At 48.1% G+C, this 71069-nt stretch overlaps 2 protein-coding genes across 2 annotated transcripts in view; one reads left to right on the top strand and one right to left on the bottom strand.

The window, feature by feature from the left end:
- The window catches only part of LOC101798603 (uncharacterized), a 7235-nt gene extending 6614 nt beyond the window's left edge, over positions 1-621 (top strand). The window contains exon 2 of the mRNA XM_038175511.2: positions 1-621. This exon is cut by the window's left edge and continues 4193 nt beyond it. The gene's annotated coding sequence lies outside the window, so the exon portion shown is untranslated.
- A 13648-nt stretch (positions 622-14269) lies between these two features.
- On the bottom strand, positions 14270-41319 carry GARS1 (glycyl-tRNA synthetase 1). The gene is made up of 17 exons (XM_072033874.1): positions 41107-41319; positions 37207-37308; positions 34663-34765; positions 33472-33613; positions 32372-32460; positions 30828-30904; positions 29014-29159; positions 27815-27964; positions 26101-26263; positions 25453-25617; positions 22776-22888; positions 22106-22246; positions 20243-20328; positions 18204-18313; positions 17026-17119; positions 15958-16148; positions 14270-14620 (listed from the first exon to the last, which is right to left on the bottom strand). The coding sequence occupies exons 1-17, from the start codon at positions 41314-41316 to the stop codon at positions 14495-14497; spliced, it is 2208 nt and encodes a 735-aa protein (XP_071889975.1). The 5' UTR covers positions 41317-41319; the 3' UTR covers positions 14270-14494.
- Between the last annotated feature and the right edge of the window lie 29750 nt (positions 41320-71069).

Genomic DNA, 71069 nt, shown 5'->3' with positions numbered 1-71069 from the left:
AACGAGACAAGCTCTGATTCAGCTTCTGAAGGAAGCTCTCTATCCAAGCCTTCAGCTGTGAACCATAGCCAAGTTGGTTGATCTGAAAGCTTCCCCTCAAATCTCTCTGGCTTGGTTGCGAATCATTTCTGGGCAGAAAAGGTAGATATACAGGGGTAAACCACAAGTTCAGGATGTTTTAGTGGAGTCCAAGGGTCACCCTTTCTAGAAGAATTGGTCTAGGTTGGGAAGATGTGTTCCTCAGAAAGAACATGGCTAAGCCATCTTGCAAAGCAATACAGCTCCTGTTAGGCTTGCTGAGGAGCAGAGGTACATCAGAGCCCTTCACTGGGGAGAAAGTAATCACCAGATGGATGGCATTTATTTCCTCTTTCTTAGACTAGCACAGTGCTGTAAAAGATTTTACCAGCAAGAGGATCTGGTATGGGAGTTTTTCCTGTTGTATTATTGTGCCCTTCCTTTGACCTGGACGAGGCAGTGAGTCAACGTCAGTAGCGTTCCTGTCCATCACTGGGTCTTGCACTGGCCAGTGTGGGTATCCCAGCTTCTGGAGAAAATCCGTGTTAAAAGTTTGTAATATCTTCTCAATAAAGTAAGTATTTAAAGAACAAAAGCACACAAAGTGAGCCTCTTTTCTATTTGTTTGTGGTTTTGCTTTCATTAGCTGTCACTGAGAGAACCATACTACTTTCTACCCATAATACAGAACAAAATGCCAGAGCAAGTGGTGGCCAAATGGACGTAGTTGTGAAGAGCCTTATGGGCTCTGCTGACTGCATTGACCAGCTCTCCAAGAACTGCTCTGCAAGCTCAGACCCCAACGTACAGACCCTGGGGCTCCAGCCGGTGACCCATTCCTTTCACAAAAGGACTTATGTACTATCAGAAGCAGCAATATATTTATTGATGAAAATAGTGATTTAGCAGGGCTTAATTGTGAATGAGATGGCAATTGAACAAAGATCTAATGGTAAATGTGACATTAGCAATGTTCGTGATGGCAAGGTCACTTGATTATTTACTGCATAGAAGATAGGGTCAGACTAAAAGCATCAGAGACCCTTCTGTTGAGTCACAAGGTGCAGAATGGAGTCCCTTTTGCCATCCAAGCTTCAAAGAGTCTAGATATGACTGGATCCTATCCCAATCCCGGATTTAACAGTTTCTGCCTAAAGGATTATATGCACAATCAATCCTTTATATTACTTAGCTAAGATTACAAAGTTTCAGTGTGCTTAGCAAATCATTTGTAAAGTTTCAGCAAGCGAGCTATTAGTTGCTTGCTATCTGCCATAGGTAAGGAATCTCTCGACCTCAAGGAGTAACCTTGAGGAGCATCCCTGCTCAAGGGGAAGACACTGGCATGAAGCCCACTGCATTACAGGAGAGCTCCATGGGCTCTGGGCTGTCCCCTGTTTATGGGGTAAGACGATTGACTACTCATCCTGTTTGTGCACCAGCCATATCTGGTTAGTCTTTGGATTTATGATTATGAAACTGGAACCAAATTTGGCTCTCAAGGCCAGATGTGTTCATCACAGCCACCACTGATGGTTATTGCCTGAGCAGGGTTATGGGTGAAGGATCAACTGAGGAGACCAGGGGAATTCACCACCATACCCACACACAGGTACCGTGTGTAGTGCCATAAGGTATCTGCACAGGGCTGGCACATACTGACACAGGCCTTACGGAAGGCCTTGACCTTTCTGGATGAGCAACTGGAGGTCAGGAAGAATGTGTGAGACCATCTCAAATGACACTATAGTGTTAGAACCTGAAATGATGCCCTAAATATGGCTGTTTTCATATATGAGGTAATCTCTACCCTTCTTGTCCCACCTGTGGGGGCACAGTGCTGGAAGCAGAACCTCCTTGGTACCACCAGGGTCTGCCCAACAAGGGGACAAGACATTATGACTTCCTTAAGGACCCCCCATAGAGCTACCTTGCAGATAGTTTGGGCTGCCATATCTGGCGTCTGCTGCTGCTGGTCATGTTGGGTGTTGGGATCAGGCCCATGCAATGATCAAAGCTCCTTGAGGGAAAATGGATTTATCTGGGAACAGAACAACGCCAAATCCTCACCCACCCTGGTAGCAAAATAGCCTTCCTCCTTTTCTCCCTAAATTAAAAGAGCTCCTGGGTAATAATAAAATGCTTAAAATCCAAATTTTCTTCACTTCCTTCTTCTTTATTCTTCACTTCACAGATTTTACGCAGAAAACCACATTGTAAGCTTTCACTAAGCAGTTTCAGTCACCGAGTGAAAGGGATGCCCCCAGTAAATTCAGTGTGGTCAGGCTGAAGCCAGCGGAGTTAAATCACAGCAAACATTGTCAAGTTAAGGGTCAGAGATCCAAGCTCCAATGACTTTTTAAAAGAACTCTTCCAGTGTTGCGCAGTGGGATAGGAAGGGCTTGTACTGAGACACTCACCGTACTTTTTCTAACCATGTCCATTATTTCTGTAGATTTCAGGAGGAATTTGGCTGTGAGGCTTTTTTTGAACATTTCATTGACTCCCTGGCTGTACATACCAGCTCAGCATCATTCTGCCTCCAGCATACAGCATGCCTGGAGGAGAGACGGGGGCAGGCTGTGTTGGGGAGCACTTTCACAAGAGCGTGTATTTTGTGCTTTGATGGGACGCATAGAGCTGCTTGGTGCTCAGCACGTTATGGTATGGTGGGAACGAGAGGTTCTGTGGGGCCAGAGCAAACATCTGCTCAGACATAAGTACCCTGGGATGTTTACTTGCCTTTTGAGAACATGACGGTTCCCGTGAGAACTTCCTCAAGAATCCCAGGCTGCAGGGAGCCTGGTGTCCCCACAGATAGGGAGTGAGGAGAAGGAGAAGATGACTGTGAAAACTGGACGAGCAACAGGACACTCACCATCACACCCTTCCATACATCCTTCATTTGCTCATGATGAGCAGTCTCCATGGGGAATGACTATTTACCTCCCACCCCCTTAGCCACCTCTCATGCCATCTGTGGTGCAGCTAGGACCAGGTTCTCAAGCTGATCTGCCAAGGTCCCTCTGGATCCACTGCCTTCATCTCCTGACCAAAAGCACAGCTCCTTCCTTGAAAGAGGTTTCTTGTGCTGGAACAAGGCACAAGAAGTCTGCTTTGGCACTAAGAGGTCTGCTTTGAAGGAGCAAAGACTGAGAGTATGAGAGGTCCCCACCTGCAATCTTTCCGAACAAGGTCATAGAAAAATCAGTGACCTCCTTTTCTAGGGTCAGAGTTAGCCTGGAAATAAGAGCAGCCCCAAAGATGGGGTGGGTGAGGTGGGCAGTGCTGGCCTGTGGCTCTCTGCTAATTGACCAAGAGATGATTACAGCATGCTGCTTTCCTTTGTAAAAGGACCACTGTCCCAGGGGAGGCTGCTGCTCACTCTTTTCTTCCACCCCAAGCTGATTTTTGTCTCTCCTACTTCTGTCTGGCCTCTTCCCTGAGGAGCTGCTGTTTCAGAGGCACCAGCCCTGGTGCTCTCTCCAGTTAAAGATTCAGATGTGACCAGGAGGTAAGGACCATGTGGTGACTTTTCTTGGACAGACCACCCAAAATTCAGTAGCTTCCCCTGCAAGAGCGTTAAGTTGGGATTAAAGCACCTGTCCTGCTGCTGTGGTCTCCTGTCTCCCTTGGTCTCATTTGTAGACACTTGAATTTAGGTACCTCATTGAGGCTTTTTGACTTTGAGCTGAATCCCAGCCAAGGAGCCAAAGGAGCCATTCATCCTGGAGGTCCCTCTGGCCACAAGTTGGCATGGGACCAAGAAGCATTTTAAAGTAAAGGGGGAAAGGAAGCTTCTGTTCCTCTGGAAATTTTTTCACTTTGCTACAAGTTCATGAATACTTCAAGCTGACAGAAAAAAGGGGGAAACGAGGACAACTAATTGTAAAACCAGGAAAGCTTTTTAAAGTTTAAAAACCATTTTATTTAAAAAATAAATGAAAGGTTTTCATTTTTGGAGGATGGAGGACTGCTTGTTTCCATTCAGAGTCAACACTATCCTAAAACAAAATGTTTCACTGTGGGGTTAAAATAACAGATATTTGAGAGATTGTTTAGATTTGCATGTGGTGTTTTCTGTTGTTTAATTTGTTTTTTTCTCCAGGGAAAAAAAAGTGGGAAAATGTGGGATTTTTCTAGAGTTTATGTGGAATAAGCTCTTGGTTTGACAGCAGATCAGATACTACCACACACTCATCCAGGTCTGCTTTAAATAAAGAACTCCTGAGATTTCCTAAGTGCTTAAATTAACATGGATGAATGAATACAGGGGATAAATGCTGCTGATGGACATAACAGCATGCATGGCCCTAAGAGGGCAACAGCGATGTGACCAAGCCTGTTGTATTCCCATGGTTGGCTGCAATCAGAGTAGTGATCAGGAAAGAAAAAGGGAATAAAACATTCTCCACACAATAAATAAAATAAAATAAAAAATAATAAAAATAAAATAAAGTAAAATAATAAAATAAAATAAAATAAAATAAAATAAAATAAAATAAAATAAAATAAAATAAAATAAAATAAAATAAAATAAAATAAAATAAAATAAAATAAAATAAAATAAAATAAAATAAAATAAAATAAAATAAAATAAAATAAAATAAAATAAAATAAAATAAAATGCAGATATACATCTGGCAAAACTTGCAAATGATATGATGCAGAAGCAGATGCAGAGGGGATAGCTTGATGCCAGAGTTAAGAGCTGAACAAGGACCTAGGGCAATTCAAGAACTTCCTCCAAAAAGCACAGCTCTGGATATGCTTTTTCTCCAGCCTTGGCACTGAGGTGCAGTTCTGTTTCATGTCTTGCCCAGCAGGTTACAGTGTGGTGGTTTGAAGAAAATAGAAGTGACATGAAAGGGATGCTAAAAATGGGAGCCAGGCCAGGGACTGAGATGAGGAAACAGAAGTGAGAGCATCCCCCTGCCAAAAGAAAATCTCCATGAAGCTGAATAAAGACAAGAAAAAGCATATGTTGGCTGGATCATGAGCAGCAGCTCTTCCTCTGGCAGCAAAGCCCCTGGCTCTGCACAGCAGCCCATTCCCCTGAGGACAGCTGGGAAGAAGAACAGAGTCACGCAGCCTCCAGAGCCTCCAGACACCACCACCACCACCCCCGGTCTGTACACTTCATATAGGAAAAGCAAAAGCAAGGGTGTATGAAGGATGCCCCGCCAGCACTGTGGAAACTATGAAGGAGAAGAGATTTCCTTCCTGTGATGGGGATTAGTTGTCCAAGTGTGCCATGTGTGGGAAGGACTTCACAAGGAAGATCTTGACTACCCACCATGAGGTCCACACAGGCGAGGCTCCTTTCCAGTGCCTCCAGCGTGGCACTGCCGAAGGTCTTCTTCATGCTTTTCACAGAAGGCCACCCTCATGAAACTCCACCTCAGCAATCATCTGCTCTGAGCGTGGGCAAAGCCACACCACCATCAGCTGCTTCGAGAGGCACCAGAGGAACCATCTCAAGAAGAAAAGCCCTCCTGGTGGGGGAGAGGAGCCCTCTGAGGACCTGGCGACCAGCCACGTGCCGATGGGTGGCCACAATGGCCCTATAAGTGTCGTGAAGGCTTAGGCCGATGCTAATGACTATGAGGACCTGAAGGTTGAGGCCTGCAGGTCCCATGATGGCAGGGATTGAACACTCAGGGAGGGAAAGGCTGGAGCCTGCCCTCTTGGAGATGGGTTTGCCGTGTTCCCCACTCAGACCCACAGCCCCCTGGGTGCTGCTCCCCGGGGAACTCCTCGTGGTGTGCAGTGGGAGCCAGCAGTGGGAAACCTGCAAGGATCTGGAGTGGAGTCAGCAGCAAGCCCTGAATCAAGCCTCAGTCAAAAATGACTTCAAAAATGTGAGATCTGGGGTCAGGGCGGGATGTAAATACATATTGTGGCCTCATTTGATTTCTGATGTGTGACCATACTTCATGATATTTGATAGCAGGAGGGCAGAGAAGCTCATTAAAGAAAAAAAAATATAAAAAAATCTGATTTTGAGTAGGTTCATGTGATTCCAAGAGATGGAGCTTTTTTTAGAAAAAGGACAAAAAAAAAAAAAGTCTCACCAAACATTACAAGACTTGCCACCACTGACATCCCAGCAGGAGCTGGAGCAGAGCAGCATCATCCCTGGCCCTCCTGCAGCCAACGCCAGCACCGGGCACGTGCACACCATGGGGGCTGCTCCCGTGGGAAACTCACAGCCAGAAATAAGGGTGGATGTCATGGCCAAAGGGCTGGGGACCGGGAGAAGGGCCACCAAGGTCAGTAACACTCCTCGTGGAGGGCAAACCCCCACCCACGCAGCCCTGTTTGCAGAGTCAGAATGAGAGCCCAGGCTGGGAACCAGCACAAGGGTTATATCAAAGCATTGTTGGTAATTTATAGCAACGTCACGAGAGCTTGGTGGTGTGGGGTAATCCCGTGGGCTCACTTTTTATGAAGTTGAGGGTGTTTGTTCCATGTTCTGTGCTGGTATGTGTTTGCAGCCACAAGCACAGTGTGGCACCAGCAGAAAGTGCGATCCATTGCTCCACCAAGAAGGTGGGCACTAGACTCGTAGAATCACAGAATCATTAAGGTTGAAAGAGGCCTTCAAGATCATCTGGCCCAACATCCCCCTACCACCAATGTCACCACTAAGCCATGTCCCCAAGCACCACGTCCAACCTCTCCTTGAACACCCCCAGGGACGGTGACTCCACCACCTCCCTGGGCAACCCGTCCCAGTGCCTGACTGCTCTTTCTGAGCAGAAATGTCTCCTCGTTTCCAACCTGAACATCCCCTGGCACAACTTGAGGCCATTCCCTCTAGTCCTATCACCAGTTACCTGTGAGAAGAGGCTGAGGCTGCTCCTGGTGTGCCACCCCCCAGCGGTTACGGGTTAGCAGAGGCTGAACCCACCATGGGTATGGATGAACGTCCCTGCACCCGGTAGGAGACTGGTTGTATGGGATAGAGCTGGGCCATCCCATAGGACATCTCTGTCCCAGCTCAGTGACTTGAAGGCCACCTCCAAGGCCACCTTGCCCAACCAACTTGCTGTTGAGAATGGTTTTGGGGGAGAAGAAGGAAGGATTTTGCACAGCAGTCACTTAAAATATCATTTCAGACATGTCAAGGGTGTTCAGCTGCATCTGCATCCTGAGAGTTACTATCAGAGATTGTTTCAGCAACACCAAGATGTTCACCACCTTCCCTGGAGCCAAGAGCACCCATGGTGAGAGCAGTACCCTCCACCCTCCCACCCCCTCCTTAGAAGCTGGGTTTTGCCTTTGAGATTGCACAAAGACAGCAAGGCACAGCACCATACATACACAACACTGAGTTTCAGTCATGCACATGCCTTTGGAGCTCAAGAAGACCCCTTCACCTGCTTAAAATTACCCAGGATGCAGGCTGAAATGTCTGTTTCATAGGATCATTAAGGCTGGAAAAGACCTCATTTCATTTCATTGAAAAGTTTCTTTTTCTTGTCTCTTTCCCCAGCAGGTCTGTTTGATTTTGAAGGTTTCCTTCAATGTTTCCTTTCTTTTAATCCCGCGTTTCTGTTCCCCTGGTGCTAAATTCATCAGCTCTAAATAAGTGGACTGATAACAGACCATAACAATGGTACACTGAACTACTACAAGAAAAGCAGGGAATTAAATCATTCACTAGAAAACACCATGGTGGAAGACTGCTGTTTCCTGAAAGCTTTGTATCCTTTCAAGATTTTCAAAATTGATTTTTTTTTTTTAAATTTTCTTTTCATACAAGATGTTCTTGCTCCAGTAATCCTTGCACAGCTCTGTCCTGCTTCTGCAGGCTGAAACAGGGCTGTGCTCAGCCCTCAGTGCCCGGCTGCCTCTCCCTTGTCCTGTATTTGGGGATTTTCTCTCTAGAATTAAGTAACAGAGAGGAATGAATTACCTGGCTCCCCTTTTTCTAACTGATCCTTATTTCGTTAGCTCACATTATGTCTTGCTAATAATCCCACTGCATATAAACAAATTTGAGACAGGGATGATCTGAAAACAGCTCCGTACATCGCAGGGCAAAACTGCTCTGATTAGGTGACCGCTTTTCCAGCTGGGGGGATTATGAGCAACGAGTCACAGACCATGTTACCAGAGCATGGAAACAAGAAGAAAAAGCTTTGTCCAAGCATCTTTCAAATAAGATACAGGAGAACCATTAACAGAACCACAATTAATGAACAATTAATGACCACAGCCTCTTTGGTCTCTCCTTTGGGAAACCGAAGCGACTCGGTGTTTTTGAGCTCCTGGAGAAGTTTGACTGCTGTAGGGTGAATGCAGATGAATTCTTAATCTCACTTGCATATGTTCCCAATATCAAGTGATAACATAAAAGAAAATGGGATATATCGACCCTTAACTGCCTCAGTGTTTGTGGGTGCTCTGCAGGCTGCAGGGGCTGGCCTTATATCCCCTGAATTCAGGTGTCTATAGCAGAGATGTAAGCATCTGAGCTGGTTACCCCCATTTCAATCAAAGGAGAGAAACAAGGAGAAAGTGATTTTTTTGCCCTACATAGGCATTCACTCTGGGATGAGACTCCAAGACTTCGCTGACCCCCCCTGTCTTAATCTCCACAGGCTGCAGAGCAAAGCTGGCTTGGAGGGAGACATCCCCATGGGATTTTAGCCCACAGCAGCCAATCTCACCAGAGAAAGAGCAGCAGCTGTACAGACACAGGCTGCCACAGCCGGTGATTAGAAGACATAATTGGGGTCAGCGCTGTGGATGCCTCTGTCACAAAAACATCTCATCCCTAAGCCATTTGCTCCCTGCACCGCGCTGATAGAGCTCTGCCTTCCAACGGTGCTGGCTGCGTGTGTGTTCCCCTGGGAGCGAGCTGGTGGGGATGGCAGGGCTGTGGAAGGCTGCTATGATTCACACAGAGGGAGGGGATTATTTCCCAGCTGTATTTTTTACAACTTTGTTCTTATTTATTGCTAGGCAGAAGGTAACCGTGCAGAAGATGGAAGAACTAGCAGGAGTTGTGGACACCCCCTGAAATATTAACATAGGATCCAATGTTATTTACTGTTTTCCACAGGATTCATTCTTCTGAAGCAAAATAATTACATTTTGCATTTGTCCTTGTTTTTAAAATCACACACCAGTACAAAACTGCTGTATAGAATCCTCCAGCTATGAGAATCATTTCTTTCCCTTTGATTTTTGTTGTATTTACTCCAATCTGCCAATGATTTGCCCCTATTTTTCTAATCAAAAGCTGTACTAAACAAAGCCATTCTTCAGTGCTGTTGGATTCAAATCATCCTGAATGAGGTGGAGGTGGAAGGTGGGGGCCTGGGGCAGGAGCACCCCCTGGGGACCAGGACTCAACATCCTCATCTCAGCTGAGCCCTTCATCCTGCTGCAGGTCTGACCAGGGTTTGGTGTGAGACTGAGGTTTCACAATATGAAACGATGAGAAGGAATTTAACCTTCCAAGTCCCTGTGAAAACCCTTGGAAAAGCACATGTAAGGTCCTTACCTTGTGTGTATCAGCCAGAACAGAGGCAAAATAAAAATGAGAGCTGTGGCTGATGAGAAATCTCGTCTCCAAGCATCAGTGCATCCTGGTTCTCTGGTCCTCAGGTCATTATTGCTCCTTGCTCATGATGCCAGCCTTGTAAACAGGAGGCTGCCCTCAAGGGATGAGCAGCAGGACAGCAAACTATTGTGAGGTCTTTCTTGCTCCTGTCCACATGTTGCATCACAAACATTCCAAAATCACACCTCTCTGTGCCGTATTTCTCAGCACACAAGAAGACCCTTTTTTAAGAAGCAGGAGGTGGATGTGGTAGAAAAGACACAAAATATGCTTGTTTAACAAATCACCTGCTGGCATGTTCTGCTGGACCCAGGCTCTTGTGGTCCCCTCAGGTGCTTTGGCACAGACCTGAGTGCGGCTCTGAGATTTAGGATGGCGCCTGGTTGGGGACCTAGATGTGTGTCATGGTCCATTTGGGATGGCTCTTCCCAATGTCCCTAAGCTATTTTCTGAGCAATTCTCTCCAACTGGGTCAATTGCCAGATCATTCGACTGCCACCTCCATCAATCCCCATTTCTGTTTGCACCAAAAAGCCGATCAAGACTTGTTCCTTCCCTCCTACAGAGAGACATTTGTTATTCAGAACAAAATATTATGTTGCCGTGTTATTTAATCATGTCAAAATTCATAGGCAGCATCTGTGCAGAAGATAAAATGTTTCGGGACAGTTTAGTCCTTTTCTTATCTGAGCGATTACGGTTATGTAAAGACTTTTCTTTCAAACACGGAGATGGAGTTTCATAAGCGAGAGACCAAAATAGTGCCAAGTAGCCAACCATCTCCCCTTGATCACACTGGATTAGTACAATTAATCTGTAGGCATTAGTGGCCAGCAGGGTTTTGCCTGGAGGATATAATATATATTTATTATTTCATATCTGATTTCCCACAAGAGGCAGAAAATTCAATCGTGGGCTTTTCTCCTGCCCGTCATATTTTTGCAGATGGGGTTTTGGGATCTGGAAAATTACTGAGGGGCTCCTGGTTGGAGGTGGGGGGACAGGTAACAAGGGGAGGATGAGACTTTGGGGTTTTTGTACATCTTCTGAGAAGAAAGCAGAAATTGCCTGTTTGGGGAGAGCAGCCAGGCCGGAGGCCTCAGCCAGGCCCAAACACCCATCCAGTGACTTTGGTATAACCAGCAGCTTTCAGGCAGCCCTGGTGGCACTTTTCTGACAATATTACTGTTCCCTCGTAACACCAAAGCTCAATAAAGCTCAGAAATATCGAATTATTTCCCTGGGGGAGGAATCAGGGGGATGTATTCACTGTCTCCTATTCAGATGCAGGAACAGTGCCGTGTAAGCTGCCTTTAACTAACGTGAAACCCTTGAAGAAAGAGCGGAGCTCTGCTCGGCTCTCAAAATGAAAACCAAAAAGGAAAGTGCAAAACAAGCATTCCCTGCTGTGGGTGTTTGGAAATAGGTGGTGAGGGTTTCTCGGTGTGCATTCAGTGCTGCAGAGCAGCTGTGTTTCTTCCTAATTTATAAGCGAGGACGTAGAGGCCTGGTCTGAAGCACCTCATGCTCACGATCACAGCTGAGTTGCCTCTGATCACTTAAAAGTGGGCACGGATGGATGCAGCTGGATGAGGGATGACGGACGTGTGTGTCGAGCTAAAGGGAAGGAGGACAGCAGGTTATGGCTCATCCTGCAGCTCCCAGCATCTGGGAGCCCACGCGCGGGCCTTCACCAACCAGACGCAGCCATCGGAGGGTGCGAAGGGAAGAGAGGAAGAACAGCACCGACACACAGGGATCCTGCCTCTCAGGACTTACTTTGAAACTGAAAGTTTTACCAAATATTCACAAGTCCTTGTTTTAGAAGAGAAAATGATCAGCTATTTTCTACTTCCAAACAGCAGGGACCACCGTGTGAAGCCAGAGCTAGGGTCCCAGCAATGCAAGCCAAATTACTGCTTCGGAAGGCCAACAGGGTTTGTCAGAGCTTTTCACTTTTCACAGCCTGATGAAATGAATGAGTGATGCTCTCCTATCCCCTCGCAGGGCAGAGAGCTGCAGGTTACAGCAGAAAGGGGAGCGTTACTTGATCGGCTCGGATGGGAACATGGAAATGAGGGTGGCAGCGCGACGCGGCGTTGGATTGAGACCCAGCAGCGCCCGCTTATAAATACTTAACTCTGCCTATCTGGTGCAGGAGGTGAATCACGGGTCACAGCCAAGATAGGAATCAAAAAGGTTTAAGCTGACTTTCCAAAGTACATCTGTTGGCTCCGTCTTCGTTAGGACAAGCCCTGCCCCTTCAGCTTTTTGTATCGGGGGTGTTGGCAAGGCCTTGGTGTTCCCATCCATCAGCAAAGGAAAACAGGTGGTTTTGAGGTACCTGCTCACAATTCCTGCCTAAAACTGAGAGAAATCATGCCCCAAGACTCAGCTGATCGTAGAGGCTGATCAGGAGGCTACAACCGTCCATGATGTAAATTAATTGCATTTAATTACAAGGAGGCTCCCGACTCTGTGAGCTTGTGGGGATGGGGATCCAAACTTCACTCTTACACCCCAGCTGTGCGCTCTCCTAAAGAAGAACAGACCTCATTTCTAAAACTTTCTTAGAGTCGCCGTCTCACTTGCATTAAAATCTGGGTTTCAGCAGCATTTTCAGCCATTGAATTAACAAGACTTAGAATCGTTAATTGCAGTTAATTGCGGTGCTGGAGGACCAGGGCTGCAACACAACCAAAGCCCGAAAGTTAAAAATAAAGCCTGCAGTTTCAGCGTGCAAATACCTTCCTGGTGCTTGCTATTTTCTGCCTGACAGCACCCTCTTCTGGGAGGCAGTGCGGCTTGCTGAAGGGTGCGCCCTGCTCACTGCCCTGCACCTTGCATCGGCTTCCCGGTGCCCAAGCACCTTCCCAAGGTGGATTTTAGCAGGGTGGAACCAAACAGCCTCGTCTGCTCTTTCTGAGCCCCCTTTGAAGCAGTTTTCTGTGAGATGGGAAGGGGCTGGAGCCCCTTGCTATCTCTGGTATCCCCATCAGCATGTGGCAAGCAGGGCTGCAGAATCCTCCTCCTCCAAAACCATCCTCATCCTTTGCCATGTGAGGTCCCCACTGGAGTGGATTCAGCAGCACAGCCGGTTCCAGGGCTTGCTTGTGGTTTAAATAACGAAGTTTATAAGTACCAGCCATGCAACCAAGCCCAGTGAAACAAAACAAAAGAAGCAGCACGGTGATTTTTGGCACTGTGAAACTCCCACCCTCAGTGCCTGCGCCCACCCCTCCCTTCCCAATGGTCCCAGTCCATCTGCTGCTGCAGAAGTTTAACTAAACCTAAAGGAAATTATTCCAAAACGTTCCCAAATTATTGTTTGCCTGCCGATCTGGGGAAAGTATCAGCTGCTAGCACAGAAAAAGCAGCTTCCAGTCACGGGAGTCCATTGATGCTTTCAAGCATCCTCTTCTGCATTCCTTTTTTCTAAAGCCCTTCCTCACTGAGCACCAGACCTGCTGATGCCAGGCTCTGACGAGGCAGCTACAGCCGCTCTGCAGAGGTTGATGCACCTGCAGCTGCCGCGTGCCAGCAGCAGCAGATGCATCGAGTACACCGTGGCCAAAGAGAGGCACGGATCAGTCCTCAGGATTAGCCAACAGACCGGGAAGGGAAGGCAGGCAAACAGCAACCTGCAGCTCTGCTGCTCATGTTCTCCCCACTTCTCCCCTGAAGGAACTTAAATTAGACCCTCTCAAGAGCCTTTGATTTTTTTTCCTACCTAATACTGTGAGATTCAGAGGAATTTGTAGCTTTTTATCATGTTAGCTCATCATTTGATCTCAGTGCACAGCACTGTCTCCAGTCACCTTTTAAAGAAAATCCTTGTGAATGTGAAGAAGACTCAGATGAATGATTTCCAGCTTGGCTTCCCCTAGAGCCACGTGGCAGCAACACAATCTGAGCCCCACGAGAGGTGCTTTGGGAGCTGGTCTGCAGCTGATGGCGGAAATCTGAGCCTACTGCCAGGGCTCCCCAAAACTGCCAGCTCAGAACATCTGGCCAGCCACATCCAGCACGGTGATAGAATTCATGGTCTTACCTGGTCTGGCTCACACAGGGTTTAGTGCTCCCCGAACATGAGGATGCCATTCCCCTCTCCAGCTGGGGTAAGGCACACAGCAGATACGTTTGAGTTCGTCCAGCACCCCTAGAAATCAAGATGTACCTGGGTTCTTTTCTCACCTGCTCAGGGCAGCCTCGGTCCTTTCTGCCAGAAGACATTTAATGGAAAAGCAGAGATCCTGCCCCCATTCCTGCCCTCCACACTCCTAGCTGCTCACTCCCTTAGCCAAGTAATTCACCACGCCAAGCAAGAACAAGAACTGGATTTTCCACCCCCTCTCTGCTCACCTGCAGGCAAATGCTCTGAATTCTGCAGAACTATCATTAAACACCCGCAGCCAAAAGCAAGTGCTGAACTCGTCTCTTCCAGGAGCTGCTTGGAGCACTGGAAGAGGACTGACACATTGATCATCCCCTTACAAACGAGGCCAGGCAGCCTGTACCACCTCACACAAGCGTCCAAGGTGATTAGAATCTATAATAGGTGTCATCCACACCTTCTTGAGGGGCCACAATAAATGTGTAATACCCACAGCCATAACCAGCATTTAAAAAAAAATCTGGAGAAAGTACAAGGCTGCTTTAACACGGAGAACCAGGTATATATAACGGCGTTTTTATTAATAACACCTTTAGCTTGGACTGCAGTTATTTCAGCTTTTAAAGTTAAATTCAGGCAGCAGTTGAGGAAAAAAAAAAAAAAAACAAATAGTCCCTGTGTGCACAAACAATGCAGCTTCGAATAATACACGATAAGTTTATTTCATATTAACATGAACAGTAAAAACTGGAGAAGTGATTGGATTTTATTTCAGTTCCTTTTATTTATTCCTCTATTGTGTCCTTTTTGCCAGTCTCTTGTCCCTCAAATTGTGGGTACTTTGCCTCCACGTCAGCCCAAGTCAGATAACCATTCGCCAGGTCACGGATGACAGCAGGAAGTTCGGAGATCTGCAGACAAAGTCACAAAGACATAAGAAACACGAAGCTCCCAGTTTCAATTTGCTGGATACTTGGGGAAAATGGGTAATTTTTACAACAGCAACAGATCGAGAGCAAGATTGTTATCTTCCTGTGTGATTATTTCGGGGTAGAAAAACCAGTAGCTAATAAAACCTCTTAAATCTCAGTCTGTGCCATCACAGCTTAGCTACTCAGAGTGACCCACGAGGGAAGTGAAACTGTCACTGTGGTGGGCCACTGCAAGGTTCATCCCTCATAATGTTAGGTTATGGTTTTGGAAGGGAAAGAAAACAATGCACACATCCAAAAGATGCTGTAAGCCGAGACTTAGCCAGGCCCTATTTACTGTAAGCCCAGAACAACAGGAGCTGTCAGTTGCCTTTACTTTACTCCTCACAGTAGAGTCACAGCAGGAAGGATCAGCTAGAGAAACCAGAAGATTTGCAGAAAATGGGGGATGACAAATCTCTTCTCTGCTACATGGCAGTGAGAGGTTGTCCAGGTGAAACAGAGACAGATGGGTGCCCCAAGGAGCTGGCCCTGCCTGTTACACCGAACTGAACCCACATCCAGCTCAGTAGCCCCGAGCACTCCAGGTGCTTTTGTGCTGTGCAGAGCTAGAACTGCTCAGCCTGGCAGATCAGAGCTACCTCCTGCTCCTACAGGAGCCAAATTGAGCTTCTGGTGGGAGCCAAGGAGGGAAAGGCATGAAAGAGGCACCAAGGCTACACGTCCACAGCTCTGAGCAGGTTTTGCTCCAAGGTAACGATGCCACTATAGGGATTCCCTGTTCCAGTCCATCCTAGCAGAGTGTGCTTAAGGCGGGCATGACTTTAGGGCGATGCTTCACCAGCTTTCACAGGCAACACTGGTAGGAGGCAAGCTTTGAGGAACTGTGCTCCTGTTGTGCTTTGTCAGACAGACTGCAGCAGGCACGAATTCTCCTGCTCTGGTGCCTGTAGATTCGGAGAAGCCCTGCCCTCAAGAAAACAAGTAAACACATTTACTCAGCAGCCCCTGCTCAGAGAGAGGCACTCTAAAGAGCAACGCAATCAGCCTGAAGCACGGCTTTCATGTAAGAACACCACCTCCGCATCCCAGGGAAACAAACGCCTCTCCTGACGTTAGCAGCAGGGCCTGCGTCTTCTTTTTGACCACTATTCCTTCCCTGGGGATTTCTCAGAACAGCTAAAATTGCCTCCCAGAGTTGGAGACAGCTCCCACAGAAATCTTGCGGGATCAGATACAGCAGCTAAAGCTCTCCCCTGTCCCACACGGAACAGACCTGGCTCAGTCAGCAGCAAAACCAAACTGCCTGCCCTTACCTCAGCTCGGATCTGGCGCATCGAGTCCCGGTCTCTCAGGGTGGCTGTGTGAGGCGTCCGGTTGACGGTGTCGAAGTCGATCGTGATCCCAAAAGCCACGCCAACCTCGTCAGTCCTGGCGTAGCGCCGGCCGATGGACCCGGAGGAATCGTCCACCTTGTGAGAGATGCCGTTCCTGGTGAGTGCTTCAGCTGCAAGAAGCGGAGAAGGGGAGATGACCAGGACTCGTTACATACTCAGCAGGCAACGCGTTCCTAGAAGAAGCTTCCCACAGCTTCACAGCACTGCCTGGAGCGAGGCACCGTGTGTCCTGGTCTCAAGCAGTGTCACAGATTCTCATTTTTATTTTGACTGGAGATTCAATGTTCCACTTCCCATCAATACTACGAACTCAAACCCACCCCACAAGTACATCGCTACTCACACAGCATCACCCAGCCCTCACCCAAAGGGCAACACAAACAGAAAAGTCACTGGCTTCAGCTTGTCATCACAGTCCCACAGCTTTGCTTTAGCTCCGGAACATGCCAGCCTTACACGTGTGCTTGGCACGAGGAGACCAGGTCCCAGGCAGAGCCTGATGCAGACAGCAAAAGGCCCTGTCTGACAGGCAGCCTGTGCTCCTGTCCTTCAGGGACTCGCTTTTAGATGATACGAGTGGCAATTGTGATAGAGTGCACTGCAGATCAAGGATTGATTTCAAAAATTAGCTGGCCGACCAGAGCCAAGGAAGTAATTTGGCTCAAAAAACTAATACACAAAGCGCTGCTTCGGAAGGCTTTGCCCAGGCAGTGGGAAAGATTCCTTTTTGACACCATAGGAAAAAAAAGAAATGATTTTTACAGTGTAAACCAACACATGGAAGGGCAGGGAGTTCACTTCTTGAGGCTGGACTGTGAAGTCTAGCAGACACCCAATGCTAACTGATCCCAACCATTTTAGTTCATCAACTCTCCCTTTGCACCTGTGAGAGCCACATGATCCCAAAGCTATTTTTTCCCCTGTGCTACTGAGGAAGAAGCCTCTCTTCCCAGTGCACATCACGTTGGACCCCCAGTTTTCACTTACATAATTCCTTGACAAACGGCATGAATTCCTGATTCTGGCTTAGAGGAAGAACAGAGCACTTGAACGGTGCTACAACAGCTGGGAAGCTGAAGAACTGAGGAAAAAATAGAAAAAGCACAAATAAATAAGAGTTTAACCATTAGAGCAGATTCTTAGGAGGTAAGAATAAACTCTGACTGAGGCTAGAGGCAGGGTGACTGTTCCAGGGGAGCAGATGTTCTCCTGTAAACTGTTTCAGGGTTCCAGCAGGAACACCTCACACACCTGGAGAAAGACTGAGTTCCTCCAGCTGTGCTCCAACCCCTCTTCCCTCCTGACATCCAACTCTTACCTCCAACCAGAGGTCTACAAGAGCTCTCCCTAAGAAAGAGATCCCCATTTGAATTACAGGAAAATGAAAGGTAGAAGAGTTTTTCCAGGATATTTAATCTTATGTACAGTCTAATGGGAAGGAGTTTTTCCAATCATCTCCCTCCCTGTTTAATTCCCACAGGGGCTTTGCATACGCAAGGAATAAAAGCAGCTCAAAGACGCCCAGAACCCTCCACAGACACCCTTAGAAGCAAACAAGAAAAGGAGCCCAACGGGGAAAAAAACCATTCCCTGTCCCTTACAGGTCTTGTGGACTGTAATGTGAACTAGACATAGAGCAGCCCAGGCTCCATAGAAAGTAAAGAGGTACTGGAAAGGAGAGAAGGTACAGTCCAATATCCTAGATCTCATGAGTAGTTTGTGATTCGGAGTCTGCTGTGGCCTCACTCTGAGCTCCTAAATCCAGAATTACACAAGGCTGCGTTTCAGGGAGGGCTGAGGGAACAAGTCTGCTGTCCCTCTTGCTGCACAGAAGCACGATTCCAGGAAAAGCAGCAAAGAGAGGGAAAATAAAAACACTGAGGAGGTGCCTTTCTCTAAGTGATGGGACAGCGCCAACCAAGCACGAATCAAGAAAGAATTCCTCACCCCCTTGCCAGTAATACAGTGAGAGCCTCACACACACAGCCCCAAAATGCTGTTGGTGCATGTGTATGACACGTACGCTGGCAAAAACAGCAACTTAACAGCCCACTTGGGTTTTCCTCATCTCCTCTGTGTATTATGCAGTCTTATTTTAGGATGTTAGGGGAAGGCAAATGCCTGCAGCTGGCGTTAAGCTGAGGCCCAGCAGCAGGAAAGCTCACCGTTCTCTGCTCGTCTCCTTCCCGAATGCGGAACGTGTGTTCAAACACCGTGTACATGATCCTCCCAATACCAAATGAGGGCTCGATTACATTTGGGATGATTTCTTCCACTGAAATACAACAGAACGAACATCATCATGAAAGAATTTACACAGAAGAAGTGTTTACTGCAGCTGCCTTTCTGCTTGTAAGTTCTGATTATACATAGCTGAGCACATGAAAATAAAAGGTTAAACATTCCTGCTCTAAATACACATACCTGAACGAAAAAATTTGGACTTAATCCACGTCCAGAATGTATTTAGGCTGTAAATAACAAGTCAGGGCCCCTTCCCTGGCCCTAAGAGCAAACAGCACAGCTCACATCCACGCAGATAAAACCTCTTCCACTTCATGACAGCAAGGCCTTCCCCAAACAGTCCTCGCCCAATGCCAGGCCACAAATTATGTCCAGATTACTCTATGGCATGGACCAGAACTGTGCCCAAGGATATGCTAACAATTACACAGCCTGGATGATGGCAGGGTAAAGCTTAAGCTCTGGTCCACTTCAGTTTACTGTTTCAGCACAGCTTCAGGAACCAGGAGCCTGAGAAGAGAAGCACGGAGCTTCAGATCTGACTCAAATTCCTCTGTGTTCCTGCCTCATTCAGCTGCCTGCTTCAACGTTTTTCTGCTCCCTGTTCTTCTCCCCAACAGCGTGTCAAAAGGAGGGAGGGGAGAATGAGGATTAACTACTTAGTGTTTGCAAAAAGTTCTCAGATGTGATGTGCTGTACTTTATTATATACCTGTCATTCTTCCCTGTCCTCGCCACACATCTGTCAAAGAAGCTTCTTCCTCCTTCTCCCTTCTGAGCATGAAAGGAGCTCAGTGGGCAGCTGCACTGCTCAGACAGGGCAGCTTTTTAGAAAAAGCTCAGATGTAGCAACTGGAGAAGAAACAATGACTACAGGCACTGGCTGCTTTAGAAAAATTAAGGGTGGAATCCAACTCTGCAGCTCTGCACACTCCGTATGCCTACAGAACCGACCCTCCTCAATTAAGCACCTAATCCCGAGTGGGACTTCACCTTCCAAAAGGGTGATCTCGTTTGATTTGTGCACTGACTAACCAGTTTTCAAACACTGGTCAGTCAAAAAAAATAAAGCATACAGAAAAATGGAGAGCAATGCAATGAAACAGGTGAGCACCAGCTCTGTCAGAGCAACAGGCCGAGCCCACATCTGCTGTTTCTCCTGCAAGGTCTGTTCCACCTCACTTTGCAGCTCTAAATCAGAGTCACAGATCTCTGGATGCAAACAGCTAAGAGACAGGGAAAGCATAAGCTTTGCCTCCTGCTGCAGACAGCTGCCAAACTGCCAAAATGTTGAAATTTGAAGTAAAACCAGCCACTGCAGTTCTACGTGCTGGGCCCTAGCAGTACCACAGTCACTAACAGTTACAACTCTTTGAAGTTATGACGAGGCAAAGCTTGGCACAGCACCAGCCTCTGCAGGCTAAAAGACACCTGGATGTCTCAGTGGCTCAGCAGCTGCAACAAATACAGTCTGCACACGCTGTGAGCTGCTGTACTCCTTCCTAGGAGCACACACCGTGCTCCCAGCCCAGGGCAAGACGATCCAGTAGTTACGTTATGAACTGGGGGAAAATCCACCTCAAGCTCCAGCTCTGTCAAAGACTTCTCAAATAACCTTAGGTGAGGACCTCAAGATGTCTCTGAGGAACTCCCAAAGCTGGCGTACCCTCCCCAGTTCCCCCTACAGCAGTTTCCTACAGCAGCTGGTTCTCAGTGCTGCCTTACAAACCCCAGAAGACGCAGCAGGAACACAATAAGCAGCCCAAAGCCTATTACACAGGTTACTGAGCAGCCCCACTGCTGTTCAAAAAAGCTTTCAAACTTCCAAGAAAGTAACATTTGACTTTTTTCCTGTGCTGCTGTACAATGCTAACAGGAAAATGGAACTCATGAAGTCCACGTTCAAAGCGTATCCTGCGCTGCCTCTTATCTCGGGTGGCCAAACAAAAATAAAAGCTCACCGTGTAATGTTTTCTGAAATCTCTTCACAGTAACCATGTCCTTTGTTAACGTAAAAGTTTTCCCTTCAGTTTCAACAGTGAATTCCCTGCAAAGGAAAAAAAAAAAAAAAGGCATTTAAAGGCTACACCAATAAATAAACAGGTTTTATTTCCTTGATTACATCAGTTGGTTGACTTTAAGAAGAGGTACGATCCCAGAGACCAAATCCCAGAGATCAAAGAAACGTGGTGTAGCCATTAAAAGAAATTTATGTTAATAATAAAATTACTACTTATAAATTAAAAGCAACCATTCTCATAATCACAGCGAACTTAGTTGTGGTTAACAGCCTGAGGCAAACTCAATTAGGAAATGGAAGAATCTCAGAACGAAGCATAAAAAACAAAAAGAAAAAAAAAAGCACAAGAAACAGGCACTTGCTGCAGAGGAACGGACTTCTCATTCAGAATGAGTTGTCAGAAGGTACTCTACATCTTCACAGACACCAAGCAAAGGGGAGGATAAATACGGCAACACGCGGTTTTATGGCTTTTTTTTTTTTTTTTTTCATATTTCTAAAGCTTTTGATATTACAGTCCTCTAACTTTTCTCTTGCTCCTTTACTTGACTTGCCACTGGCACACACAACTTGCTGAGGACAACCTGGGCTGTACTGAGCTATGCCACCCGCCTCGCTGAAGCATTAGGATTACTGTAATGAAAATGTGTTTAGGAAAAGCGTGTGCTAATCACTTGTGTTTGGACCCAGTGCCAAACGGGCTGGAGCTTACAAAGGCTTCACCCTGAGAGCAGCTACATTGGAATGCTGAACTTAAACAGTCACAACTCGCAGCCCCCTACCCATTTAAACCTACAGCACCAATTAAATAATTTGTAATTATTTTTAATAATTTTAAATCATTAATGATTTAATAATTTTAAATCATTGAACCATTTCAGCGGGACTCTGGATCACCCAGGTTCACTTTTTGGTTCTGATCTGTCTACAGTCACCACATCCTGCAATAGTTTCTCTCCTCATTTTGAGAATTACTGATTTGGGTTTTTATTGTTCGTTTGTGTGTGGTTTTTGTTGTTAGTGTTTGCTTTTTCTTAGATCAGGGAAAGAATGTTAAAAACTGTTTAAACAAAGTTGAAAAAGCGCTATCATTCTAGAATATATTCATTGTTCCCACACCTTGCACCTTTTCAAGCAGGAAATGAAGTTTATTCTTATTACTGCACCACTCGCCTTCCCATGACGTACACAGCTGTTGCCCTGCTTCAGCCAAATTTGACAACTGTTGAGATTTCTTACGTTTCCTATTTCTGCATGTGTTAGGAATACAGGTAGGAAGGTTGAGGAAATATATACAAGTTGGTGCCCCAATGACAGACCATAAGATGTGCTAAAGCATGTCACTAAACACTGGAGAACACAAATACCAAAGCTCTGGTTCTCATTTAACCAAATCTTTGAGTTACATCACTCTCGCAACTGTTTAATTTTAAGGTTAACTATAAAACTATCTGCTAGTCCCAGTCAATTCTGAAACCAGAGTAGGGAAGGTGGCAAACATCTCCCGTTTCTCTGAGGTGTCTCTCTTTTATGGGACAATCCCACTGAAGCCAGAAGCTCGTTCCCATGCAAACAAACAAACATTGAAATGCCACGGCTACAAGGTTGTGTGCATACTGAGATATGTTGACGGATGACCAGCGATGATTTGGTGGAAGAGACAGCACTAAAGCATTTCGGGTGATCCACCCAGCCTGTTCCCACAAGGAAGCTACTTTCATGCAGCTCACATTAATCCCACAGCGCTTTGGGAACCCACATGGGATGTGTCAGAGAAGGGCACCCCACACAGCAGCCAGCTCACCCTTTGTCATTCAGCAGCTGCTCCCTCTCGGTGATGTAACACTCATCACACATGGACAGGAACTCCAGCACCACCTTTGCATCCTTCTTATAAGCTTTGCCAATGGCTCCCTTATTTGCCTCGAATTGAACGATGTTGACTGTTTTGTACGGTGCAGTTAAGGAGTCTGAGGTCACAGAAAGCAGGGTCTGGTGCTTTTGCTGCAAAGCTAGCTGCTACACGCCACAAAGAGCATGCTACTGGATTAAGAAACTTCCCTCCAAGAGAGGAAAGGGGGTGAAAAAAAAAACATTGAAAGGCAGGTCACAGATTTTTAAAGAATACAACTTTTTAAAGTATAACTAGCAGCAGAACCAAGGAATGATGTGGAGTTACCCAATAGAGTAACTTCAAATTCATAATTAAACCATGCTCCACAGCCAAAACAGAGCCCAGATTAAGCTAGAAAAAAAAAAGCCGAGACAGTAAATCGCCTTTGCCCACAGGAGTAAAATGACCCCCATGTTCAATTCTTTGCAGGTTACTTCCCAAAACCATGCTGATCTTAACTGCTAAATCTGTTCCCTGATTAAATTTGCAGATGTAAATTGAAAAAGAGCTGCACAGATCTCCAAGACATCTCATGGTCGAATGACTTTTCTCTTCAAGAGATTCTGGTTTATTCTGAAAGGATATAGGTTCTTTGAGAAGCTTCTCAGCTACAAGAGGAACTTTGGTGGCACGGGCATGGCAGGAGAGGTCATAGCAGGAACGATCAGCACAGCCAACGATCTCGATCCAGCCCTGAAAAAACAAAAGCAGAAGCTTTCACCAACACACTTTTTTGTCCACTTAACCGTCAAAATTATGTTTACTTGCTCTTAAGCCCCCCCTCTGCTTCCATGACTGTTTTTTCTACATAATTAGCTCTATCACAATAAGCAGCCCTCGCTCACCGGTTTGCTCCTTCGTTTGAATGACTCCATTTGTTTCCAGAGGAAATGATCAGCTATCTAACCAGCGTCTGTGCTCAGGGCCAGGTTTTCCACATGACTTGGCAGAACACAGCACTGTGCCAACAGCTTGGGGCTGGGGCCAGAGCATACAGGCCTATCACTCCCGTACTACACGAAGACATCACGCCTCCAAAGTTTTACCACTCTGCAAGCATGGAATAGACAGCAAGCAGCCAGCCACATCAGAACGGCCAAAAACTCTGGTTTATGAGCTACTAAGACACAAATAACATGTAAGGGAAGTGCTTCTTTCAACACATCAGCATGGATGGCAAGCAGAAATCTGAAAACGCCATTCATGGATGCAGAATTGATGAAGTCTCCCAACACATGCAGAAAATACAACCACCAGCTGGGTTCTCTAAATTACAATCTTGTACAAGTAAAGGTGCATCAGCACAGACAGACAGGAATCCTGAACCTGTTTTGTGGTTTTCCAGTTTGCAGAGTGTCAGGAAAAGTATGTGAACACCTGTGAATATGCTCAGAAAACCACGCTGTTCCCAAACACCCTGGGGAATTATTACACCAATAACCAACAGGGTACTACAGGTATTTCTCAGGTAACACAAAACAATGATTTTATACAAATGGATTTAAAGCTACCCAGAGGAGTTAACTTACTGCTGAGTACTGGAATTCAGTATAAATATTTTTGGTCATGGTTGAGTGACAGAACAAAATCTGCATCTAGCTCACAAGGAGGTTTTGTCCTGTTCCTGGGATTGCTGCCCTCAGCTCAGGGCTGGGCTGTTAGACCTACTGCTCTGTGAGTGCTGTACTGATCCAGGACAAGGCTCTCAAAGTTCACTGATCTTACTTACACGGTGTGGCCCACGTATGTCCAGCCTGTTTTAGGCTGGCTCCCGAGCAGCTGGCTGGGAAGAGAAGCTGGGAATACGCGGTAGACAGTTATCTACATTCAGAGGAAGCCAATCCTTCACTTGTTCCTACAGGGCTTTCCTATATGACGACAAATCACTCATCCAAGCTGCTGCATTTTTTTTCTCCTCATCTTAATTTTAGTATAATTTTACCAGCTGCTATTTCTCTAACTGGTTCTAATGAAGCATTGCTTGAGTGAGAAGCCTGTCTCAGCTCCTTAAAAGAAGGTAATAGGGGGAAACAACCCAAGACCAAAAAAAAAAAACAAAAACACAACACACATTTCAACCACCAACCTCTTCACCCCTAGGTTGTAGGAGATTCTTCCTGCCCACAAATAAAGCTGCCTGAACCATCTGATGCCTTGACCAATGCCCTTTGTGGACACCTGTGTGCTGCATGAACCCAGTTTGGCTATCCTGACAGAGACCACAGATGGGGTCTACTCACATCAGAGTCCCTGCAATATCACAGGCTAACCCTAAAGACCTCGACAGAATCCCTCCTATCTTTCAACCCTTTACTGGATTAGATCACAGAGTTCTCTAGGTATTTTCAGGAATCTGCACATATCCTAAACTCTTTGGAAAGGCTGGGACAAACACTTATTTCTTTTTTCCTTAATATATAGTGAAGTATCTTCTTTTTTCCTGATTCAAATCAGAAAAATAAATTCTGTACTCCTGAAGACAGGAATAACTTCCCCTACTCATAATTGATAGTCTACTTACTATGTCTTCCAAAATACTTCTTTTGAAACTATCATTTCAAGTGATACACTTTGGCTGACACTGAAAAGCCTGAAAGCTCAGCAAAAGAATCTAAAATGAGGTAAGTCTGGCCCCTAGCTACTTACTGCTGATTCACCTAAAAAAAACAAACAAAACAACAACAAAAAAAAAAACCACTACAATTCTCCAAACTCCAGCCAAGAAGATAAGAGAAAAAGAAAGCTTCCAACAAGGCCCGAACTGAAGAGCTTTCGGTGACTCAACTGGGAGATAAATAGTCTTAGGAAATTTTTCTCTCAGCACCAGCTGCCTGAGCTGGCAGGCCTGAATTCTCACAGCTTGGAAGTGGGAAAGGAAGAGAAAGCTTTCTAGCAGGAGGGAATCTGTCCTGGAATAACGCCTCCACTGAAATAAGTTACTGGGGGGTTACAGTTTCAGCAGATTTGTTTTCCTTTCATTCCAGATGAAATTCAACCTGCACAAAGTCCACAGGTGCCTTCAGACTCCAGCACAGGAGCTCAAACAGTTCAGAGACTTCGTGGGGAGCTGACCTCTCCCCTGAAGCCCTCCTTGATTCAGAATAATTCCTCCACAACGTGTACAGACCAACACAGGCATGGACAGAAACATCAGGCTCATCAGCCTTAACTTTAAAAAACAAGCAGCGCATCAGAGCCTCCACCTGCACTAACAGCAGATGTGACAGGGACATTTGCCTTTCCACTTTGCCACTTACATAGGATGTTTTGGACTCCGCGTCCCAGCAGTCACAGGCATAATGAGCCATCTCATTCTCCATATGCTGTCGGAAGCGCAGCTTGTCTGGGGAAACACCGACCTTTGTGAGGAAGAGGTAGATTCTGCCGATGAAGTAACCAAGAACGGAGTTATTGATCACACCCTGGAAGGAGAGAAAGCAGGAAGAAAAAACACAGACATTAATTCGTAGGGAAGGGAAAGCGTGATTTATCACACCTCCACAAACAGCTTTTGGCAAATATTAGTACTCCATACTACTCTTTTATCAGCTGAGTGATACCTACCACTATCCCAGTACTACCTGAAGCCTTTTAGCTCTGAAAACCTTTGCCTGGAAGTGGTTAGGGCCAGGCTGGATGGGGCTTTCAGCAACCTCATCTAGTGGGAAGTGTCCCTGCCCATGGCAAGGTACTGGAACAGGATGGGCTTTAAGGTCCCTTCCAACCCAAATCACTCTGTGATAACAAGGGCCATGCTTAGATCATGGTCACACTGATGCACCCGAGAGGACTGAGTCTTAAATCAGGGAGCAAACCCCAGCTGACACCACAAAACAGTCTGTAATTTAGCCTCCAGAAGAGAATTCAAAAGAGCAAGCTCTGTGTGCTCACATGAGGAACATTACCTGTTGGACAGCATCTCCCAGACGCATTATGTGGGCGGACTGCCCGCTGACTTGGGCCTTGGAAGAATACAGGAGGATGTTCAGATCTGCCACGTTCTCAAACTTGGGATGACTTTTCTCACTGGGATCCACAAAGTGCTCAATTTCTGCCATGGTGAATTCCCTAATGGAGACATCAACAACTACTTAAACTCAATATTCTGTGTGCCAGCCACAACCCCTCTAATCAACAATTGTGCTTTTGCCTCTCACAATTAAGTCAGCATTTAAAAACATAAGCAAACCAGAGCCAAGGCAATGGACAGACTAACACATGAACCAGACTTGACACTGGCTTTATTTTCATCTTCAAATTCTCAACCCAACTCCCCATAAACTCCTCGAGAGATATCCAGGCCACGTTTATCACCACTGTGATTCAAAGCAGAAAATACCACTGCTGGAAATTCTCCAAAATTTTTGTAGTTTTTCCAGACTATCACAATGCCCATGTTAGAAGTACAGTTTCCTGTGGAGTCAGCAAGGAATAATCCACTGACTAATTCAGCACTCTTAACTCGTATCAGAGATACCTAAAACAGTCAGGTGAGAGAATAATTTCTTGAAAATAATTATACCACCACATTCAGCAATGGTGTACATTCTGCTTGAGGAGCTTGTCTCTAATACATCTATGCTCATGCATTGATTTAGTTCTTGCTTGAAATCAGTTTACATTGAATTATCTTGTTATCCAGAACCTTTTAGAACACCTCTGCGTAATCACTAACTTTAAATCACAGGCATCAGGATGTAATTTGCTATGATAGCATAATAACACAGTCTCCTGTAAATGTGCCACAAGCGTGTAATTTATTTTTGACTGGAAATATATTTCCATAACAAAAGTTGCTCATTTCCAGATGCGTGAGAGAACAGGAGGACTGAGAAATTTCCAAACAGTTCCCTTAGTGCTAATGATGGCACTGCCACTCAGCGACATTTAAGGCACTGTATTAATCAGTTACCAAGTTTGCAATACACACTGCCTGTTTGTACAGCACAACCACGCTGACTGCATGGGAGTCCTCATTCCAAATCAGACAGAGGCATCTGTTCAGAATAATTCAGTTAAGATACAGCGATTACCCTGAAAGAAGTGCAGTAATCACTTTCGCCCTGAGATAGAAAGCTTTGAAAATAATTCTCAGTAATAACCCTGAGCTTTCCAGCTTGACTGATGCTGGGACAAACACAGGTCTTGAGTCAGGTTATCTCCTCACAGAACTGAAACAAGGAAACACTGCTGCAAGGTCAATTGCATTTTGATTCCAGATTTTTGCTTTAAAGTAAACAGTATGATGCAATTAAACAAAGTTGTACACCTTGTAGAGAACACAGCTACCTTTAATTTTTATTTTTTTTTATTTGTTTAGTTCATGATGGAAGCCAAATTTTGCTAGAAGAACTGAGTTTAATCGAGGTGTTTCTAATAGAGCAGCTATCTCACAGATCCTACTTCTCTCCAAGCCTGGCTGGTGAGAAATCATTAGTTAAAACCTTAACTAAATGAGTTCTTTGCCCGTGAACCCTGTGACTGACTGGGCACCTTATCAGGAACACGCTGGGATAAAGCACGGAAGTGAAATAACAAATCTTTGTATCAACACCAGAACAAACGGGAGGTGCCACCTGTGCCAGGACACCCCCTGCTGAAAGAGGAAATTTGCAGTACCTCACTCTGATAAGGCCGGAGCGGGGCGAGATCTCATTTCTGAAGGAGTTCCCAATCTGGGCTGCAGCAAAAGGGAGTTTGCCTTGGTTAAACTCCAGAAGACGTTTGAAGTTGAGGAATATTCCCTGCGCAGTTTCTGGCCTCAGGTAGCTGAAAGGAGATGGGGCAGGGGGGAGAGAGGAGGAAAAAAAATCACCATCAAAAATGGGTGGTGAAAGCAGTGAGAAAAGAAAAACACAGTTACTACAGAACTTGAGGGTACTTTTTTTGTCTCAAGTCTTTTAACTACAGACACAAAACTCTGAAGCAGCAGGCTGAGGGGAGACAATCAAACATCAGCTGTGGCCCAAATACAGAACCCTACAGGCACTCCTAAAAACAAACTGGATGACTTGGCTGCTTTTGAGATGTAAGGATGGAAAGGGTATTTTTATGAAATACAATGTATTGATCAGTTAGCAAGTCACAGCATCACAGAGGTCAGAGGGAGTGTTTTCTCCTTGCCTGCCCTACGTGGGTCTGGGCAGAGCCAGGCTGCTTCCAAACGTGGATTTTGAAGGGAAACTATGACTGCAGCTCTGCTATGACACAAACTGTGAAGTGGTTTTAACGTAAGGCCCTTACAACCCCTACAGTGATCTACAGTACCAAGGCAGTAACACCTACACAAAGCATTCCACGTACTGCACTGGGAAGCACACGACACCTACCCTTGATCTTCTATCACAAGGAGTATCACGAGTATCCTATCTCAGCTTCTGAAGAGGGGGTTCAGTTTTACTTTTGGAGATCCCAACTGAAGAAAAAAGCCTCTACTCTCCCACAAAAACTACAAACACCTAGTCGCTAAAGTTATCTCACCCCACTAAGTAACTTCATCCTGAGAAAGGTACAGTTTCTCTACAGGCACCAGGTAACTGACGGTTGTGGACCCAACATTAACTGGTTTCCTGGAAAGCACAACGCCAGCCAGCAAGGTACAGCTGTGATCCGCACAGTCTGGCAGCTTCAAGTGTTTTTATGACTGCAACAGCTCCGCGTTCCTAGTGCCAAGGGTAAGACGAACACTAAACTGCCAGAGAAGACAGGCTGAAATGAGCTACTCAAGAGGAAATTGCGTACTTCAGTCCTGTTGAGACCTCAGTGTTAATCCTAAGCAATCTAGGAAGAACAGGGAGCAGAATGTGATTGGTACTGACCCAGGCATGTTTCCTCCAGGCCCAATGGAGGTCTTGAACATCAGATTGAAAGAAACAGGAGGGGAAAGGTCATTCCCAGTGATAGGAGACTTCACGTTGTAGTTCACAAAGAGATCTGCAAGCTCTTGCTGACCGTAGTTGTCCAACTAATATCAAAACAAAGGAGAAATATTTTAATTAGCAGACAAGCTAACTGGAATGAATTACATCCTCTTCATCTTTCACTGAGCCTGATCCACAGCTCTGAAGCACCTGCCCAAAATATTCCTTTTTAGCCTAATTTTTTTAAGCAAGCTAAGTTGTTGTTTGAAACAACGACAGAAGCGTATCTCAGGAAGCTGCAAACTCATTTTAGTAATGTCGGTTCCCAACTTAGCCATTCCATAAAAGTCTACACAGAATTGCAAGCATTAAGGGTAAGAGTGGGTGTAAAGCAGAAGAAAAGTCATCAGGACTACATCAACACCCACCGGTGGCTTCGTCTGCTGTTTCAGCTAAAACATGGGGTGCAGTGTGTCGAGAAGAAAAAAAATACAGCAGTGAGGGAAAAGAAAGCTAAAATATCTGCAGTGCTTTGTCTGCATTCACTTCTCTTCCTCCTGCTGCAAGAAACACCATATTCAAGCCATGCATTTGATACTCCCTTTTAGAGCTGCTCTGCATTTTAGTCAAATAGAGCAAATCTGCAGCACAGGGCTTCTTGGTAAAAGAATTTTCATTTGCTCTAAAAGCAGCTTGGTAACAGATAGATGCTTTCACTTGTGACACAATGTCAGCCCCTTCCAGAATCCTACTTTTCACTGAAGGATGAGAAACAAACAGTAGGAGCACAAGAAAACTGTAATTTAACTACACAAGAGCAGCAAATTCTAGCATTATTCTGAGCACGTAAGCACTACCATTTGCATATGCACATTTAAATGTAGTTTCTATAATGTAAGTATCATAAGGGACCTATAGTGCACATTATAATTATGATTTAACACTCAAGCTAATAATCAAATGAGCTGTTTCTAACTTTGCCACGAATCTTCACGTATCAGAGAAGCCTCAAGACAGGATACAAAAAATAATAGAAGGATTCCTTTAAAGGATAGTCAAGGTTCAGAGCTGCAGTGTGACAAAACTAATGACAGCAGCTCAGTGATGCAATGCACTGGAGAAAAAAAGTGGCTGCTTCTGGAAGGAAACATCCACTCTGTTATGCATGGCTCTGGAAGCAGTTATCCTAGAAGTCATGAGAACATGTCATGATAACAAACATCAAAAACAAACTTTTTTTAAAAAAAATAAAAATCTAGAGGCAAATGCTTGTACAGCTGCTCAGAACACCAGCCTGGAGCCCCAGTTATTTTCACAGTAAACAGAAGAAAATTAATGCAGGGTCTTGGACACAGAGGAACAGATCGCAAGCGCTTCAAAGTCTTGAACCATACCAATTCAGTGCTGAGGTGGTTCAGGAAAAGCCTGCCAAAACTTCCCATCTGTATCTGTTTCTTTGCATCACACTCCTGCATTGAGGCTTCAACAAAGGTAAAAGGGGGATTCAAAAGAAACAAGCTTTCTACAGAGAGTAGAGTGCAACACAGCAGACTAGCTCCAAGGACAGAGCTTCAGCCTAACAATTCTGTGTTCAAGAGACACCAGCAGTAACTCTCCAGTGCAGAAGGAAGATGTGGTTAGACAGCAAGTTCCCAGTATTTAGCTCTGAGGTACACACTTTGAGAGGCAGAGAGAAAACTGCTACTGTGTACTGCATTTCCCCTATGGCACAGGCATCCCTAAAGCAGTCACCTCCTCACGCAGCCACCTACCTGTGTGATAACATTTTCCATTTCTGCCTTTTTCTCTGCTGTGCACTTCTTGTCAGACATAAGCTTTTGCAGATGAGCTGTGAGCAAGAAAAGTACACATGGAGTTTATATTGCAAACCTAACACCAACCCCGATCTAAAGGTAGACAGTAGAGGAGGATCCTCCAGCATGAGCATTAGTGTATGCCCACCAGCTGTCCTGCTGGTGTCCATCAGGTTAATTCCACTCACATCACCAGGGCAATGCTGATCTGCAGCACAGAAGCTGCAGCAATTTGCTGTACCAACATGCAACAGGGAAAACAAGAGGTCCTGCTCTAGTTTATTCCTGATACTGATTACTGTAAACCCAAGCAATGGTTTTGTAACCCCTTTCTCCTTTATTTTCCTTCCATGAAGACTGAAAATTAAAAGTAACGTCTGATCCCAAGCCAGCAGGGCTAATTTTATCCAAATACACTCGGAGGCACGTACTGACTTGGTACAGTAGGGTTAGGCCACATTCCATGTTAAAGCACAACATCCTCCATGAGATACAAAGGCAAACAGTGAGGGCAAGACTTCCCACTGCCATTTGGGAAAAGGAATTTGCCTTTTTAGTGGCACTAACAGCAAGTGGCTGTTCTCCAGTGAAGGGCTGCAGAAGAGAGCAGGGACACTCTTGTTTGTGGGCCCGTTCTGTGTGCAAAGTGGGCAGAGGCTGGATGGGTTTCTTCTGTGTTTGTTCTTCCCCCATCTCCCCCCAGTAAAAAGAAGATTCAAACTGAGTACTACAAAAACAGTTTAAGGCTGATATAGACTGTTCTACACACCTAACTTCCAAGAAAAGGTCTAGAAATCTAAGCAGCACGACCCATTTAAACCTACAGCAGAAAAATCCTTCCTTTCGCAACAGAGCTGTACGCGCAAATGTTTTACAAGAAGTTTTTTACTTTTAAGATTCCTTCATGTAATTTCTTTTTCTTCTTTAAACAAATTTAAATCAATAACCAGGAAAAAAAAAGTGAGGACTTTGCAAACCTAAGAAATGCCTAAAGTCTATTTAGCAGTCCCAAAAGCTGGCTGAGTTATAGGGTATACAAAGGTCAGCAGCAGCCCTGTAATGGACCCTTGTATAGGGAAAGCGTGCTCTGTCCCCTCATATCTTCATTAAATCATTTCCCAGTTCTGACCAAAAAGCAACTGAAACACAAGAGATGTCTGGAACATGGCACAGAATAAGAACCTTTTTATATGGGAATTCTCAGCTTAGACAACACAGCAATGTTTTATGGCCTGAAGATGCAGGATTTTGTAAAAAGGGCCCCAGCTATGTTTTTGGTAGAGATCCCATAACTCATTTAAAAACACTAGCACAACATTTTTGTGGGACTGAGAACTTAGGGAATCTCTGGTATGGGCAAACAGGTTATGAATAATGAACTATAAACGCAACTGTGAGTGACTGGATACACCAACTGGCCCTCCCCCAAAAAGATATTATTTTCCCACATTACATCACTGCAAGAAATTCCCCAAAACACCTGCCTTTAACTGAAAACCAACCTTTTAAGAGATGATCAGCACGAAAACACTCCCCATTTTTCACATCTTTCACCATGAAGTCAGCAAACTTGTCTACGTGGCCAGAAGTCCTAGAACAGACAACAAATAAAAAAGAAATGTGAAAGCTGCCACCGGACAGTGCTGGGTACGGATGGTGCAAGCCCAGTGCAGGGACCACCACCAAAGAGAAGTCCTTCAAACCACGTGCCCGAGCTGCAGGCTCACTTTTGCTTCAGGTTACAGATCTCCATTAAGCAGTACCATCCTACAGATGATTTGACCTGTGAGAAAGTACCAATACAGCTAAATCTTAAAGTGGGTAAGTGAGATGACACTTAGCTACCTTTAGAAACCACGTTGTGATTGAAGTAAGCAAGAAACAGGCAGTTGTGAGGGGTCCTCAGCAATTCAGGTAAACAGACTTCCACTATTTTACACCAGTGACCCATGAAAGCTCCTGACGCTCATGCTGTGACCCACAAACTGTAATGCTGTTGCCTCAGCTCTGACTCATTCTAAAAGCTCCTAAGATTTTTAGCAAACCTGTTGGCAGTCTTAGCAGAAACGTGGAGGTGAAAGGGTCCAGAGCCTGAACTACACTCTCGCCCTTGAAGGCAGTCCCTCCACCTGTGCATTGGATACAAAGAGGGCTACAGAAGCACCATTTCTATTCAGAGCTCCGTTAACACACTGCCTGTTGCCATCCCCCTGCAGAGAAAGGAAGGATGGTCCAGCATCCAAACTGCTGTTCTAAGCCATGGCCCAGCCGTCCCAGTTTTAGGACAGGCACGTCATCCTTTTTCTCATCTTCTTGACCTGTTAGAAAAAAAGGATAACAGCAATTTCTTACCTAAGGGGACTGCTAGGAGACATTAAGACATTAGGCTCTCAGGCAGATGGGTCCCACTGCTCTCCCAGGTTTATGGAACAACACCTTCTCTCACTGACCTGTACAGTGATACCTAATTATTTTGCACTAGAGCAGGGGGATGAAATTGGGTGACCCAGTCTCAAGATCCCCATAGGCACTTTTACAAAAGCCTGTAAAAAGCAGCTATGACCAGAAATGCCATGCTGTAAAAAGAAATATCTGTATTTACTTCAAAACTGGCTCTGGCGTGAGCATGGTGCAGTCAATCTCCAGGATTTGCTCCTCCTGTATAAAGTGCTGTCTCCATGCCTGGATGATGTTGTTCTTCAGAGCACATCCAACAGGCCCGAAGTCATATAGCCCACTGACACCTGCAAGGAGAGAAAGGAAAAAAGCGTGGTAGGAGCAAGATGGTATGAAGCTGCATTGTTTGGAGGAAAATGCCTCCCTTCTCAGTGTCCCCATGGGTTCATTTGAGTCTGAGGTCATTTTCTGAGCATGAACTGCTCTGTGCTAAGCAGAATAAGGACTGTGGGCTCTCTGTGGGGTGCTTTTTGCATGAAGACCCACGACAAAGTCTACCCTATCCCTACCCTATTAAGTACAGTTCAATTGTGGGGTGCACCGGGGCATCAGGTAGTGGCAGAAGGTGAAACTGATACATTGACAGCTATAAAAGCCAAACTCCCTTCACCAACGGATTTTATCTTGTGGACTTTTTTGTTGGGGGCAAACTGAACACAAATGAGGTGGTAACGCATGTTCAAAAACAATATGCTGTTTCAACAATAAGATGTGTGTGCCAATCACCAGTTTAGGCAAAGAATGAAACGAAGAAAGCTAATAAACAACCCCGAGTATTTATTTGACTTAAAATAAAAGAGCAGTAACCATACAGGCACTGCACTGACCTTGAGCTGCCTCAAATCAGCTCTCTGAAGAGGTTTAACAGCCACATTTGTTCACCTGCCCAATAAAGTTCATTGATAAAGTTCATTAAGGTAACAGGTTCTAAAGTTCAAGTTAGTTTTAAGCATTATCTTGCCAAAAAAGCTCAAAAAATTGTTGTGAGTAAATATGCTGTTCACCCCCCTAAACTCCAAACACCCTACTCCTCTGCAAAGCAACTGCCTTCAACTGTGTAATGCTCAAATCCTGCAGCCTAGCATCCACTCATTTGCACTCAGAAACCAAAAGAGAAACTATAAGGCTCTCCTCCAAGACTTTAGGGAAAGGAAACCTTTTGGAAAGGCTAAAAGACTTAAGCAGGAGAAAGTTTAAAGGAAGAAAAAAAAAAAAAAAAAAAAGATCTTTCAAGTTGCATTAAGATAACATCCCAAGAGAACAGCATTTCAGATAGCTAGAAAGACCAGAACATTAGCCTGAAGGGATTAGAATTTAAATTTCTTTAAATCTGTACCTCCATAAATAGAGAAGGCTTGATCATAGAAAAACCTCCTTTTCAGGGTGTCTTCCATTTTAACTCTGTCCACGATGTCATCTTTGGGCTGCAAGGCCAGCTCCTGTAATTGAAGCAAACCAAAAGTAGTTAAAAATCTGCAGTTTCTGACAGGACAAATCCTCTCCGCTCACCATTAGGAGTCAGAAGTCTGTAAAGACCATTTTGAAGCAAAAGTATCCTGCCAACACGCTCATTTTCCAAAGAGAAGTGGACTCTGAGATGAACATGATTGTCTGAACGTGGCATTTTAGACACTTGAGGTGGGCTCATCTGCCCTGACTTTCAGATAACTAAGCCTGAGCTAGCCACCTTCAGCTCTCTTTACAATCTATGGAGAAAAATGGCAATTTCCAAAGCAATTCTCCCAACCTATTTCTCTCTCTTGACTATAAAGAGAGCCTAAAATGACTAGCTTAAACTACAAGCATATAACTTGCGGTGCGGATGAAGCTTTTAATAAAATGTTCCGCACATGGAAGAATTTTGGCTGCAAAAAATATAAACAGCATCAATCTCGTGCTTTGCCAGAGGTGTGTGTTTAGCCATTTGCACAAAGAATACTTTTAAAATGTAGACTTTTACAAATACAAGCACACAAATTTTATAGTTACAGAGTGTCTAAATGCCCCAACTGAATTCTACAAAAATGTTTTGCAGCAGATACACTACTTTAACTGAAATCCTACATTTAGGCAGAGCAATTACATATAAATGTCTACTGGCTTATCTCAAGAAGAACAGAGTGTTTTAACACAGAAAAACATTATTTTATCATTGGTATATCTCTGACAAAAGTAATTCAGAGAGACCAACTGTTTATGACCCTAAAGCAATAGCTTAGGAACTATTTACCTGATTTGGATTTTTGCAACTAACTCCAACAGAGAAGTCAACAGAATTGAACGATTTTCTTCAACACAGACAATTTGACAATTAGAACAGAATTAATCCAAGAAGTTCACTAAATGAATTTGGATTCTCTAGCACCATCACTTTGAACAGTATTCTGGTTTAAATATATACAGTATGACCACTATTTTTTTTTTAAAGCCCCTAGAGACACATACAAATAGCCACCATCTATTAAGACCACAGAAGCTCTACTGCTGCCATCAGCATAAGCCCAGGTGTAATTCTGCAGGAAAGTGAGTGAAAGACAGACAGGGCACACAGGAGAGCAAACACCTCAGCAGTACTTTTAAAGCATGGCAAGATAATCCATTGGACACTCTGCTTAGAGAGCGGAATCACATTTCACAATCGCCAGCGTTTCTTAACAGAAAGGGTGGCTTTTGCCCAGAGATGGACAGAACAGGGACAAGTCCAGTTTTGAACTAGCGGGGAGAAATGGCCAGCAGTGCAGGTACAGAACCCAGAGAGAATGGTGAATAAAATGGTGAACAAAATGGTGCAGAAGTCAAAGAAAGTCTTTCTATCTGGCTCCGAACTGTATTCATAAATGGAAGGTAGAGAAGTGCCTGTAGTAGCCGTCAAGAGCCTGTACAGGAACAGAATCATCTACTGACCTTCCAAAAGATATGGTTTGAGAATATAAAGCCAAGGAACTTAAACACTACTCTGTCCTTTTCAAGCCATCAAATTCAGAGTCACCCTGCTCTCTTTAAGCAGGAATCACAGGACTTGGCGACTGCACCAGCAGCTAAAGCTACCAAACATTCACACTGCTGCCTCCTGCAAAAATTGCAAGCGACCACGATGCATTGCTGGAAACGCTGTCAAGAGAAAGCACTTCACTTTGGGTGCTGTGCTGACAAGGGAACTTGCTGTGTGTGCAAGGTCATTCGTGTGCTGACAGCGACACAGCCCACACATGTTGTGTAAGTGGCACACATGCCGCTCTCTTCATCCCACAGGCACTCTCCCAAAGGAAAGGTGGGGCTCAAAGGGCTCCCAAAATTCCTGATCCGCCTCCTCGCTGCTCTGTGTCAGGTTTCTGAGGGCTGAGAGGCAGAACCGGGATGGCATTCCACAACCCTTCATTGCAGAAAGGCCTAGCCATGCGTACAGGTTTCACGCAATGGTTTCAAGGCATGGTTCTGGGATGAATACCAAGCGAAAATGACATTGCCTTGCTCGGGTTAAACGCATGCAGCCAGCCACGTTGCCAGGCCCAGGGAGCACTAACTGTTCACCCCACATCACCCAGGATAAATAGGATCAGCGGGTTTCAATTTGGATACCCACACTCTCACAGTCAGTCAGCCCCAAGCAGTGCTGCACTCGTTTATTCTGTCTTTTAGAAGCTGCACCAAAGCAATGAAATATAATTTAGCAAGACCCAAGCAGCTTTAGGTGAAGCTTCACACCTGTGGGTTTTCATATTTCAGTTTGCTGGTGCTAGCTGGAAAGATCACTTTTTAAACTATTTCAGAAGTGAATTCAAACACTCTACACTCTATCTATCTATACTAAAGAGCATTAAGCAGAGAGAGAGGCTTTTCAGGCAAAACTGCAGAGCTCAGGTTTAATTTCCAGACTCACCTTCGCTTCTAGGATCCTCTTCCGAGCTTTGAGCTCTGCTACAGCTTTGTCTATATCCACCTGGGGAGCCTTCTCTTCCTTCAGCTTCCTTACCAGCTCTCCCTAGAAGAAGAAAGAACAGAAAACGTGGATTCTCTCTTCAAATACCACCAACGATGACCCTCCTTCTTTCAGCTCCTCTGGCAACCCAAAAGGAGAAGGTTGTGCTGTCTCCCAACTCTTCACACGTCTCAAGAGGCTTAAGTTAATCAGTTCAAGTGAGAAATGCCTTGGGGAGTTAGCAAAATTGGACATCGTTAGAGAACAATTAATGCAACCTCCCCCACCACCCCAAAATATTAAATCCCTTATCTGTTATTATATCTCCATGTGCAAATACACTCTGCTGTTCATCATTTCGCAACAGACTTCCACAAACCCTGATTTTCTGTCTTTAAGGATGTACCAAGTGGATTCCCAGGTTACTATAGGCTTTGTGCTCTCTCTCTATAATTATAAGGTTTAAGGTTAATTTAAGGTCTTTCTGCCCCCTTCACTCATCTCTCATCTTCCAAATTTTAACTTTAGACTTCCTCTGCCAAATCTGGCCAAAATGGCCCAATAAGTACACAAATTTGTAGAAGGCCTCATGGAATACCAACCTTTTTAGTTTAACATCTAAGCAGGGAAGATGCTGCACTATCTGTCAATACTATTGCTGTTAAAACCAGTAGCTTTGGAAGAGAATGGGGTAAAAAAAATAAATAAATATCCCAAGTATTTCAGAGCAGCCAAACCCAGCAGCGTGTTTTCACAACAGGACCCTCAGCAGCCATGCCCAGCTTGCTCCCAGAGAGGAATTAATTCACAGCCTTCCTTTCTGTCCACTCTTCTCTGGCCAAAACCAAGGTGCACCTTGAATTATGAGAAGGACAAGAGGAAACAGCCCCAGGAGAAGAAGCAGAGATATCAATGCCTCAAGTGAGATGGTCTAAGGATGGGATGCTCTGAGTTGAGCACTGTTCTCGTGCCTTACACTCCTCCATGAAACAGAAAAAAAGGAGATTGCAATATTTCCACTACACCTGCCTTCTCCTACAGTCGCTGCTTCTGCCGTGAATATTACAGGAACCCAAAGAGAAGAGAACCCACAGCAATCAGATCAGAAAGGGTTCTTTCAAAGACCGGGGGGTTCAAAAGCTGGTTTTATTAATAAATGGAAGAAACGAGTGCATGAAAGCACGCACACGAGGGAACAAGAGAAATGTAAGAGACCTGCTGGTCTCCCCAGCCCCATGGGGCACAACCTGCACGTTTCCTTCCTGTTAACCAGTCCCACCAAAACGTGAGAGTTTCACTGCGGGCTTCCACCGCCGCTCCTGGGTAACGTGGCAGAGGGAGGGATCTGATTTTCTTCTTTTTTTTTTTCCTTCTCTCTTTTAAAGTAATAAGTCCAAATTGCTTTTGTTGAGCTAAAGGGGGGGGGTCGGCAGTGGAAAAAGCAGCAAGGCGGCAGCAAGGCAGCTGCTGCTGACTCAGAGCCGTCACCCTGCTCGCGGCTGAGCATCGAGAGGCAGCGCACAGCAACTCTTTGTCCTGATCCCCAAGCGAAAGAGCCCTCAGACGTAGGCAAGAAGAAAGGGAAAGAAAAAAAAACACACACACAACCGAAGCAAGCAATTATGCTTGCTGACAGGACTCGATCTAATTAAAGCTCCGAGCCCAGCCCAGAGGAGGAGTGCACAGCAGCACTCGATGTGGCAAATTTCGCTGCAGCTTTGTCCCACGGAGCAGTAAAGCAGAGAGAGAGGGATCCACCCCTGGATCACGGCAGCTTATTGCATCAGGCGCTGCTGCAGGAGGAAGACGGGCTGCTCGCCTTCCTCTCCGGAGGTTAAGAGTCCCTCTGGTTTAATTAAAGCCTCTTCTCTGCTTCTCCGGGGGCTGGCAGACGGGGTCCACTGTGCTGTAATGTCTCAGCTTATCATCCTTCCTCCCTGAGCTCTTGTGCAAACACCTCGGTGAGATATTGCTGTGAGCTGTATGTTAAATATCCCCGGCCCCAGCTCAACGTGTTCACCCACACACCTTGCCCTGGCACCCCACGCTTCTGCTGTGGGCCCACCAGCACAAAAAAAAACAGGGACACCGGTACCCAACAGGGCAAACGGCAGCGTCCACGACGCAGGATTTTACACTAAATCCACCAGCTGGTCCCGGGGATCATCATTTTCTTTACAAGGAGCTCCCCTGCCAAGGCATTAGGCTGCGCAATGATTCATAATAAAACCTCACCGAAGCGCCGGTGTAATTAGAGGGCCGTAAATCCACTCATTTAATGGGGAAACACGCACGAATCCACCAGCCCACGGGACACACACGTAGCCGGGCACAAGACCACGGATTCGGCCACCTGAAGGAGCCCGGTGGGGAACCCACACGTGGAGGTACGGGGAAATCCCAGGTGCACACAGCACGGGGGCCAAGATCGAGGGTCGCTTACGAAACCAGAGGACGAGCAAATCCTCCTCAGGTAAGAAGGACTCTCGAGATAACAGCTTCACATGCCAAGGAGATGGAAGGAGAAAGGCGTGCGGCCCCAGCTGACCGGGCACAGCCGCATTTAAGATGTTTAAGGATGATCCAACAACTAGCGCATAAAAAAATTACTATTCCTTACCTTATCGGGTAAATATACAATTATTGAAAAAGGTAAATTACCCCCCAAAATCCAACACAAAGTCATTTCTACAGGGAAGTCATCACATGACCCTGCAGGATGAGGAAACCTCTGCAGGCTGCTTTATGAAAGAAGCACCAAGAGCCAGCCACGGGGCCCTAAAAGCATGGTGGGGGGCCCTAAATGCACAGCGGGGGGGGGGCTAAAAGCGTGGTGGGGCCATCTTGGCCCCAGCCCCAAGGAGGAAAGCCCCCGTAGGCTGCCACCCGGATCCAGCGGGCACCACACGGGGCACCCCCAGAGACCCCAAAACCAAGGGGGTTTTGGGACAGACCTACTGTGAGCCCTCGCTGTGGGCTCAGGGGGAAGGTGTGACCCCCCGAGCAGTGACCCCAAATCCTGAATTATGGGATGGGGGCAGGCAGAGCCCTATGGGGCTGTGGGGAAATGCATTGGTTCCTGCATGGGGGGGACCCCAAACCCAGGGGGGTAGAATTGGATCTGTCAGACGGCCCTGACCCTAAGCAGGACCCCCCGGGAAAGCAGGGACCCCCCCTCAGGGAGGTGAGGGGCACGTCAGGTCCCACCCGAAGCCAGGACCCCCTCCCCTCAGCAGGGCTCCCCCTCATCCCCAACCCGTGTGGGTGTCCCTATATCTCTGTGTCCCCCCATATCCACGTGTCCTCCCTGCCCTCCTGTATCCCCCCCATACCCCTATATGCCCCATATCCTCCCTCATCCCTGTATCCCCCCATATCCCCACACCCCCCCCGTCGCCCCCATACCCTCACACCCCCATGTGCGTCCCCCCAGCCTCCCCCATATCCCCCTATATCCCCTATACCCCCAAATCCCCGTGTGTCCCCCCGAAACCCCCCTAAATCCCCGTGTGTCCCCCACAGCCTCCCTATTCCCCCCCAAATCCCTGCGTTCCCCCCAAATCCCCTCCCTCCCCATATCCCCCCACTCTCCCCTATATCCCCGTGTCCCCCTATTCCCCTCTAAATCCCCACACCCCCCTTACACCCCTCCATCCCCATAACCCCCCCAAACCCCCTTATACCCCCACTTCCCCCAAAAACCCCAATACCCCCCTAAACCCCCCAATCCCCATTTCCCCTCCACATCCCCGTGTCCCCCCCATTCCCCCTCAATCCCCATTCCCCCCCACATCCCCAATTCCCCCCTCACACCCCAAATCACCCCAAAACCCCAAATCCCCCTCAAAAACCCCTCATTACCTGATGCCGCACCGCCTGCCGCAGCGGCGCCAGCACCCCTTCGGCGGCCGGGCCGTCCATGAGGGAGGCTGCCGGTACCTTTCCCGGTACCTGAGCCCGTCCCAGCCCCAATCCCTGTCCCGGTGCCCGGCCCGGTGCCGGTACCGGTGAAGCCCAGAGGGGGACGAGGCGGCGCAGGGCGGGCACGGCGCTGAGGGGCGGCCGCGGCATGGGCGGGGGAGGGGGGGGGGGGCGGGGAGAAAATGGAGGGGGGGGGGGGGAGCGGGCTCCGCCTCCCCGCCTGATGAAATCCCGCCCGGGGAAAGCTGGCGACCGCTCCGCCGCCGCACTTTCGTCTTTTTTATGTTTTTATTTATTTATTTTTAATTTTTAATTTATTTTATTTTTGCAGGGCAGATTCGACACCGCGGGGGAGGGAAAGAGGGGGCGCATGCGCGGGGCGCTGAGGGGGCGCCTCAAGGGTTGTGGGGGGGTTCCCGCGCCCCTCGTGTGGGGCGCTGAGCACCACAAAGTGGGGTTACTGCACCCCAAATTGGGGTTCCTGCCCCCGAAAGTGGGGGTCCTGTCCCCCCAAAATTGGGTTCTTGCACCACAAGGCGGCGTTCCTGCGTCCCGAAGCGGGGTTCTTGCACCTCAAAACGGGGTTCCTGCACTCCCCAAGTGGGGTTCCTGCACCCTAAAGTGGGGTTCTTGCACCCTAAAGTGGGGTACCTGCCTTCCAAAGTGGGGTTTCTGCACCCCACAGTGGGATTCCTGTACCCCCAGACTGGGGTTCCTGTACCCGAAAGTGGGGTTCCTGCCCCCCAAAATGGGGTTCCTGCCCCCCAAGTGGGGTTTCAGCACCCCAAGTGGGGATCTTGCACCCCAAAACGGGGTTCCTGTACCCCCAAAACGGGGTTCCTGCCCCTCAAAGTGGGGTTCTTGCACCCCAAAGTGGGGTTACTGTACCCCAAAGTGGGGTTCCTGCCCCTAAAAGTGGGGTACCTGTACCCCCAAAATAGGGTTACTGTACCCCCAAAGCGGGGTTCTTGCACCCCAAAAATGGGGTTCTTCGACCCCTAAAGTGGGGCCCCTGCTCCCCCTAAAGCAGGGTTCTTTGCACCCCCAAAGTGGGACATTTGCACCCCCTAAAGCAGTGCTCTTGCACACCAAAAGCAGGACTCTTGTACCCCTAAAACACACCTCCTGCACCCCCAAAACTGGTTTCCTGCAACCCCAAAGCCGACCCTTTCCATCCCCAAAGCAGGGCTCTTACACCCTCAGAGCAGGGCTCCTGAACCCCCAAAACTAACTTCCTGGATCCCCCAAACTGGGCCCTTGCTGCCCCAAAGTGGGACTTACACCCCCAAAGTGGGACTCTTGAACCCTAAAACAGGCCCCTACCACCCCAAAGCAGGCTTCCTACACCCCCAAAGCAGGATTCTTGCACCCCCAGCATGGGGCAGCCCCTGACAGAGCACTGCATGCCGCTCAGGGGGGGCTGTGTTGGTTTTCCAGCCCGCTGCGGTGTTTTTGCTGTGAAAGCTTTGTAGGTTTTGGCCCAGGCCGCCAGTTTGCTTTTCCCTGATCCCCGGCCGCCCCTCAGCCGTGCGGGGCCCCGGGGGCTGGTGGCTCTGCCCCGTGCCACAATGAGAGAAAAAAATAAAAAATTAAAAATTAAAATAATAAAATAATAATAAAACAATCTACCAGGTGCCACAACCCTGTGCTCATCCCAGCAGCGATTTTGGGGTGCTGAGGGGATTTTGGCTGCTCCCTGTCCCTGTTTACAGCCCCGACCTCCTGGCGATCGTGCCCGGGTATTTATTTATCTGCGGGCTGCCTGGCGCGGCCCTGTTGCCAGCATTAATTGGTATTTTTGCCTGGCTGCAAATTGCTGTTTTCGTCTCGCTGCCGCACCTCCTCAGAAGCGGGCGGCGTTTTGGGGGGAAATGGGGCTACAGATATATGGGGCTGCAAATGTATGGGGCTGCAAACATGGGGTGCAAACACATGGGGTGTAAACGCGCGGGGTGCAAGGGCACAGGGCTGCGAATGCATTGGGGTTGCAAACATATAGGGCTGCAAAATCATGGGCAGCACACGCACGAAGCTCCTCAGTTTCGCAGAGCTGCACGCAAAATCCCTGGGGCCGGGGGTGCAGAGAGCAGCCGAGACCCCCCCCCCCCCCCAGCCCCTGTTTTTGGGGTGCTCTTCCTGGGGGGTGCCCACGCCGGGGGACTGCAAGGGGATCGCTCCCCACTGGGAAGCCCTGGAAGAAACGGGTGGGGGAGGCAGGGAGGGAGGGAGAGAGAGAGGGAGGGGGCGGGGGTTCCTTTTGGGGCGGAAAACGAGGGAAAAAATAATAAATAACGCCCCAGAGGCAGCGCCGGGCGGGTGCCGCTAGATGGCAGCGGCCCCTCGCGGCCTCCCCGCCGCCACCACCGGCCCTGCCAAGGGGGCCCCGAGCCCCCAAATCCGCCCCCACCCGGCTCCTCGGGGGGGGGGGGGGGGGTTCTTCTTTTTTTAATTATTTTTCTTATTCTTTTTCTTCTTTTCCTTTTCTTCTTCTTTCTTCTTTTCTTCTTCTTCTTCTCCTTTTTTTGTGTGTCTTCTTTTTAGAAGAAGACACACAAGGTTCAAGATCATTTCCCAGCACCGGGGGATTTTTAGGCTGGCAGCAAACTATGCAGGGCCTGAGGCATGCGTGTCCATGGCTTCAACTCCACAGAGCTGCATTTTTTCCCCTCCAAAACAGGGTGCCTGCATCCAGCCTCTTTCTGGGCAGGCACACCGGGTATGGCTGAAATTCGCCCCCCTCCTGGGACAGGGCTTTTTTTAGACCGAAATAGGAAGCACAAACCTCACCCTGAGCTTCCTCTAGGGTTTGGTTCTTCCTAGAAGTTTCTCCTTGCCGGAAATTTCTTTTCTGCACCCCTGGCCCTGACCCAACCCAGTGCTCAAGCACTCGCTTAGCTTCAAACCCCTGCACCCACATTGGGGCTTGCTTGCACGGGGACCTCATCCCTTTGGTCACACCTGCCTCGTAGCTCGGCCCCAGCTCTGGCTGTGCCAGAGCTCAGGTAACTCAAATGCCTATCGATTAAGGAGGGCCTTTTTAGCTTTTTATTAAAAATAATTCCAAACTTGCATTCCAGTATTTATGACTCGTGTCTCCAGCACTTTGCAGTGATTCAGGCTTGACTTTTAATTGTAACACTTTGGTTAAAGCCTCTTCTGCCTCGGCGCCTGATCCCACACAGCCTTGAAGTTTGGGTCCAAAATGCACCTTGGCTTGAAAACCTCCTCCAGCAAGGCATTTGGGAGAAGGAGCAGCAGGAGGTGGCACTTCGGGGCTGGCCCCCATGGGATCCAGGGGTCTGCTGCCTTGGGGTTTGGTGTAGAAACACGAGATCTTGTGCGTTATGGGGACTTCCTTCAGTGTTACCCTCCTGGTGCCTGACTGGAGCCTTGAAGGTGGCATGCGAGGGATTTTTGTCCTTGTAATCCCTTTGTCCCCAAGCCCACCACAAGCAGAGGGCCCCAGGTGGGTGCTGCGATGTCAAATTTGGTGCTCAGCCCATGAGGGTTAAGCGTGCATGTGGCAAGCTCAAGACCTGGCAGTCCTCACTCTCACTGCTTGTGAGCAAAGAGACAACTCCATCTGGGTCCATCCCTCCCCTGAGCACTTAAAGGAAATCCATATTTTCCATCCAGCCTCTGGTGGGACAGGCCATCGACCACATCAAGGCCTTCACCCCGTGGCTGGAGGGCGCTCGGAGCCCACTGGGATTTCCAGGTGCCCCCAGGGGCTGCGGTGCCTCTGCTGGGAGCCTGGGTGCCCCTGGGGACCGAGGTGTCCCCTGAGATGTGCAAGCACTTGGTGCACAGACCCTGAGAGCAGTCGTGGCCACCAGTGCAATAACCACTGCCCTGTAGGACTTAAATAGAAAATATTTTCCCAGCTCCTGCATTATTTTCCCCCAGAGGCATAAATATTCATTTTATTCATTATCTGTTTTCAACATCTCGGTGGCTTCCTTGTTCCACCCACCACCATGAAAGCCCCTCACCCTGTCAACCCCAAAATTGTCACACCCAAAGAGGGACCGTGTCTTCTTTCTTCCCGGTGGGAAAAGCCACCTCCCAAGGCTTTTGGTGGTGCTGATTTCACCTTGTGAGTCACGCAGGAATGGGCTTCGTCCTGAGGATCAAACGCTTGGCTGGAAATTGTGGTCTTCATCTGGCAGCAAAGCATTTGCCCAGGTGATGTGCAGGAGCTGCAAACCACAAGCTAAAGCCCCAAAACTTTGCTTTTGCTTGGAGTCAGAACGTTTTGTTGTTCAATGAGGAAACACGACTCTTTTTCTTTAATTATTCTATTCTATTCTATTCTATTCTATTCTATTCTATTCTATTCTATTCTATTCTATTCTATTCATAATTTATTTGTAGCAGGGTGCTGCTTTCCCTCTCCCTTGGGTGCTGGGCAGCACAGGGCGGTAGGTGGGATGGAAAAGTGCTGCAGGTTGGAGGATGCCATGCCTGGAGCAGCCATGCAGACACACCTGAGCCACATCCCAGTGATTCTGAGAGGTTTTTTTAATTTTAATTTTGATTTTTTTTTAATCTGGTAAAAGTGTCCTGAATGGAAATGCAGCTGCCTTGCTCTAACACTAAATTTCTTCAAAATTCAGAGCAACCTGCAGGTTCAGGCTCTGCTAAAGGATCTCGCCTTCCTAAGGACACACGTGAGGTTCTCAATTCAGCCTCCTCCCCACTTAGGGCGACTCAGAAGCCAGACGTGAGTGTTGTAGCTTGAGCTCATCTTTAATTACCCGGAGTTTGTTCACACTGAAATCAAACAATCAGAGTGAAATGTCCTACCAGCATAGGCCATAATTCATTCCCGTGTTGATTTCTCTCCTAGGCTACAATGACATCAGTAAATAATAAAAGACTGGATCCTGACAAAGAAATGAAGGAGGAGATATCAGATGTAGTGGGCAAATGCTCTCCGAGGGACACGATAGCTCTAGCAGCCTGCCATCACCCTGCAAGAAAAATAGAGTGAAAGCACATGAGGTTTAACTCCTCCAAAATGTGACTTTAGTGCAGATTTGTGTTTATATATTTTTGCATCTGGAGTTTCCAATGCGTGTGACCACATCCTCCTTAAATTCAGCAAGCCCTTAAAAGTGAACCACAAAGGAAACACAGCACTGATTTATTTAGGGAGAAAGAAAAGCTTTTGTTTTCTGTTATTTTACGGAATGCCATTCTGACACAACCCTGTGCTTCTTCTGGGCCCTGTGCTACATGAGCAGCCCCTTGCTGTCCCAAAGGACGTACCGCAGCCTCCTGTCTTTAAGACATATCCCAGTCTCCCGTCTTTAAGCTGCAGCAATAATATTTTCCTGACCCGCAAGAAGAGAGAGAGGAAAAAATAATAAATGTTTGCGCTGTTGTGCTGCATCTGAACATCCTGGTACAAGCAGGGAGCCCTTTCTCATCTGCTCCTTTCTCTTCAAGCTGGTGACGGAGCCCATCAGGGCATCTCCTGTGATCTTCCTCCTCTCGGCCTCCAACAGCACCTGTGAGCAGCCCATCTGTCAGGGATAAAACCCATTTGGCTCCACTCGGTGGTTATTAAGGAAGGGGACCACACGTGCTTGCATCGTTTAGGTCCAGGTCCCACAGGAAACCATCAGGTTTTGATTCTTAGCTCACGCTATAGACAGGCACATCACCAGGACCAAACGCAAGCATTACCCGGTGGTACAGAGCTGGTGGAATACCAACTGTTCCCATGACGCCATGGCCATGCTTTCTTTTTTATTTTTTTCCCCAAAAGTCAGAGTATATGCTGCAGTGCCCACGAGTAGTAGGTCCTGCTGGCCAGCACAGCACAGCAGGACATGTGGGCGCCCTTGCATGGTGGAGAAATTCGTGGAGGGCTTTGCTCTGAGCACAGCCTGATATTTCTGAGCTACTGCCTTAGCAAAAGGCTCAGAAAATGTATTAAAAAAAACAAACAAACAAACAAACAAAAAAAAACAGCCACAACACAACAATTTCCACAGCTCCACTTCCCAGATGCCACCTTCAGCAGTGCCATACAGGAGCAGTGACCCCAAAAGTGGCCTTTTGCCAGGAGAAGGGGTGATGGAGATAAACCCGGCTGCTTTGACGGCCGTGCCGAACAGCAGATGGTGCAAGAGGAAGCAGAGCCGCCAGCACAGGCTAGCATTTTTCCTAGATGATGATGAAGCAAAGCCAACGAGCTGCTGGCTCCTGCCTTGCGTGGTGTCCAGTCCAGGCGAACGGAGAGGCCTGGTGGCAGAGGGCCGGGCCATGGATGTGAGAAGATCTCCGAAGGAGGGAGAGCCTGGAAGGCAGGAAGGCGATGCTCAGGAAGATGTGCTGAACTGACTGCAGGCTGGGTGGGGCAGAAGACCAAAGCATGAATCAGCTGCCGAGGAGCGAAATGAGGCTAGTCTTGGTCATTGCAAGTTGGCTGCCACTGACTCGCCTCGCTGGCAGCCAGTTCAATTCAAGCCGGACAGGATATGCCTGGGAAAAAGCCGGCAGAAGTTGATTAAATCACCGAGCTGCTGCCCGAAAGCCTCCCTATGCCCCTTTTCTGCAGTGGCTTGCTCAGGAGTTCACTAAGTGCCCCTGGGCATCTTGCAGGCGTCCTCTGATTCCTCCTGGCCAGCCGTGAGGCAGCAATGGCCACACACTCAGCTAACATAAAGGAATTACGCATTACGTCCATCACTGGGCATGTTCTGGAACCGCTTCTGCTTTGCCATGCAAGACCTAAGAGCATGGAGGAGCAGAGGGATGAATCTTAATGAAAAAGAGCCAAAACCACCAGGGTTTTGCCCTCATACCCTCATATCCTCCAGATAGATCATCCATGACCAGCTGCTCCTCCAAGGTGTAGCCTCAAGATCCTCACCAGCAGGAGGTGGCCAGGAGGGACAGCTGAACCCAAGCGAGCCAGGCAGCTCTGCCTGGCAAACATCAAGGAATGAGGGCTCCCTGCAAGCCCTGTCCTATTGCTCCACAGGGGCCTAGGCCTCACAGTCAGACTGACCTCGTTCCTCTGTGTAAATGAGTTGAGTTTCTCAACTGTCCCAGCATGTGGGATGCTCTTCCAGGGAGTTTCGTAGGGCAGAGCACAGGCAAGGTCAGCCCCGTCGTGAATCCAATCAGAGAGCTCAGTCGTGGCTGCCGGTTACAAAAAGTAGGGGAAAAAGAAATTGGGAAAGGTTGGGTGGGCATCCAGCAGAACAGGACAAACCCAAGGCAGCTGTCAGGGGATGATAACTGTGTGGGTATTTGGTACAGAGAGCAGAATCGTAGCTGGGAGCCTGGGGAAATGAGCCTGGGCTGGCTGCGAGGTAGTCCGACAGGGAGGTAATGGAGCAGCACAGAGAGCTTGTGGCAGAAAATCCTTCTAAAAACAGCGATCAAGCGGAGTCACTTCACATCAGGCTAAAGAGCTGGATCTCGTGGCCCTAGTCGTCAGATCTGACCCTAAAACTGAAACTACCGCACTGCCTGATGCTGAAGGACTTGGCTGCTTGGAAAATCCCGTTTATATTCTACAGGGTAATTGCTCTAAATTAAGTTTTCCTCATTCTTTTGGTGCTCGGGTTCCAGCACCTGAGTCAGATCTCATAGGCTTCATAACCTGCCTGTTTACACTGCTTCAAGCAAGGCCGGAGCCAGGCCCCTGGCTGTGGTGGTGCCTTTCACCGCATTCTTCTTTCAGTTGATTTTCTGCCTTTTCCTCCCTATCCCCGACAGGGGAAGCACCATTCTTTCCCTGTTCCTCGTATCTCTTTGAAGCAGTCATCGAAAAAGGGACAATTGGGAAATGAAGAACCCACAGGATCTGCTCTGGCAGGGGCAGAGCATCTCACCGCCGGGTCAGCCAGGGAGGAAAATCACTGCCCCGGATCCTCGGGTCTGCCCGAGACGCGGATAAAAATCCAGCCGTGAAGTCAAGCAGTACGCATTTCAGGACATTCATTTGCAATTGGGAAAATATTGCTGATTAGATAAGCTAATGGCAAGGCCAGATAACTTCTTGTTTGGGAGATGGAGTCCCCGTCTGGGCCAGGGGAACTGAGACAGGCTCCGGCTTTCCAGGGGTGCTGCTGGCTGCCAAGTGATGCAAGGTTGCTGAGCCGTGTCCGTCTGTTTCCCTCAAGCTGAAGGAGAGTGACAAAAGCAAATGAGTTCTGTGCAGCTGAAGCGAGCCAGGTATAAATATATATTATCATTGCTAACGGTGATTTCTGCTCCTCAAAGCATGCCGGGCACCTGAAGATGCGATGACAGCCAAGCTCCTTCCTTCGTGGCATTTATAGTTCAGATGTTTTCTGGGTCAGATGGTTGCAGATGGACCTGCAATCCCTTCTCCAGCCATTGGTGCTGGCTCAGTGTGTAGGGCTGGTGCTGAAAGCTGCCTCAAGCCTCCCTTTTGTCTCCCTCCAAACACCTCCAAAAATGAAACCCAATCTCCGAACATCCCCTGACTCCTTCCTCCACCCCAAGCGATAAAACAGGAAATCTTACCAAAGCCCAACTTTATGAAAGGGAAGGCAGACAAAGAGAGGGGAAGAAAGAAAAGATTGCATCCCAAACCACTACACCAGCCTCATTTCCCCAAGGACCCCACAAACTGATAGCCTCCCTCTGTGAGCCAGCACCCAGCCCCTCTCTCTCAGCACACCACCTTCAGCTTTGATGGGATCTTCTCCATAGGACCACGAGCACAGAGAGGACCCCAAACCCAGGATTTGCCACAAAAGGATGAACTTCCCAACGAGATTCTTGGGACTCCAAAGGAGTCAGGGAAGGCACGTGGAGGTGACATGGCAAACGGGGGCAGCAGACGACAGAGGGACCAGGATAAGAGATGAGGGCCTGAAATTGTCCCCTACCATCACTGCAGGGGCTCAGAAAGGAGCCCGAGGGGTTCAACAGTGGCAGAGGGACCACCAGGGCTGGCTGGGGGTTCACCTGCCCCTCGGGAGGACCAGCCAGCAGCGGGGGTGCTGAGCAGGATGGGGCTGGTCCACGCTCCTCGGCTGCGGCCAGCTCCTCGCAGTTCATCTCTCCAGATTTCCTAGTATTTGTTCTCTCGTTCTGGGAAGAGGAGAGAGCTGCAAGAGGCCCATCTCACAGGGACGATCGGAGAAAGGAAAGGCCATTGTGCGAAAGAATTTGGTATTTCAGGGTTTGTTTTCCTTCTGACAAAGAACAAAACAGCACCATGTCAAAACCCTCCATAAGGCAAAACAGAACAACAGCACCGAAGAAAAACAAAACTAGCAGCGGTGCTCGCTTTGGATGTGACTGGAGGAAGTGTTTCTCCTCGCTTTTTGCCTTTCCCATCTCAGAATACCGACCGCTGCAACTATGTCAGGAAAAGGGGGAGAAAAAAAGGGAAATGAAATCCAGGTCGGAGCCGAGAAGGGAACCTTTCCCTGCACCAAGGTCCAGGTGGGCTCTGGGCACTGTCAGAGTCCTGCTTCCCACCCGGGTGGGTTCCCAGACCCAAATCTTTCTGCCCTAGCTGGGTGTGCGCCCTAAGTGGCAGCAGCCCACCAGGACAGCAGCAGCGCTGCTTGCACCCGCTCCCCTGGGGCAGAAGGACTTGTGTGGGGCAGAGGCGAGACATTTTGGAAAGGTGGGGTGCAAGGCTTGGCTCCCACTGATGCAACGGGGGGAAGGCACAGATGTGTGTGGTGTTTTGGGTCAGACCCTTCACGGAAGGAGCTCCCAGCCCAGCTTCCCATCCTCCCTGCTGTCCTGGATGGTTTTAGGTCTCCCCTGGTGCTTTCAGCCCCTGGGATGATGCCGTTTTGGGGGCACCGGGGCTTGGACGTTGTCTCCCCAGGGGGTGACCCGCTTGCAGCTCGCCGCCGCCTCTCTCCGCCAGCGTTTTCGGAGAGCTTGGCGCGGCGCCCAGCAGCCTTTCACTGCTGCCTTTTCATCCGCCTCAATTCCCTGCCTTCCCTCTCTTGCTCCTCGCGAGGAACAGAGGCAGAGCTTGTTCCAGCAGCCGGGCCCCATCCGCTCCTCCCGAGGAGTGAGGGCCGGGAAGGAGGGACATGGAGGCAAGGGGGCTCTGTCCCACCCCTCCGGGGCCCCGCGGGCGCGCTGCTTCCCAGCAAATACGGTATAAAAAAAAAAAAAAAAAAAAAAAAAAAAAAGCCTTCAGCCTAAAATTGTAAGTCTGATCTCATGACACAGGGTGGCCCTGCATTCCTCACCTCTGACATAACCCGCTGGGAGTGTGCTCGCGGAAAAACACAAACAAGATGTACTGGGCGGCTGGCGGCGGGGCCAGGCGGCTGGCAGATGTGCTGGGTGGGAGAGGAGCCCCCGCAGCCCCACAAACCGCCAGCACGGAGTGTTCCCTGGCGATGTACAGGGGCACGACCCGGCTTCCCCCCCAGCCCGGACCCCAGGCTTTGGGGCCGCGAAGGGCTGGGGGCGGTGGGACGGTGCCTGGGCTGGGAATTATCCAGGAGAGTTGGCTGGTGAACGGCTGAGAGGCGTTTTTAGGGACCTGCGGTGCTTTGGGTTGTTATTTTTTTGGCTTGGGTTTGGGTTTTTTTGTGCCTTAATCGCAGGGGGACCGTGGCGGGGAAGAGACAGAGGGCAGGCTGGAGGTGGCCCGGATGGGATCCCTGGCAGGTTCCTGGGGGGAATGGGCAGGGATGGCAACTGCACATCCCACCCCACACAGGTGTAGGTCCACCAATTCCCCCTTTCCTCCAGATGGGGCACTGGGATTGACTGGTTTGCCAGGGATCACAAGGAGAATCAGACTCACACCACCCCAGGCACAAGGCTCACCTCCCTCCCAGGAAACCCTCCAGCACGCACCAAACCCAGGGCCAGATCCTGCCCAGCACCACGCCGAGCCGGCCTCCCATCTCACCCGCTTGTTTGCTTTTCTTTTGCGAATGCCCTAAACCTTGACGACGACCTATTTTGCCTTCTGTTGCGTAAAGCTCCTTTCCTAGAAAGAGGCTTTGTAACGCTCGCTCCAACCAGCCCAGCTCTCCTCGGCCTGAGCACGTAACAGCAGACTTTAAATGACTGGCAGCCTCAGCTCAGCTCCGAAACATCCCAAAGCCACAGGCAGAAGAGCCGGGAGACTTGCTCAAACCTCACCTGGAGCTGCCAGCCCCGTGTGCCGAGGGAGCAGAGGAGCAGTAACCAGCCTCCAAGCCCCCTCCTCAAACTCCCCTTTTCTTATTTCTTATTTCTTCTTCATCCGTCTGCTCTGGTGCCAACGTTCAACAAAGCTAGGGGAAAGCTTTCCTTCCCTCCAGGCGTTTCTCCCCTGTTACTGCCCTCACATTTCCTGAGCAGTGAAAACATCTGATTATGGTTTTAATTTCACATTTTTTAAAGAAAGGGGGTTGGTTTTTAAATAATTCTCCCCCTTCCTTCACAATGCTTTCAGGGAGGCTGCAACTCCGGCAGAGGATGGCTCACAAAAAAAAAGAAGCAAGAGAAACAATGGTGACAAGAAACGATGGCAACAAGAGCAATAAATGTTCAGATTTGCTCCTTCCATTCCTTTCCTTCTCCATCTCTAACTTCCCACCCTGTTTTTTAAGTTAACTCCAACTCAGCGCTGGTTTATTTTAAGGTGCCAGGCTGCAACCTGAAGCCAGAGACACAAAATGAGCTCAACAAGCCCCTGTTGGCCAGCCGGGAGCACAGGGCAGGGATTAATCCACCAGCAGCAGTGATCGGGGCCGAGGATCTCTGCTTGCTCCCTCCTGCAGCCTGCCCTTGTGCACAGCCCCGTTGATGGCTGAGCTGCTCCACGTGGAGGCAATGCCCCCAGCCTGAAGCCTGATGTGCCAGGGATGGGGTCTGGTGGTGAAGCAGCCCGTTTGTCCTCCAAAACCTACACGTGTGCCCTCGTGCCTGGTCCTACAGTTGATCAATGCACTTTAGATCACCGCCAGGGCTCACAGCATCGTGGTTTTATGTCCACGTGGGAGTGTGGCTGCTGTTTGCATCCAGGCTGAAGGGATGCTGGTGGGGATCCAGCTGGACCCAAATGCCACAGAATGGTGCATCAGCACCTAGAAACCCACTTAGGTCAGGAAATACCTTCCTGAAGTGGAAACAGCACGGGGCAGGTCCCTCCTGTGAAGTGGGAATTGATGAGATGGAAATTGATGTGGACACCTACAGGGGCCCGAAGAAAACCTGAGGTGATACAGGGAACAAGACACTGGGGTCGGTAACAGGTCCCCTTGCTCCTTGGGAAGCCACAGGACTGGTGTTTAGAGGGACAAGCGCTTCTAGTGACCGGACCTTCCCTAGATATATGGCTTCAGGCTGAGCTGACCAAAATGCCGGGGACTTCTGGGCTGGGTGGTAAAAAGCCAACACCCCCCTGCGGTGGTGATGAAGGCTTTGGGTATGTTAGCTGTGATAAGCTCTGGCAAACCCCAATTGTCACTAAGAAATTTCATTAGTTGTTCTGATAAACATCACATTGGACTATTTTTTTTTTGATACTTAGAAAGGGAAACAGGCAAATACGGCACTAGTGGGGGACCGAACCCTGCCCATGCCTGTACTGCAGACCCTGTCCTCCCCACTGTCACATAAATCCCCTGTTTAGAAGACGCAATCATTTCTGGTATTTTTGCATATGGACCCAGGGGAAAATGCAGCCATCGTGCCTGGGTCCTAGTACCCACTGCCTTTCCTCTCTGAAACTCTCTCCTGAAAAATAACCTGATCCCTATGTTAACCGTGTAAGCCCTGCCTGGAAACCCCAAGCAGCCCTCAGCTGGAGCTTTTCTTTGAGCGTCAGTAGCCCTGCAAACGATTTTCCCAGGTTTGCAGCCAAGTTTTGAACGTGGCATTAGGCCGAGGTGATATGAAATGCGTGCGGTCTGCAGGAGAGTGTTATCCAGCCACGGTATTTTTATTAAGCCTGCTTCTAAATGCTCACTGCATGCAAACGGGGATGGAGCCGGCTGATGGGCAGATGCCGGTGCTTGCTTATGCAGGGATTATTGGGCACCTGGGATTTCCAGGGGCACTGCACTGCCGGGGACAGCAAACACCGAGCACCTCTGGGGAGCTCGCCTGGGAGCAGGATCAGGCCCCTGGGCCCAGATAATTGAGTGCTCTGTGTCCACACCAGGAGCTAAATTAAAGCGTCCCTACAGCCAGTGGGCTGGGCATGAGCAGTGTCTATTTTTCATAGTCAGTGTGCTGCTGCATGTGATACCTTTGCCCCAGATGGGGGACAGGCAGTCCAAGCAGTCCTCCTGGAGCTAAAATTGGGGTGCTGTGAACAGATTGGGACTGTGATGTTGGCAAGTGCCTTTCCCACTGAAACAGCACTGATGAATTTCTAGTTCTGACATTTGTCCATTTTAAAGCTGAAACTGGTGTAGCAAGTAGAGGAACGCCAATGACAAAAAGCCTTAAAATGCCTTAATTTGAGCACCCAAAAGGCACAGACAGAAGCCAGAGGGAAATACGCCATGTCCCAGAGTTATTTTCTTGCTGCAGCTTTGTGCACAGCTGGATCGTGGTGCTGCAGCCTCACCGTGACCGGGCTCACAGCACAGCCAGCTCATCAGGATCAGGGCCAGACCACAGCCAGCTGGTCAGCCCCTGGAGGAGCAAGGAAAGAGACCTCTAAGCCCCAAACCCCAGCGCTGCCCCTTCCTGCCCCAGCAGCGATGCTGGGTGTTGTTGCCCTGCTCACTCTGGGGTTGTGCAGGACTTATGCCATGTCTTCTAGCCGTCTGCCCCAATATCCAAAATCATCTCCCCTAAAGCAGTCATTTTCCAACCCCAATGCCTGGGCTGTGACTCAGTGATATCTGGATGGTCTAAAAGAGCCCCCAGCTGAAAACCCACCCAGATTAACATAGGCTCTGTCCTGGAAAGACTCAGGGTCTTTCCCAGTCTGCAAATGGCTGTGCCAGAGGCTAGAAGGTGTTCCTCCAAATCCTCCTCTATTTCTGATTCACTGCACATAAACCTGCAATATTCAGGCACAAACTGAAAACCTGCACTTGGTCGCCTTGCAAAGCTTGATATTTCCTTTCACATTCACTTCCAACTAAAGAGAAAGAAAACATAGCCCTTACTATGGCTGCTGGACAGAAAAATGCCATCACCACGTCCCCCACCATGCAGGCAGGACCTTCAGCTTCATGACAGAAGGTCGTGCATTTCCCTGCTACCTTGTTTTGGACCCCACTGCAGCCAGTTGCTTCCCAAGGCTGAAGACCCAGCCCCTCCAGGCTCACTTAGGAGATGTCCCGAACTTGCTGCCATCGGCAGGTCTCTCTGACGAGCAGAAGCCAGCCAGCAAACTGCTGATCCTCGTACTGCATGTGCGTTTGGAGATCTCTTCAGCTTTACTAGAGAGCAGGAAACCGGCACAGCACAGCCCAGGACGAAAATAATGGCACTGAAAAGGTCTGTCATTTTTTTTTAATTATTTTTCATACTGATTTCCTCTTGCTAAAACCAGAAGTGCCAACAGTTGGTTTTTTTCCTCCCCCTTTTGTTTTGTTTTGTTTTTTTTTTTTCAGAGCAGTAGGCATGCGGCAGTGCGTGCAGCAATCAATGAGGCTTGTGCTGTTAATTGATCCAGGAGAGGACCGATACAGGTAGCAAGGCAATTTGCAAAATCCGTAAGGAGAGTTGCGTGGCCGGTGTCGGTGTCACTCTGTTCAAATATTAATTTGGTTTCTGGCCTCATTCACAGTGCTACAATACCCTGGGGTTTATGGCACACAGGAGGAGGAGACCTGGAGCCAGCAGTCCTGACACCCTCAGTATGGTTGTGCAGATGTGTCGCTGGAGGTTGGACCTCCACGGGTCATCTCTTGGACCACGTTCAAGCCACTCCCTGCAGAGTCTGAAAAATAAAACTTTACATATCTACAGGGCTCAAGGGGACAGATGTGAGTGGCATCATCCAGAACAACACCGACCCCGTGAGCCCTGCAGCCTGTGGAGAGCTGCAGGGCCGCATTCAAACACACCTCAAATGCAGCCTCTGCTTCTCCCCACTGGTAGCATACAGAATTTGGGGCCTGGAAATGCAAAGAGTGAACTGAAGGTGCCTTTTGTGGTAACAGTAGGCACCTATGTCCAGAATGAGCTCCACAGGTGGTGGTTTGAGGAGATCCCCTATTTCTGGGGCCTTGTATCTTCTGGGCCTTGTATCGTGCTGTCTCTCCCTGGTCACAGCCCCAGCAGCTGGAAAAGCCTCCTGAGGCAACATCCCAAGTCATTTTATACAAAATATGGTAATTAATGGCCAGAAACATTTCCAAATAAAGTGCTACAAAGACAGGACGATGATCATTTTGCCTGGACTCGAGCCTGGGCTGGTGACCAGCCCTGTCGTGTACCCACACCTGCCGAGCCAGCGCCCAGCCTGTGCCCGTGTTTTCCTTCCACTTTCTTCTCCCGTACTCTGTCGTGGCTGTCAGGATGCCAAGAGACATGCCAGACCCCAGGCCAAAATAGCGACGTAGACATGCCCAGAGAGGAGAGCTGGCACGAGGTGATACATAAAGTGAGATACGTGAAGCTGCAGGCGAATAGTTTGGTGAGCACGTGGGTAGGTTAGGCTTGGCAGGGGGCAGAGCCTGTCTGCTCATCCAGAAAGGCAGAGGCAAAACTTTATCAGCCTTGAGAAGTGTTGGAGGCCTTCCTGGTGAGAGCTTCAAGGGAGTAAACCAAAATAATTTCCCCAGAAGGGCTGAGGTGTAGGACTCAGTCATGTCCCTGTGGGGCCACAAACACCTCTCAAAGGAGGCTTTTGCTGAAAGGGATGATTCCTGTTCCCCAAATACCCCACTCCCCGGGATGTTTTCCATTTCACGATAAGGTCCAGGAGTGCCTGGAGGAAGAAACATGCACCTTGGGCAAGGGGATCCTCCATATCTCTCCTCAGCATTGACCTAGAAAGTTAAACCTCAAAGGACAGAAGAGGACAACTCATTCCCCACAGCTGGGGGAACTGTGGCACCGTGAGGCAGCGAGACACACCATGGACACACTGCCCAAAAGCACCTAATTACCTTCCTAATTACCTTATTCCCCAAAAGTGAAAGTCTCTGTGGGTTGTTACCACTGCTCACGGCCATCTAGTCCCTTGCTGAACATTTCTGATCAAAGCCTTTCCAAGCTGATCTATTTTCAGCTCGGCCCACTCAATACCTTGATTGCTACACAGCTCTTTTAGCTGCTCTTAGGTAAACACGCTGTCGTTCCCTGGCATTTTGCCTTGCCAAGCCCAAAAATACAAGTGGCACAGAAAAAGAAGAGAGGCTGTTCTCCTCCTCCTGGAAAAATGATTCTATTTCTGAAATAAACTGTTTTAAATACACCTCCCCAGCCATGGGCATATACCTGTGTGTATAAATACACTTGACCTGGAGGTCCCACTGTTGGCACCTCGTGTGCCTGTATGGAGACAGAACAGAGAGGGAATTATATACATATAAACCAAGGCACCCCTTCAGAATGGGGAGTCTTGGTAATGATGAAATAGCAGGGTCTGAATCCACTAGGACAGGCCCACATGTACTGGTCCCAGCTCAAACCAGAGTGTTACAGGCTCTTCTGGAGAGCAGAGAGTCCCTGGGTGCACACTGTGCTGCCCATGCCTCATACCCCCAGTGGAGCAGGGGGTACAGATCAGACACGCTGGGGACCCCTCTGAGCTAAAGAGCCCAGAAGTTATCCCAGAAGTTATCACTGCTGGGGGCTGTTCAAACCAGCGCGGTGTTGTTCCTGGCTCACACCCCTGTTTCTCCATGAGCCGAGACCTTATTTTTGAGGAATGACAGTGACATTGGCCAGATCCTGAAGTCACTTTTTCAGATTTCCCTTTAGCAAGTAAACACGTAGAAGTCAACAACAGATGGAGCATCACATGGAGCTACGCAGGTCAGCAAAAGGCTTCAGAGACCCTGTGAGCCTGAAGAAAAAAAATAAGCTGGCAGGGGGGAGCGGATGGGAGATTATTCTGAGAGATGGAGAAAGGAAAAAGAATAGTGGGGTGAGCTGCCTCCTTTGTGATGTGCAGCTGAAAGTTCAGGTTTTGTGGGAGAAGACAGAGGTGGGCAGAAAACAACAAAAGCCAATGGCTCCTGGGTAGGAAAGTGTTGTGGGTTTTTTTTTCTTTCTTTTTTTTTTTTTTTCTTTTGGCTGCAGACTACAGAATTCAAGCAAAAGGGTGTTAAACTGATAACAAAACGGGCAGGAGTGAAGCAGGCAAGTGCAAAACAAAACCAGATTTTGCGTGACAAGAGCAGATTGAATCGATGTGACAAAGGAGGAGAGCTTTTCCACCAGTGCATGAAGTACGGTGGGGAGCCTGCAGTGACAAACGAGGGATTCATGCGAGTGGAGTGCTGCCACGATGGGCTGCTATGTGTTGAGGAAGGAAAAAAGGAGAAAAGCAGAGGACACCTGTCAATAGAAAAAAAAAAAACATTCCATATAAGATTTATTGATAGCTTGGAGCAGAAAGTCTTTCATGCCTTCGCATTTCCGAGCTAACATTACCCAAGAGTGGATAATGGCAGGGATCTGTTATGAGCCATTGAATTCAAGTGGAGAAGAGCTCCAGTAGTTAATATGCAGAAATGAAAAGACTTTGGTTAACAGAGATTTCAGTCTGAGAAACCTGCCTTGTAATAGTAGAATAGCATTAGTGCTCCTAAAACCAGAGCTGGCATAATAATAACACAAAATATCCTGCATTTAAAATGAAACCGCTCCATTTAGGAGCTCAGTATGGTGAATATGGATGAATCCAACGCTGGACGAAAAATTAATGATTGCCTTGGGACCAGTGTTTACTAGCCAGTGACATTCAAAGAAAGGAGAGTCCCATCTGGTCATGGGGAGAGCTGTGATGGTGCAAAAAAAAATAGCGTGAGCACAAACAGCAGACCATGAATTCACCCAAAAGCAGTGTTTTGTCTTGGAGGTGGAGGGCTCAGTTGATGAGAGAGAAGCGGAGGTAGGGCTGTTCCCACACCAGGTGCTAATGACAAAATTTGAGGTAAAACAGTTCTGGGAAGTTGGGGATGGGGAGTCGAAAAGATAACCTGAGAGCTGGGGCTAATTCACCACAGGGAGAGGTTTAATGAATGCAAATTAAAACTGGGAGTGGACTTGATTACAGTGTAGGGTTGCCTACGAGGGGAGAGATGAGGGACTGCCTGTTCTCAGGGAGAAAAATGTGGCAATAGCAGTGGGTTGGAAAGCTGAGATCCAGGTGAATTTGCATTAGAAAAGAGGCACTTTTTTAACAGGGGTAGTGAGAAATGATTAGGACACACTCGGAGGTCAGCAGCACCAAATATTGTGTGCACCCCACCCCAAATGTTGTGTGCAACCAGCAGCCACCTTGGCAGGACACGGAGGCACTTTGGAGGCACCGTAACTCATCTGGTCCATTTGGGATTTCTGCTGGAGAATGGGACAAGTACATCCCAGCCCCCATCAGGTGCTCCATCAGGATTTCAGTCGGTTTAGGTAGATAAATCCTGCACCTCGTAGTTACAAACCAAGGCTGCCCACACAGCAAGTTGAATTTTAAACCAGGAGGTGAGCTCCCCGGAGGAGTAGTTGGTATCTTCAATAACCCGTGATAAGTCAGGGGAGCTTGGGATTTTCCTGTGTCCAACCCTTCTGCCCACGCTGTGTGAGAGGTGCTGGAGGTGCCAGACAATTTACCTATCAACAGCTCTTGATGCAGGGCAAATATTTGCCTTATCATGGGTTTAACATGCCGTCTCGGTGATAGCTAAAGGTCAACTGCAAAACAAGGCCCGGGAAAGACCCTGCTCAGCACCACATGCTGCTGGTGAAGCTGGAGGCTTTCCCATCCAACAGAGACCAGGCCATGAGGGCACACAAGTGCCTAAAGAAACCTTCTTTCCAAGGGAACGGCAGAGGCTGGTGTTCAAGGGGAGATTTGGGGCATTTTGGGCTGCTGTTACAGCACATGGAGTATCGGAATTGGATATGCTGCTCCGTAAGGGGATGGATGAGAGCAAGGCCCCCAGATCTGCTCCCCCAACTCTTGCTCCTGGTGGCTCTGCTCTTTCTGGCACCACTTTGCTCCCTGGAGCCGAGTTGCTTGCCGTGTCCTCCCCATCTGGAGTGGGCTATGGAGGAGCCACGGCTCCGCATGCTGCGGTGATGTTTGGAGAGACCGGGAGGTCACAGCCAGAAGAAAACACAGGCGGTGATCGTCCTGGAGTACAGAGCCAGAAAGCTGCTTCTGCAAAGAGGAAAACACAACCAGCATATTTTAGACTTGAAATTTTTGACTTGAAATGGAGCCCCGTTCCTGCACATGAACAGAGGAACCACTGCTGTTCAGGCTGAGCGTATAACCTCCTTTTGGCCTCAGGTAAAGGAGACTCAAAACCCACTGTGAATGTCAGCTGAGCATTAGTGGGAAACGGAGCCCCTTACCGCGTGGCCATGGCGTGAAGTCAGATTTTAAGAGTGTGGGCATCAGCTCCATGGCCCAGGGGTCTCTGGCCATGAGTGTCTTGCCATGTCACACACCAGTGGGCTCATGGCAGTGCCTTTCTGACCTCTCTGCCTCCACCCCAGCCTCCTTTCGCCCTGCCCTGAGGCTCCCTGTCCCAGCTGATGGTCCTAGACCCTGCCTGGGCTCCCAACTGCACGCCTTCCTCCTGCAGCCCCAGGCGACTCTCCTCAGCTTCTGCTTTGGTTTAAAAGCGCTTTCAAAATATGTCCAAGTGTATACAATGTGTTTGCAACATCCTTCGAGTCAGGATATTGTTTGTTGTTGCAACTTCTGTCCACATGTTATCTTCTTCTTGCTTTGCCTCCTCCTCTCTCCCCATGACATACTTTCCCTTGGAAGGGGCTCCTCTTTGCAGCTAACCAAAATAAGGGGAAAAAAAAAAAGCTTTGATAGGTTTTACTGTTTTATTTTTGTGTATGTGTGTGTGTTTTTTTTTTCTCCGAAGTATTTGGAAAGTTTTGTAGTGGTTATTGCCTTCTACAACTTGAAGCACAAATTTCAGCAGTGAAGCTTTCCATTCTGGCAATGGGGGTTTTGCCAGACGAAAAAAAAAAAGAAAAAAAAAAAAGAAAAAAAAAAAAAAGCGGAAGGGAAGCCTGAAGGAAAACAGTGAAATTTTGTTTTCCAGCTTTATTTCATAAAGAAACCCTGACTGCTTTTACCACCATTCTCACTCGCAGAAAGAAAGAAAGAAAAGTTGTTACCAGTTCATGGGGGCTGCTTTAGCACCAGCAGCACTCTGAATTCAGGTCTGTGCTCCACATCTTCCTTAGCTAAATTGAACAAAAACTGCAGGCTGCAAGGAAGGAAGTAGGCACACAACCATAAAAAGCTAAAACAGAGCCCAGGACTTTCTATCTCCAAACTCTGCAACCCAGCACCAGCCTCCTGTTCGCTTGGCTTGTCTGGGGATGCTCTCCCCGGTGTCTGATCCATCCCATAGAAAGGTTTCAGCTGCTTCCAGCAGACTCTGTTCTCGGTCCATAGCATGCCACAAGAAGCATCCAGAGGTTGTGTGCTGCAGCTGGCCCTGAAACCCTGCCAGGAGCTGCCAGATGATTGTGGCCATTGCCTTGAGGGACACAAAGTTCACTGTGGCTCCGGCTTTTGAAATCTGGACTGTGCTCTCCCTGGGAGGCTTGTGGTTCTGTGAAACCACACAAATCTCATGTAACCACAAAAAAATAGGGTACCTAAAGCGTTACCAGGTATCTAGGACAAATGGATTGACTATCACCCCCAGCCAGGGGGACTGTGCCAGGCAGCACCTGGTTATCAGGGGCTGGGAAGGAATTTCCTGACCCGTGGCTCTTGCAGAGGGAATCTGGACAAGATAACAGACACTGGCAGCAACCCAGTATCTCCTGTCCAGAGGGAGACAGGAAATCTGGAGGAGGCACAGGAGGACTCGGGATGAAAGCCCACCCATGAAACACAGGCAAGGGCACCCACAATAAATCGGGGGCAGCTGGAGAAGCAGCAGCCTTGGATATCTCGTTGCAGATATGCGTGGAAGAGCATTGCTTCCCCAAACAGCCTGGATGGGGTGCAATCAGGGAGAAGGGCAAGAAACGTTGTGCAACCATCTGCCTAGCATTTTTCTGGGAGAAAAGAAATGCCAAACTGTGCTCGTTCCCTCCCCTGTCCCCATCCCTTCCTCCAGGGACATTTTCCGAAGGGAAAACCTGATGGTTTGGGATGGGTTGGATTCTGATGTTTTGCAGTAGTGAGACCAAAGGGGAGCAGAGGCACAAGAAGCAGGCTGACCTCTTCGCAGACAAATTAGTCCTGTAAATAAAATGAACGTGTGCAGGACAAACAGTGAGCCTGACAACCGAGCAGGTCGTGCTGGAGCACCGAGCAGCGCCGGCAAATATTTTATTGGGAAATTAAGCTGTAAATGCCATTCTCCGTGCATGGATGGGGGCTGTGTGGCTTTTCATCAGTGAGCCTTGCCCTGCTGCCCGCTCCTGCACGTTGATTCACGGCTGAACAGGAACCTTCGATTCCCTTTGGTGGCTTTGGAGAGCGTGACTGACCCCATGGAGGATGGAGTCTGACTCCCACTGGTGCCCAGCCCAAGGAGAGCAGAGCTCCACAAGGACATCACCGACAGCCTTGCAGTGCTGCCCGTGGGGGAGTCTCCTGCTCGCCAGGCTGCCACAGCCCTGGTGCTTTCTCCCCCTCCATCACGCTCTCTTCTCTCCACTTACGCCGTCAGCACGGGCTCAGAGGGGACAAACACTTTCCAGATGTGTTTTTCCCAGCTCCATCCTGTTATCCTCCCCTTCTTGGCCGCAATGAAGCTGAATTCCCATCTTCTTCCCATCAGATCTCGTGAAGGGCTCAGCCCCTCTCACCCTTTTTGAGGACCCGGGGGCCAGCCCCACTCGGCCCCAGCCTCCTGAAACCCCAGCGTAGACCAGGTGGGTGTAAGAGAAGCTCTGCTGACACCTCCAAGCCCAGCAGCCATTTAGCAGCATTTATACCAGGGCTAATTACATCCTAACATTTTCCCTCTCTATTTTGGTATTTATTTTGGAAAAGCTCCTCCCCGGAGTCATTTTCTTCCTCAGCTTTAGAACAACAACAATAACACCAGCGGGCTGGCTTTTCCCTTGGCTCTTTCCCTCATTATTACGGCTCTGCCATGCCGCTCCTGTACAGTCAGCAGAGGAGTTCAATCAGGCTGATGAGTAAAAGAGCATAATTTTATGGCTGCATATCAACTGCCTGTTATTAAACTAATCAATCAGCTTCAGCACAGCTACCGGTACAGCACGGGAGAGGGCAAGGCGAAGGAATTGTGATGCTGTTATTTTTGCAAAAGGGCCAGAAATAAAAAATAAGAATGGGATCTGGCCAGCCAAATTCTTCAGCTTGCCCTTGTTTGTGGGAAGAAATGGCTCGCATGAGTTATGGAGCAGGTCACCTGCAGAGCTAAGCCTTGCCATGTTCCAAAGCCCAGGACAGGCACCAGGTGCTCACTCGTCACATCCACTGGTCCCTACACTTGGGCCACCTCCTGGCTGCCTGGACTGTGCGCCATGCCCCAGAAGGTTGGATTTGATGATCTTAGAGGTCTTCTCCAACCTAAATTATTCTGAGTCTAAGCAAGGTGTTCTGTCACACCAGGGAAACCTGGCTACTCATCGGACAAAGTTTCAAACTAGAGAGGGATGAGCGTTCACAAGGACACGGTGCCACAACGTCTGTCAGGGCAGGTCCTGGTGAGGTTCTGCTCGAAGCTACAGGTGGGCATGGTGGCCTTGGAGGTCCCTCGTGATGGCAGCTCTGAGTCTGTGGGAAAGAGCGACTCATCCTTATCTCCCAAGAGGAGGAGAAGGTGTAAAAGTGCTTTGAACCTCAGAGACTGACGGTGGGATCTTCTGTGTTAGTGAACGTGAGCAGTGGGATGGATGGATGGATGGATGAATGGATGGATGGATGGATGGATGGATGGATGGATGGATGGATGGATGGATGGATGGATGGAAAGAAGGAAGGAAGGAAGGAAGGAAGGAAGGAAGGAAGAAAGGAAGGAAGGAAGGAAGAAAGGCTGGCCGGCCAAGGACAGACAGGCCACTTGCCACTTGGTCCCTCTCCCGCTGCATCTGGCACACCTTGTGCTTCCCTCTCTCAGCTATGTTCCCTTCATCTCCTTTAGATTAATTGAAGTCAAACGGAGCCAAACAGAGCCAGTGAGGCTCTCTGTGCTGTGCCCTCTGTATGCTGCAAGGCTTCAGCCTGGGCGTGCATCCTCAGACCCACCGAGGAACGAAAAGCTGTCCTCAGCCAGCGCGAGCATCCTTCCCAAGCTAGCTGCACTCACACAGATTAAATTGCACCGGCTCCTCCTTGGCTGATTATTTATCACTCCTTTTACTGTCACATCCACAGGTGCAGACCACTCTGTGCCGGACGCTGTGCGAGCAGAGAAATAAATGCATGATCCACCAGCAGCCTGAGAGCATCTCGGTAAGGATCCAGCCCCGAGGGCTCTTTTTGGGCAGGGAAGGCAGCTCCGCAAGCCCCCCGATCCCAGCTTTGGCAGCGGGGGCTGCGGGCTGACAGCTGCCGGCCTCCCCAGCCCATTTCCTCCGGCCGCTGCCAAGCCGTTCGCTGCGGAGCTCTTCTCGAAATGAATTTTCTGGAAAACAAATTAAAGGAGGGGGGTTACATCACGCAGCAGCCAGCCCAAGCGGCGCTGTGCTGTGTGCGCTGACAAACCCTGCCTGTATTTTGGGCTCTGCACCACATTGCTCGCAGCTGCTGCCGCCGCTGCGCTGGAATTTGCAGCTCGCCATCTAAATATACTGTAACAATAAACTGATCAAAGCAGCTAAATATTATTGTCTGCTCTCCGATGGGCGGCGCGGAGGACGGCCTCCCAGAAAACCTCCGGTTACTTCGTTTTTCCCCCTGTGCAAAACCACAGACAAACAAAATCGGGAGGGGGCGGGGGGTGGAAAAAAAGCAGGGAAGGAGACTTTCAGTGGGTGTGAAGGCCTCGGAAGTCAGGAAATTCCAGTCCCCACAGCCTGCTGGTCGGAGCACAAGGGAGGGGGACGAGACGGGCTGCCTGCTGGGGACAGTCCTGCCTTATGGTGGGACCGACGTGATCCAGGATCCCCGCTGAGTGCTGCCACATACTGCTTGGGCATGTGCCTTCAGGTCATTTTGGGATTACTGTCACCACCTCTCAAGCGTGGACAGCCATCAGCATCCAGGCTGAGCTTTAGGAAGCCCTGAGGCCCCCCCAAGTCCTTTCCCTACACACACAGTCATAAATAAACCAAACCAGGCTGAATTCACTGTGCCAACCACTGTGGCATGGCTCCCATCACGTGCAGACAAGGCAGGGGCACCACGATGTGGATGGGGCTGCAGATCTAGCAGGGAGCAGCTGGACCATGCTGGCACGCACCTCTGTTGGTGCAGAGCCTTCAGCCCTCGGTGCTCCCCGTAAATCTTCATTCAGGTGAGCTCCTCAGCGCTGCCACGGAGAGCAGGCGCTGCTGCAAATGAGTAGTCATGAATAATCATGCTGGCTATTTTGAAAAAGCTTTTTATCCTTCGCATAACAGGCTCAAAGAAAGGCTGGTTTTAAAAAGAGGAGTGCTGATTTTCAGGGCTCGGTTCGGTCTCCAACTAGGAGATGCTGTGTGGTTGTCTCAGCCCGGTGGCAGCCAGGTCCTGGCCACAAGCTGCCATGGGGACAATTGGGGAAGTTGAAGGATGGTGCCAGCACCAGCTCCTGATCATGCATCCCCCTGCCTTCGGCTGTCTGTGGGATGTTGGAGGAGTCGCCTGATCTGCTCTAGCTTCTGCAAAATGGGAAAAAGAGCAATTGGCACCAGTATTAGGATTTTACGGCCATTAGAAGATGATGATCTTGCCATGCACCTCGGGGAAGAAGCTCTGTACATGGCTGAAACTGAGGAATACAAATAACTTTCTCATGAATAAAACCCTAAGCCCCAACTTCTACTTGTGCATTTAACAAGGCTCTGGTGAGCAATTTCTGGTTGCCCATTTCCAACCAAGTTGGGTATACCCTGCCTATTATTTACATAGACAATTTCTTAACCTTTTTTTCCTCGTTTCTCCTTTCCACAGCCTGATACATCTCATCCAGGAATTAAGGAACCAAATGCAAAACCTCCCCTTGTCCTTTAATTTCCTCCATCTCTCCAGTTTGCCTTCAGATCCAGCCTGGGGAAAACCAACAAAGGGTCTGCAAACTGAGAAAAAAGGAGTAAAATGAAAAAGCAAACGGAGAAAGTGCTTTCCATGCTATAGTCAAACCTGTAGCACAATATTTCCTTTGCTACCTGTGTATTGGCATTCTGGTACACCAGGGAAAAGGTTATAAAAACAGCTGCTGGACCATGGGAAAATTTCTTTTTGCTGAGAATATGGGATTTTTGCAGAGCCGCCAACAGTAGCTTTATGCACTTCTGCTTTGAGGAATATTTTCATATTCTCTTTTTTTCAGTACAGAACAGTTGCTGCATTGGGCCATGCAGTGCATTTCTGGTCTATGCAGGACAGAGAGGTACAAGGCATGTTGTGAGTGTTGTCCTCCTTCATTTCACCTGCCCTCGAACACAAACCTCTGCTTTTGTGCCCAGTAACGTGAGCTAAACGAGTCACCTTTAGGAAACAGAAGACCCAACTGGTGCTAGCGAAAGGAGCAGACGCATGGGTGGTGAAATGTAAGCTGAGAGAAAGTGGGAGGAAGAAAAATGCGAAGAGCAAATAGCTGGAGAATGATCCAATAACCACAGAGCAGCAGCCCCTTATTTGCGAACGGCAGGAAAGTGAAGAGCTGGTGAAATTTGCAGACGGGATGAAAACGAGACTGATGCGAAGTGGCAATGGATGCTGGCTGGTTGTACAGGCAGGTGCTGCTGGCAAAAGGGGGAATGTCTGCAGAACTGACTTTTCCCCAGGAAAAGTCAGATGTTTTGGAACAAGGGCTGCAGGTCACACCTAGGAGATGGGGGGATACATCTCAGAAAGCAGTGACTCAGAGCAGAACTGAACGCTCCTGGTAGACAATCACTTGAGTACTAATTCCCAGCAATGCCTCGGCCAAGAAGGTTGGAGTAATCCTTGGCTGCACTGCTGGCAAATATGAAGTGGGAGTGCTGAAGTGATATTATCTCTGTAAACAGCATTAGTGAGACCATTTCTGAAAAGTTGTGTCTAGTTCTGATGTTCACATGTCCAAAAAAAAGATGTTAAGAAAACAGGAGAGACTTGTAGCAGTCCTGCCAGAATGATTTCAGGCACTGAAAACCTGCTTTGGAGTAAAAAATAAACATACCCAAGGAAAAATGAAGTGACTTCACCCCAGGTTAACAACTGCCCAGGTATAAATGCTGGAGATTAGATCAAGAAAAGGTGTAACGAGTTTGAGCCTGATTAATTCAGATTAAATCCAGATGAGAGACCTGCTCCAGTGAGAATATTTAATCACTGGAACAAATTTATTGAGGGAGGGGGTAGCTTCCCTGATCAGCTGCAGCCTTAAAACAAGACTGGACATCTTGTTAACTCCAGCAGAAGTTACAAACCTCAAGCAGTGGTTACCAGATGGTAACAGAGGTTCTCAGGACTCATATAAATGATCATAATAATCACTTCTAGTCGCTCCCACAAGGGTAGTTCTTGGAGCAAGCTGGACTAATTCACAAGAAAACATTTGCATTTCACTCAGAGGCTGTTAAACTCCATGTCTCCAGTCCTTGGTCACTATTAAGATAGACCTGTGCTCCATGTCCTGGCACACCCAGAGCCAGTTGTGTCAAGGTCAGGTTTTCCCCACCAAGCCCAGATGACCACCCATCACCCAACACAAAAGCTTAAAACCACAAAAGACTAAAGCTTAGCAAGCTTTTGGTGCCAACTGCTCATCACAGTGGTTAAGATCACATCCAATTGCCTTTGACTCAGTAGTTCACTGACGCCACATTCACAGGAGTAAATAGAATTGGCTTTTGGGGCAAAAGCTTGGGACTGTGCTACTGGCATCATCCAGAGATGTGCATGGACCTACTGCTAATGGTGTAGGGCGTTGTTCTTGGGAGGTGTACGAGGACTGGGAGAATTGTGGCACACTCAAAATCACTTTGTGTGATGAAATGAAGGCTGACTGAGGGCTTCTCTTCTTAAATTACTAAGCCAAAAAGGTAATAGCCAAGGTAATTGGGCACAAAAGCTCTTTTTCTTCTTTTTTTTTTTTTTTTTTTCCATTTTCCTTTTCTTTTTTGTTAACTGTTAAAAAACATAGAGTAAAACAGATGGATCAAAAGCTTGTTGACATTGACGGGGATCTTTCCAGGTGATTTCAGGGGGGGTTGGCTCAGGTACATATGCTCTGGGATATCAGTAGACTGATCTCAACAGCAAATAAAATGGCCCCTGGATGTCACTGCTGTGCTACAGTAGAGCAGCAGAAGATCCTTATTCTATGGGATGTAAAGAAGATGGAGTTCAGACCCAGAGAGAAGGCCTGGATAACTTGAAGGATTGGCTCGGACCTTTGGTCTGCCTCCAGCACAGATTGCAAATGACTGCAAGTTATCATCTGACAGATGCTCCGTAATGGCTCCAGTCCATTTCCTACTGCACAAGTGTATACATCACAAGCCATGCTGCCGTCAAGCCTGCATGGTCAAACTGGCCATGGCTGCTGATTTTTGTCCAGTTTCTCCACCTTCCTTTCTCAACCCTGAAGTAAAATATAAAAATAAAATAATAAAGAAAAAAAAACACAATCAGCCATAAATTTACCTGATGTCAGTATACACTCTAAGCCTTATGGTTGCACAGAAGACGTAGGAAAACAATTCACTGATGTCTCCTTTAGCTGGCAAGTTTTAGTGTGAACGGTGCTGTTAATCTTAGGTTGATAACAATGAAACCTAATGATGACATTTAAACGTATTACTCCTATCAACACTTTGCCTGGGGTTTAGCTTGGTGGCATTTAAGCATATCTTTTTTATCAACAGTTTGCCCAGGGTTCAATTTGATGGAAAATGTTCAGATGAGTTGCTTGCTCCTGGGGAAGCATAGGTCTTGATTATTTGGGGTAGAGAAGAGATAAGGACCCAAATTCCTCACATTACTCCCGCAATAATTCTCATGAAGGAAATCTGTGTAGTCAGCACAAGAACTTGTAGGACGTGCATGTTGTCAGGGTGGGATACAATAGTTTAAAATCTCAGAATAAGCAAGATGAGGGAGAGTCGGCTGATTGCATCACTCATTTTCCTGCTGGCTGCACTGAAAACCTTTAATTTAGCTCTGAAATTTCTGCTGGATTCTTGTCCACTGCACTAAAGTAAAATAGCCCTGTCTCAAAATCGACTTCAACTTTGCAAACAACTCTGCAGAAATTTCCCCTCAGCTGACCACTGTCATTTATTTGAGCAGCTCAGCGCAGAATTAAGTAGCCCCGGAGCCTGGATCAGCCTTTTATCTTGAAAAGTGACTTTTCCAGGTAAGAAATAAAGCAGTGGGAGATGAGGGATTTCTCTCACCTGACTTCATGTATCCACAATGCAGACATTTCCAGCAGAGCCAGTCACCCCAGGCTCCCTTTGTAGTCAGCAGAAATAGGAACTTTTAGGGTATGATTCATCTGCCCTATTTTCAACCTCTGTGCTGGGATGTGATGAATTACACTCAGGACTCCAGAGCCTGTACAACTAAAGGTCTCATGCAACTGCCCCAAATATACTGTGCTTGGAGGTGTCCAGAGGCCCTCCATCTTCCATCTTCTGCTTCTGTTTCACCAAAAATCCACCATCATCCCTGTTCAGGGGGATGTCTTCAGTTCTCCAGGTGGTCTGAGAGGCAATGAGATGTCTGCATGGCTTCTCCTTTGGGCCTACTGAAGCTGTGACCCCATAAATCTCTGAGCTTTACCACCTTATACTGGTTATGATTTCTCCAAGGTGGTCAAGGTTAAGCTCAGGTTTGACGGAGGGGAGTGCTTGGCTGCCTGTCCCGACTGGATCTGAACAACTGGATCTTAGGCCAAATGGAGACTGTTGCTTACATGCTTTGGTGTTTTATTCTGTATCGGGAAAAGTTCAGGATTATCCTCACTGCTTTCAGGTTAACACCCAAACCAGATCATGTGGTAGAAGGAGAGGAAGACACATTGCTTTGTGGAAGAAAAAATATAATATGATTGCTTGGCTCTAAATGGGCCATGGAACCAAAATCAGCCATGTGAAGTTCTGGGGGAATTAATCTGATTAGCACACATCCACTCTGTGCTGTTCTAGGGGTTTTACTAGCCCATCAGGTACCATCTTTTCTCAGGCTCAAGCACCTACCCCTAATCAATCTGGAGCATGTTCTGGCCCATCTCTCACGGGCTTTTAGTCCCCCCTTCATGTATATTCCTGCCTTTGGTTCTTTGGCTTTCCAGAAACATTGGAACTCAGACCAAAAGAAGACACCCCACACAACCAGGCACGCTGTTTCTGAGTCTTTCTGCTCCAAATGCAGAGTGCCTGCCTCACAGCACTCCCTGGACTGTCACCACTGACAGGAATACCTTTGCATGAGGTCCGTCCTACCTTCATTTACTCTTTTTTTTTTCAGATAAAAAACGACTAATTGCACTAACTTAAAGCTAGTCTTGCTCGAAAATAAAAATACTGGTGCTCCAAAAGGCAGCCTATTGTTCCCTTTACAAAATGAAGCACTAACAGAGCTGGCCTGCCACACACCCCGGCCTGCTAACAAAGCCCAAACACAGCACTTCATCTAAGGACGAGGCCAAGCAGTGGTCAATGATCCACAGCAGTTGGCGAATGGACAATGGAAGGTC

This window comes from Anas platyrhynchos, chromosome 2, assembly GCF_047663525.1.
Source record: "Anas platyrhynchos isolate ZD024472 breed Pekin duck chromosome 2, IASCAAS_PekinDuck_T2T, whole genome shotgun sequence".
NCBI lineage: Eukaryota > Metazoa > Chordata > Aves > Anseriformes > Anatidae > Anas > Anas platyrhynchos.
Note: the sequence above shows the minus strand (reverse complement) of the source record. Positions and strands in the feature narration are given on the sequence as shown.

Bases quoted from the DNA above. Each gene is read 5' to 3' on its own strand.
- GARS1 (XM_072033874.1), bottom strand. From the start codon at position 41,316: ATGCCGCGGCCGCCCCTCAGCGCCGTGCCCGCCCTGCGCCGCCTCGTC. The intron at 37,309-41,106 runs GTAATGAGGGGT...TTCTTCTTCTAG, and splicing joins GGCAGGCGGTGCGGCATCAG to GGAGAGCTGGTAAGGAAGCT. The intron at 30,905-32,371 runs GTTGGTTTTCAG...TCTTGCTCACAG, and splicing joins TGCTGATCATCTCTTAAAAG to CTCATCTGCAAAAGCTTATG.